The sequence below is a fragment of the Sphaeramia orbicularis genome, unplaced genomic scaffold (assembly GCF_902148855.1).
Source record: "Sphaeramia orbicularis unplaced genomic scaffold, fSphaOr1.1, whole genome shotgun sequence".
Taxonomy (NCBI): Eukaryota; Metazoa; Chordata; class Actinopteri; order Kurtiformes; family Apogonidae; genus Sphaeramia; species Sphaeramia orbicularis.
Window position 1 is genome coordinate 521930 of NW_021941454.1, and position 66270 is coordinate 588199.

General features: G+C 42.4%; 1 pseudogene; it reads right to left on the reverse strand.

Moving 5' to 3' along the window:
* Positions 1-10047: 10047 nt before the first annotated feature.
* Positions 10048-60695, reverse strand: LOC115415827 (myomegalin-like; annotated as a pseudogene).
* Between the last annotated feature and the right edge of the window lie 5575 nt (positions 60696-66270).

Genomic DNA, 66270 nt, shown 5'->3' on the forward strand with positions numbered 1-66270 from the left:
GGTCCCGTATCAGCTCAGGGAGGAATATCAGACCGCATCAGACCACATCTAACCAGACCAGACCACATCAGACCGCATCAGACTCCATCCAACCAGACCAGACTGCATCAGACCACATCAGACCCCATCAGACCAGACCGCATCAGACCCCATCAGACCAGACCAGACCCCATCAGACCAGATCCCTTTCTCACACTGATCCTTTCATTTCATACCTTTGAATAAACCAGTCTGACCTTTGACCTTTGACCTGTCTGTCAGTTTCATGCAGACTCAGACACTAACCTTCATCTTACTCTGGTTCCAGTTCTTCTTCGTTTGCTTCTAAAATGTGCAGATTTTTTCATCTCCACAGATTCAGTGAAACATCTTCCCCAAATCTGACTTTTTGTTTCATATGCGGGTTTTTTTTTTTGACTGATCGGACCCGGGTCACATCATATCTGAGGTTTTTATGTGAGTTCATTTGACTTTTACGTCATTGAAATAAGTCAGTCATCATAGTTCTGTTCTGGAGGGGGCGGGGCCAGGTCTATGTTTACTTCATAAACAGTGCGATGCATGCGACGTCACTCCAGGACGTAGACTGCTCCCACATGAGTCTGCTGACGTCACATTTACATTAGAACGGGAACAAACACCAAAAAAAATAAATACAAAAATCTAATTTCAGTAAAACAATCCGAACTGAGCCTCATGTGAACGGAACCGTGGAGTCACATGACCCCAGAATGTCCTCCTTTAACGTCCTGACCCAGTTCTGTTCCAGTTTCAGATGCCGACAACTGAAGAACTCAGAGGTCAAAGGGCTGATGGGAAATGTAGTCCACTGCATCGTGACTCATGTTGGACCGTGGATACGCCCAGTCACATGCATATGACATCACTTCCTGTCTGTGGTTTGACCTCAGACCCAAACCTCTGAGCTGAAGGAGCCCCGGTTTCACTTCCTGACCCGCAGAACCAGATCAAGTTTCTCCAACAGGAACAGAAAAAAGAAATAAATAAAAATGGATTTGAGTTTCTGTTGGATCCGTTTTCAGCCACTCAGCATCAGCCCGACCTCTGGACCCGCTAGAACTGAACCCAACAGAACCCAGATCTAGAACTGAACCCAACAGAACCAAGCAGAACCCAGACCTAGAACTGAACCAAACTGAACCCAACAGAACCCAGACATTAAACTGAGCCCAAACTGGACCAGGACCATGACGGTTTTATTATTCACCTTGAACTGGTTTGAAAACAGACCCAGTTGGAACTTTCACATGTACTTCCAGACATTTTCATATTAAATATTCAGACATGTTGTTCAAACCTCAGACCTGAGTCCTGATCCAGTTTACTGATGGTCCCACTTTACTGGTGGTCTTTACCCCCCCACCCCCCCATGAACGTGTCCTGGGCTGGACTCTGATAATCTGCTGTATATTCAGTCGGTCTTAATTAGCCTGATCCTGAAACATCTGAGTGGAACAGATTATCCTGACAACAACAACACAACTACACACACACACACACACACACACACACACCAGTACAGAGTCACGTTACACTCAGATTAAACACAATGAAAGGGTTAACGACAGCTGTTCTCATTAACCTGTTTAATTCAGTGTGTGAACGGTGGAGTGGTGTGTTAGTGTGGTGAAGCGGTTCAGGGTTGGTCTGTGGTGTTCTGGTTCTGGTTCTGGTTTCCACTGATGCTTCAGTTAAAGACAGTTGGATTCCTGGTAAACCTCTGTTGGACAAATGAATGAATGAACCGGGTCAGAACCACAGATGGACGGACAGATGGGACGAGTGTGGACTTCACACACACACACACACACACACACACACACACACACACCACCAAAAAATACAGGGAAACTGGAACCGGACTAGATGGAACTGGACCGGATTTAATAAAACTGGAACCGCTCTGGACCGGTTTGGACCAGGTTAGTGTAAGAATCCAATCCCTCCCCAGTCTGGACCCGGTTCTGTTTTCTGAGCCTTTCTGCGTCTAACAGCGTCAGTGCGGTGTTTTCACACAGAACCAGGGTCCACATCCTGTCAGACTCTGGGTTCTAATGAGGACCAGATGGAACCCGTTTCCCATGATGACACTTATTTGAAGGATCTGAACTGGGCCGGACCCGCCCCCCCATCGGCTCAGAGCTGCAGAACCAACTCCCGTTTTCCATCGGATTCATTTCTAACCCTATAAACCAGGAGCAGGTCTGAACCTGCAGGGTTTGGATCCAGCTGGATCCGGTTCAGACCACGTCCACGTTCCTACAAAGAACCGGCTCCACGCAGTAAAAGTCAAGAAACAAAGAAAACATTATGAGATGAATTACATCAGCAGCACCGAGCGAGTAAGACGAGCAGAAGGAACATGATGTCAACGAGGAAAAATGGAGGGAGGGAGAAGAGGAGCCAAGGAGAGAACAGGAGGAACATGGAGGAACGTAAGAGAGAACAGGAAGAACACCAGTAGAACATGAAGGAACGTCTGAACACCGGCAGAACATGGAGGAACGTAAGAACAGGAACGTAAGAACATAACGAAATGTAAGAACACGTGAGAACATGAAGGAACATAAGAACACCTTCAGAACATGAGGGAACGTAAGAACACCAGCAGAACATAGAGGAACGTAAGAACATGAAGGAGCGTCAGAACACCATCAGAACATGAAGGAATGTAAGAACATGAAGGAATGTAAGAACACCGTCAGAACATGAGGGAAAATCAGACCACTGTGAGAACATGAAGGAACGTCAGAACACTGTCAGAACATGAAGGAACATAAGAACAGGAATGTAAGAACACCATCAGAACATGAAGGAACGTAAGAACACCGTCAGAACGTCAGAACAGTCAGAACACTGTCAGAACATGAAGGAACAGCAGCAGATGAGAGGAAACGGGTTCTGCTGCAACTTCAGCTGGAAAAGCGAAAAACGACACGAGAAAATGTGCAACTGTTCCACGACTGAGACCTGAACACAGCTTCAGAAACCCAGAGGAACCCAGAACAGCGGAGGTCAAAGGTCACTGAGATCTGAGGCGTACGTTCACAGCCAACGCCGCCTTCGTTACAGATGGAACCCACGGCGCCGCGTCTGCTCCGACCAATCAGCACAAAGGGACGGAAGGGGGGAGGAGTCACGTACGACAGATGAATACGACTGTGATTCTAAACAGAGACCAAGAAGATGAAGCAGAAACTGAGCAGACGATCGACTGTGTTTAAGGAGCGACAGGTGGAACCGACTTAGGAGGATCTGAAGGATCTGGACTGAGGTCAGAACATGTGACCGACTTTAACACAGTTTACTGAAAACAGTCACCAATGGCATGTTGGGAAATTAAACAGAACTAAAATAAAACAGAACAAACAACTGCATCCACACGTCATATGATCAAGTAGTAGAAAGACAGACAGACAGAGAGAGAGAGAGAGACAGACAGGTGGACAGACAGGTGGACAGACAGGTGGACAGACAGGTGGACACTACTCTGGGTCCAAAGCTGTTCCTGTCTGCACAGATCAGATCTATAACTATTGAAAACTGAATGAATTTAACACCTGAAGGTTTAAACTTGTATAAAATATATAAATGAAATAAAAGGATCAGATGAACTGTGTTATTTTTACTCTGCATTCTTCAGCCAGTGTTAAAGAACCAGTGTAAACTATCAGAAACTTCTCACACTTGACATCAGATGAGCCACAGTTGAAATGTGGAGAATTCCGTCTGTTCAGAACCAGTGGATTTGGACCAAATCCTGATGGAACAGAACCAGCAGACCATTTCAAACTGGTGTTCAACTGGTCTGGGTTAGCTGTAGTTCAACACAGATCCACTGCAGCAGAACCGAGCCTGTCTGGACCGGTTCTGACCAGAACAAACCCTTAACCCTCAGAAAAGACCCGAACCCTTTAGAACCAGAGGGAGACACTGGGACAGAACCAGGACCAGGACCAGGACCAGGACCAGGACCAGGACCAGACCCGCATGGACGCCAGGTCAGATCCCCGTCCCCTGCACCTGCTGCCGTGGGTGGGGACCGGATCCCCCGGGCTCTGATCCGGGTGTCCGTCCCGTACCCGTCCACGGGCATCCACTCACCGCATCCCCGGTCCTCCGCGCCCGCCTCCCGCTGCTCTCCGCTGCACAGCTTCCTCTTGTTCGCGTTCTCCGTCCGCTTCATCCTCGGCTCTGCGGTAAATGGCGCCTGTTTGCCGGTGTTTCCTGGGGAGTCTCTCCGCCGGTGCTCGCTGCTCGGGTTACCGTGTCACCGACGCCTCTGAAGCCGCCGCAGGGAGGATCGTGGTTCGGTGTGGGTCGGGTCCATTCCCGGCTAACTCCGAGCTACCGCCGCCTCTCAACCCGCCCGCACATCTGGAACACACGGAGCGGACGGGCTGTCAGTCAGCCACCCGCCGGCGGACACCCACACCACGGAGAACACACCGACCGACACCGGTCAATCACACGGAGGTCGGACCCGGCCCGTCAGACCCATGTCCGGCCGTTATCCCCGGGTTCAGGTCGTTTCCGCTCGGTTAGCTACCGGAGCTAGCTTCTGTAGCCGAGCCTGCTAACGGGTACCTGCCCAAACACCGGGACGCCCGGCAGGTTCTGCCCGCTCTGCCTCCTCCTTTCCCGGCTGAAACTCCACACGCTCCCGCCGACCGTTCCCGGCTCCGGCGGCTCTCAGGCGGAGGCGTCCCCACCGTCGTCCGTCCATCGTCGGGTAAATCTGAGCTCCGTCTGCACCCACCGGGTCACGAACTGCAGCCCCGGCACGGCACACACGGCACCGGATCAGCACGGATGAGTCTGGTTCCTGAGTCTGAGAGCGAGACAGCGAGCGGACCGAGACTCCGGCGGACTACACCAATAAGAGCACAACAAAGAAATAAAATAAAATAAAAATAAAATAAAATAAAATAAAATAAAATAAAATAAAATAAAATAAAATAAAAACAAATTAAATTAAATTAAATCAAATTAAATTAAGTTAAATTAATAAGGATAAATTAAATCAAATTAAACAAAACAAAATTAAATGAAATCAAACTAATCAAATCAAATAAAATGAAATTAAACAAATAACATAAAATAAATGAAATGAAATAAAATAAAATAAAATAAATACAATGTAAAGTGAAGGATATAGGCGATTGAATTTAGAAATGAATCAAACAAACATAAAATTATACATATAATGAAAAAGTAACAAATAAATATCTTTGAAATCTGAATGAAAATTGATTGAAAATTTCAACAGTGAAATAATTAATCATTAAAGATTTAGAAATTAAATAAGTAGTTTGGGATATTAAGTAAATTCCTGATCAATACACTATTTATTATAAAACTAATTAAAATTAATGTGTTTCTGCCCCTTGAAATAATTTAAGACATGCGTGAGATAAAGTTGAAAGATATAATGTCTTAATTAAAGCCCTTTAATTAACTTTATCAAATTAATTCAATTAATAATCATCAGATCAGTTTTGTGCTGGTTTTCAGATTGGGCATATTTGTAAGTGAACTCTTTTATTCTGAAAGTCTCGTTTTTCCGGATGTTGTTTTTATTCATCTTCACGTGCTCGCGAGCGTTTTTGGTGAAAATGAGACAAACTGAGTGAAAAACGACCACAGAGTAAAACTTTGACTCTTTAGGTCAACGGGAGTTTGTTAATGTGACTGAAATTCCAGTTTTTATTCAGAGTAAAAGAGTTAAAGGTCAGATTTACTGGAGTCTGCTGCACCTGCTGGTCAGAGCAGGTAGTGACGTCACAGGTTCCGTTTATGATCGATTCTTCATAAAGTTACGACAGATTTAATATTTCTAATTGAAATATGGACTTTTAAAGGGTCAAATTAGTCACATTCAACCTTTATTTTCCACTTCAATTTTTATGCATCTGGAATTCTTTTAATTCTTTCATCAAATTTCCTTCAATGTTTGAGAAATGACATGTTTTTATCTCAATAATACTTTTCCTGCTGGTGGATCTTTGAAAAACATTGTATGTTATTTTGTAATAAAACTTTCCACCATGGACTCATGTCTCGCTGCTGTAAAAACAGTTTAGCAAAAATGAATACTGCAAATACTTAAATAAATCAATCAATACTCAGTAATAAAAGTTACCAGTTCTATGTCTTGATTCTAATTCTGTCAGTTCATTGTTTCAGAAAATAAAAATCAGTGAAGTTCACACAGAAACAGAGACACTGACATGGTTTTGAGCCTTTATTGAAAGGTTTTGTTTATTTATTTTTACCCCAAAACATGTTTAATAAAGTAACATGCATAAAAATACCGTTTTTTCTGTCACTGCAACAAAAACCTGCACTATGTACACACCTCCCTTTAAACTGTACAGACATGAGACCATAAAAAGCCAACACTAATCTGACCCTTTGACCCCCAGGAAATTACACACTACATATCTAAACTTAATATTTTCACTTTGGTTGAATTTATTGCTTTTTCAACATAAAACCTCTGATTATTTTCAGCTGTTTCAAATTGATTGTCTTTAACAAGAGTAAAACATGAGATTTAATGTTTTTTAAAATAATTTCATCTTTAGCTCAAACAGAATCGGTGGCACTTTAAAACGGAAAACAACAAAACAGCAACAAAGGTGAGTATTGCACCGAAACCCAAAAATTGCATATTTCAGTAGAAACCTTTAGAGGCGGGTGAAGTCACAGTTCATGCACAAAAAATAAACCAACAGATCACAAAAAAAACTGGAGAAACCAGTGAAAAAGACCCGATAGAAAACCCCACAGTGAGCGTCCTTAAATCCTCTCAGGTTTGTTCTAACAGCGATTGTCTCATTAAAACAGAAATAAAAACATCTAAAGGAAGAAAAAACTCCTACAAACATGGTCCGTTTTCCTGGTTACCAAGTGAAATGTCGTCTGTTGGGCCGTTCTGGTTCTACAGATTGTCCAACAGGTCAGTGAAGGCATCACGCCGTGCGTTCTGGTTGTTTTAACACTGTTTTTGCAGAAAGGCCCTTGACTCTGGACCAGAACTAGAACCAGAACTAGAACAGAACTAGAACCGGCTCTGAGACAGAACTCGGTCTAAGTCTGACTCTGAGTTCGGCGTCTCCACGGCCAATCAGAGCAGAGACCGGTACCATGGCAACAGGATGGGAAAAGACAGCAGCCTTCTCTTTTGGACTCAGATCCTAAACAGACTTTTCAGAATCATTTTCATTAAACAAACTTTAACAGATGATGAGGAAAAGGTAAACAGAGCAGGAACATGTTCTGAATCCATGGATCCAGTTGTTTTTGTTTTTTTATAAAATCCACAGAAAACAATGAAAAGGCAGCGTTTCTTTACTCTAACGATGACATAAACACTATCAAACTGAACTCAGCATCTGCAGGAATCAGGAAATGATGTGGACCAATCAGAGGGCTCCTTCAGAGGAGACAGAGTATGTTACCATGGTAACCGACCTCTGGAGCAGGAGCTGATGTTTCAGCAGGAAGTCTTGGAACACAGTGATGCTCTACAGCTGCAGGACCACGACCAAACGCTCCTGAACGCAGTCGACGGTGAACAATCCACCGTCTCCGTCTCTCGTCTTCCATCAGTAGTTTTTTTTTTTTTTCCGTCTCCGCAGACGTCAGACGTTATGGCTTTAATTCCTCGAACACGTGCACGGACTGGACTCAGACCAACACCAACACCAGCTGGAGCCACAGGAAGCACTTCACACTTTGGTTTGGGCGTTCTGAACTCATCCTCCTTCAGGTGGAGTCAGCGTTTGTTTCTATTGGATGAGGCTGGAGGTGGGGGCGGGGTCAGAGGCGGAGTCAGAGACATTTAATCTGGGATTCAGGAGAAACTACCTGGGATTTAGGGTCTGAGGACCCACAGGTGGTCCTGGTTCAGGTCTGAGGACCATCAGGTCTGAGGACCAACAGGTGGTCCTGGTTCAGGTTTGAGGACCATCAGGCGGTCCTGGTTCAGGTCTGAGGACCATCAGGTCTGAGGACCATGAGGTGGTCCCTGGTTCGGGTCTGAAGACCATCAGGTGGTCCTGGTTTGGGTCTGAGGACCATGTGGTGGTCCTGGTTCGGGTCTGAGGACCATCAGGTGGTTCTGGTTCGGGGTCTGAGGACGATGTGGTGGTCCTGGTTCAGGTCTGAGGACCATCAGGTGTCCTGGTTCAGGTCTGAGGACCACAAGGTGGTCCTGGTTCAGGTCAGGGACCATCAGGTGGCCCTGGTTTGGGTCCTGAGGACCATCAGGTGGTCCTGGTTCAGGTCTGAGGACCATGAGTGGTCCTTGGTCAGGTCTGAGGACCATCAGATGATCCTGGTTCAGGTCTGAGGACCATCAGGTGGTCCTGGTTCGGGTCTGAGGACCAACAAGTGGTCCTGGTTCGGGTCTGAAGACCATCAGGTGGTCCTGGTTCGGGTCTGAGGACCATCAGGTGGTCCTGGTTTGGGAACCATCAGAAGCTCCTGGTCTGGGTCTGAGGACCATAAGGTGGTCCTGGTTCAGGTCTGAGGTGGTCCTGGTTCAGGTCTGAGGACCATGGGGTGGTCTTGGTTCTGGTCTGGGGACCATGAGGTGGTCTTGGTTCAGGTCTGAGGACCATGAGGTGGTCCTGGTTCAGGTCTGAGGACCTGGTTTAGGTCTGAGGACCATCAGGTGATCCTGGTTCAGCTCTGAGGATCATGTGGTGGTACTGGTTTAGGTCTGAAGACCATCAGGTGGTCCTAGTTTGGGTCTGAGGACCATGAGGTGGTCCTAGTTCAGGTCTAAGGTGGTCCTGCTTCAGGTCTGAGGTGGTCCTCCTTCTCCAGCCTCGTCTGCAGAAACATCTGAACTGAGTTTGTTTAAATCCTCAAACACAAACGTCTACAGGACGACGGCCTGAAGGAGGCGCTGGTGAGCAGACTGAGCCAGCACTGAGGAGGAGGAGGAGGAAGATGGAGGAGCAGGAGGAGGTGTCAGGACACTCCAACCAGGAGAGAGGAGGAGCTCACAGAAGAGTTTGGGGTCTTCACCTGAAACACAAAAGGAGGACAGGGTTAAACTAATGCCCTGTTTCCACTGCGTGGCATCGAGTCGACTCGACTCGACTCGACTCGACTCGACTCGACTCGGCCTTTTTGCATTTCCTTTATGAAAAAGGACCTGGAATCTGGAACCTGGTACTATTTTTTTGGTCTCACCTCCGCCGAGGTTCCAGGACTGGACCAGATACTAAACCGTGACGTGTACACACCGCAGAACACTGATTGGTCAGAGTTTTCTCTGTGCCCCGCCCTTTTACAAAAACAGATGTGTTAGTGGACAGTAAATCTGTGGTGTGCATTAATCCACATGAGAACAGCCCAAAACTACACCATGGTCGGTCCAGGAGGTTCAGTCTTTGGTGTCCGATGTAAAAATTCAGACGAGACAACACGCAACGAGCGAGTTTATCAGCAACTCTGAGCAGACGACACGGAAATAACGCACCGCATCGCTATGACGACAGGTACTGAAAAGTCAGTAGTATCCTGTAATGGAAACACTCTCCAGGAATACTGAGTCGAGTCGAGCTGGTTCCACGTAGTGGAAACACGGCAAAAGAAGAAGGAGGAGGAGAGGAGGAGGAGGAGGAGGAGGAGGAGGAGGAGGAGGAGGAGGAGGAGGAGGTGGTTTGATCATATCTCAGTCTTGTTTAAATCATTCAACAGGTTGAACTTTAACTTTATTTTGACTTCGTTTCATCAGATTAATATATTTCACTGAAGAATAACAGGATTATCTTCTATATTATATATATTATATTATATTATATTATATTATATTATATTATATATACTTTATATAATTCATATGATTTACTTATTCATTCATTGTTTTTTTTCTTTTTTATAGTTTTTTTCCTTAGTATGTCTTTATTCTAGTTCACTGTTTTGTCTCGTTGCTCCTGGTTTTCATTATGGCTTAGGCTTTTGTTTTCATTATTCTTTGGTTGTTGATCAGCTGTTGGCTGTGTTTCCTGGTTCTTCCTACTTGATGCAGAACATTGTGTTTGTATCTGAACTCCAATGTCCTGTTTGTTAAATGTGTGTATTTGAATATTTGTGCATAAACAGGTGTTACTGTGTTCAATAATGACACACTGATCTGCTTTGAATCTGATTTTAACACTAATGTTCGATGTTAGAACGACAGATTCATGTGTCGCTGACGTGTTAGTGAAACAAAACACTGAAACCACGGGGGGGGGGGGGGGGGGGGTGTCGTACCTTTACCAGAGCAGAGGGGGGAGGGAGAGGAGGAAGCAGGAGGAAGAGGAGAGGAGGAGGAGGAACGTCGGAGGGAGGAGATCCTGAGCTGGTTCTCCTGAAGACACTCAGAACAGAAACACATTCAGATGAAGGAGAAACGAAAGAACCCAAAAGATGGAGAACGGACAGAACCCACAGAACTACGGTCCAGATCTGAGGATCCATGGACCAGAACCAGAACAAACACAGAAAAGAACTGTTAAAGCAGGGGGATCAAACATACGGTCCGTGGACCTAAACTGGTCCAGTCCAACCCTCCCATGGCTCCGCCCACAGCAGGTCTAAGGCTCCGCCCACAGCAGGGTCTAAGGCTCCGCCCACAGCAGGTCTAATGAACAGTTTGGATTTTTAGGTCAAATCTGATTTTTTTATGTTTGGTTCATATTCCACAGTAAATGCGACTTCTGTCAGTTTGAATCTGAACTGAATGTGACCCTGAAGTGACCCACATGCACTAAAGAGGTCCTGAAGTGACCCACATGCACTAAAGAGGTCCTGAAGTGACCCACATGCACTAAAGAGGTCCTGAAGTGACCCACATGCACTAAAGAGGTCCGGATGGAATACGGGACCACACAAGGAAATATGTTTTTCCAGCTGCTCCTCCTCCTGGGACGCAGAATTATGACATTTGTCGCATTTCAGTGACGTAAGGTCGTATAATGCGATCTGGACGTTCAGACTGAAGTCACATTAGAAAATATCAGATCTGGATCAGATTTAGGACCACATATGAAAGTGGTCTGGGTCAGATAAGTGCTGTTCAGGTTGTCTGTAACAGATCAGATCCAGGTCACATTTACCTTCAGTGTGAACGAAGCCAAAGACACTGAAGAAATGAACAATGGAACCAGTAAAATACTATCATAATAACCTATAAATAATGACAAATATGAACTTTTCTTTTTGTTTTAGTGTAAAAAAAGTAAATTACATGAAGGTTTTACATTTATAAACTATCCTTTAACAACAAATGTGAATAATCTGAACAAATATGAACAACCTGAAATGTCTTAACAAAAATAAGTGTGATTTTTAACATCTTTTTTTACGTTTCTCAAATTTTGTTCATTTTTATGCATGTTTGTATTTTTCTTATCAATATTTTGTTCATATTGGTTCTTTTTTTTTATATCATTTCTACTTATTTCTAGTCATTTTGTTAATGTTTTTCAAATGTTTGTACATGTTTTATTCTTGTTAATGTATATTTTGTTCATATTGGTTCCTTTTTTCTTTGATTTCTGTTCATGACTCCCATTTTTGTCCATATTTAACATTACTAATAGGTTCTTCTGTTATGATTTTACTACAGATCATATGGGGCTGTGAATAAAAATGTGAATAACCTGGAATGTATAAATAATATAAATCAGTGTATTTGTACCAATATTCTGCTGTTATTAAATGTTGTGTATATTTGTAGATCCACTGTATCTGTACATGAGAATGAACATGTATAAATAATAAACTGAGGCTGAATATTAGTAAAATTACACTTAATTTAAGAAATTTCAGGCTGTTCACGTTTAAATCATAGTTTGTAAATGTAAACGTTCCATTTATTTCTTTTTCTTTTTCTAAAACATGTAGAACAGTTTCATTTGTCATTCTTCATAAATTACTCCCTTCTTCTTTTATTGGTTGGAACGTGGAACCTGAACTTAAATGAGTTTGACGTCCCTGCGTTAAAGTTCTGCTGAAGATGGAAATGACCACAGTCGAACAGAAAGTGAGTTTAAAGGTTCATGAAGGAGAACAAACCAACAACGTTTCATGAACCACACGGATCATATTTAACGTCATGGATCCAGTTTCAGGTTCTGAGGGTCTGGGTCTGCACCCACGTGACTGAGGGTCTGGGTTCTGGGCCCATGTGGACTGACCTGCAGGTTGGTCTTAGCTGTCCTCAGGACGTCCCGGGTTCTGGACACTGAAACAGACAGTGGGTACATGAGGTATTAATGAGGTAGATCAGTGAGCAGAAGGGTTTGTGCTGCAGTGCTCAGGTTGCCTTGTTCTCACAGCCCTTCCTTACCATTTTAGCTTTGCATTAGTTTTTATTTGCCAGATTTATTCCTGCAGTAAGTCACATGACCATGATCTGAGCCTCAGTTTGTTGATCATATTGACCCCAGCGGACTAAAGGAACTGATTAGGGAGAACTGTATTGACCCAAATCACTCCTAAAATACTACAAATCACCTCTAAAAGCCTGGCTACGTCTGAGCAGAGGAATGAAGCCGTTATGCTAAGCTAGGCTAAGCTAAGCTAACGTAGGGCTGGCAGTTCAACTGTTTGTCCCACTTGTGGAACTCATAGTTCAGGACAAATGAATGAATCCAAAGCCAGTGTTGAACTGTTCCTTCAGGGTTTTCCAGGCTGGTAGATCCCATCAGAATATTCCACTGGAACGCTTTGGGAAGACTAGACTGCAGTGCAGATTCTTCCACCAGCGCAGAATGTGTGTGTCATCGCCACAGGACAAGACACTGACATGTGCAGAATGGAAGGAATAAAGTCCAAACGGAAAATAAAGGCTTTACAGTCCAGGAAGAATTTAGAGCGCAGTTAAAAGAGGATTAAACCACTGACTTTAATCAGGTTTAAATTTAATCCGAACTATCTTTTTCAACTGGAATAAGGTGTTACATGGACATCTGAAATAGGATCTAACGTTTATTCAGATTAAACCAGGAATAAAAGTTGTCATGGAAACGCACGGATAGACCCAGTAAGTCCTCTGGAACAGGAACAGTACAGGAACGTTACAGGAACATCAGAGGAATGTCAGCGGAACATCAGAGGAACATTAGAGGAACATCAGAAGAACATAAGTGGAATGTTAGAGAAATGTTAGAGGAACGTCAGAGGAACATTAATGGAATGTTAGAGGAACGTTAGAAGAATGTTAGAGGAACATTAGAGGAATGTCAAAGGAACATTAGAGGAACATTACAAGAAGGTTAGAGGAATGTTAGAGGAACATCAGAGGAATGTTAGAGGAGCGTCAGGGAAACGTTAGAGGAACGTAGAGGAACATCAGAGGAGCGTTAGAGAAACGTTAGAGGAACATCAGAGAAACATCAGAGGAACGTCAGAAGAATGTCAGAGGAACGTCAGAGGACTGTCAGAGGAACATCAGTGGAACATCAGAGGAATGTTACAGGAACGTCAGAGGAACGTCAGTGGAATGTATGGAGTGTTTTCCAGAGTGGGACTCACGCTGGCTGACAATAAAGGCCTCCATGCTGTCTTTGGTTCTGTTGGAGTTCTTCACCGTCTCCATGGCATCTTTCAGAGCCTGTTCTGAGTCCAAAAGCCTCCGACGCAGAGAGACCACTGGTCCTCCAGGGTCCGGTTCTGAAACAGGGAACACAGAACACTTAGACTGAGGACAACCTGGGTCAGCCACAGGTGGACTATGGAGTCCGTCTGCAGTCGTTAAGGTCCAGCTGTCTGTCTCTCATGGTCTGGGTCTAGTTCTAGTTCTGGTTCTGGTTCTGGTTCTAGTTCTGATTTTGGTTCTAGTTCTAGTTCTGGTTCTGGTTCTGGTTCTAGTTCTGGTTCTAGTTCTGGTTTCGGGTTCTGGTTCTGGTCCTGGTTGTGGTTGTGGTTCTAGTTCTGGTTCTGGTTCTAGTTCTAGTTCTAGTTCTGGTTCTAGTTCTGGTTCTGGTTCTAGTTCTGGTTCTAGTTCTCGTTCTGGTTCTGGTTCTAGTTCTAGATCTGGTTCTAGTTCTGGTTCTAGTCTAGATCTGGTTCTAGTTCTGGTTCTGGTTCTAGTTCTGGTTCTGGTTCTGGTTCTAGTTCTAGTTCTAGTTCTGGTTCTGGTTCTGGTTCTAGTTCTAGTTCTGGTTCTAGTTCTGGTTCTGGTTCTAGTTCTAGATCTGGTTCTAGTTCTGGTTCTAGTTCTGGTTCTAGTTCTAGATCTGGTTCTAGTTCTGGTTCTGGTTCTGGTTCTAGTTCTAGTTCTGGTTTCTGTTCTAGTTCTGGTTCTGGTTCTGGTTCTAGTTCTAGTTCTAGTTCTAGTTCTAGTTCTAGTTCTAGTTCTAGTTCTAGTTCTGGTTCTGACCTGTGTGGCGTCCTGGGCGCTGGGCAGAGCTGCTCTCCAGAACCCGCAGCAGAGGACTCCGCCTCCGGAGGATCTGACGCAGAGTCTGAGAATCGGATCGAAGCTTCATGATGAGTCTGAAGACTGAAAAAACCACACAATACACACAATAAACACACAAAAACCACACAATACACACAATAAACACACAAAAACCACACAATACACACAATAAACACACAATAAACACACAAAAACCACACAATACACACAATAAACACACAATATACACAATAAACACACAATACACACAATAAACACAATACACACAAAAACACACAAAAACCACAAAAACACACAATAAACACCACAAAAACACAATAAACACACAATAAACACACAAAAACCACACAATACACACAATAAACACACAATAAACACACAATACACACAATAAACACACAAAAACCACACAATACACACAATAAACACACAAAAACCACACAATACACACAATAAACACACAATAAACACACAAAAACCACACAATACACACAATAAACACACAATATACACAATAAACACACAATACACACAATAAACACACAATACACACAATAAACACACAAAAACCACACAATACACACAATAAACACACAATACACAATAAACACACAATAAACACACAAAAACCACACAATACACACAATAAACACAATAAACACACAATACACACAATAAACACACAATAAACACATAAACACACAAAAACCACACAATACACACAATAAACACACAAAAAACACAAAAACCACACAATACACACAATAAACACAAAAAACACACAATACACAATAAACACACAATAAACACACAATACACACAATAAACACACATAAACACATGTAAACGCACAAAAACCACACAATACACACAAAATAAACAAAAAAACAACCAAAAACACACAAAAATCATACAAAAACACACAAAAACACAAGATAACAGATCAATAATCGATCATTGGATGAATTTGGGATGTCAGAGGAAACAGCGGAACAGGAACAGCAGGTTTTATTGATGTGGTTTGTCTTCATTTCCTTTTTTTATTTTCATCATTTGTTCTGATTTCAGTTAAAATAATGTGTTTTTTCCAGTCATAAGTGTTTATTATTTTAATTATAAATTAATACTTGTGTTCATCTAATGATCTCGTGAAATAAAACAAATAAAACCTTCTCTGTCTAGTTTTATTCCGTCATTACGTGCTGACTGACCTGATGTGGGGTGGGCGGGGCCAGTGTGGGGGGGCCAGTGTCGGACTGTGGCCTCCATGTTCCTCAGCACAGCTCCGCCCCAGAATCTGCTGCTGCAGAGCCTTGAAGTGGTCCACGTGTCCGACCGCGTGGCGTCCGCGGCGGTTCGAGAAGCAGCCGTCAGGGGCGTCGCCCTCCAGCATCGCCTCGACTGAAACAGAGAAAAAAGGTTCAAATAAAAACAGATGAGCACGAGTCCAACGCCAGCAGATGGAGGCGGGGTTTAAGAGTTTATATTCAAATATTAAATATTAATAAAAAAATCAAACTTTATTAAATTAACAGTTATTGAATGTCAAAGATGAAATAACTCATCTGTGTTCATACATATATTTATCATATAGAATGTTTGTGTATGTTTGTATATATGGTTTTGTATGCGTGTTATTTGTATATGTTTCTTTATATGTTTCTATATGTTTGTATGCAAATAATTGTTTGTATATTTGTTTGTGAGTTTGTTTGTGCATGTTTGAATATATGTTTATGTTTGTATGTATGTTTGTTTGTATATGACAGTTGTGTATTTGTTTGTATATGTTCGCATATATTTGTATATATTTGTTTGTATGCGCTTGTTTGTTTCTTTGTTTGTTTGTTTGTAAGTGTTTGCTTGTATTTGTTTTGTATATGTTTGTTTGTATGTTTGTTGTTTGTTTGTTTGTTTGTTTGTCTGACCTTCTTGCGTCCTCTCCTCTGGTCCTGACAGGCCGGTGTCTCTGACCGGAGGAGAACGAACTGTGGACGACACAAACCCTTCTAATAAGAATGAACCTGGATTTGTCAGTGGGCGGGGCACATCTAAGCCCCTCCCCACCATCATCTGATTGGTTAATGTAGTGTGATGTCACTAAAGGTGCTAGTTGGTACTGACCGTTGAACAGCTGTCTTCTGGCTCGGGGCTCGCTGCCGCCACCGCGCCCGTCTGCCGCTTCAGCTGCCGCTCCAGCTGAAGCTGCAGCTCTGTGGGGTCAAAGGTCACGGCGTCATCACTGATCTGAGCTGGAGGAAGAAATTAAGCAGGTCAGGATGTGAAGGACCAGAGTAAGAACTGATATGAGACATGACGTAAAAATACAGAGGAAGTAAGAGGAAACAAGCAGGTTAAAAAAAAAAAAGAGGAAATTTTCACACACTGATAAATATAAATACAAATACAAATAAATAAAGAACTTTAATAAAGGGTGGATTTAAGGTTTTCACTAGATGAACATGTGTCAACTGAATGAATGTGATTTATTTAGTAAATAAAGTCCATGAAACATGTCAAAGGTTTATTATCATACTTCAGTGAAAATCAAAGTCAAAGAACTAAATTAAAGCTTGAATAAATGAATAAAAATAAATAAATAACTGTGCCACTGATAAAACATTTACTTTTCTGTCAAATGAAGGTTTGGGTTTAATTTACCTCAAATTTATACAAACTACGACACCTGTTTATGCATGAAATGTGCGCTGCTTTAAGGTTCTCTGAGTTTTATGGGGGTTATGTATATGTTTTTGTGTGTTTTGGGTATTGTTTGTTTTGTGTAGTTTTTTGTGTTTTGTGTATGTTTTATGTTTTGTGCATTTTTGTATGTTTTATGTGTTTTGTGTGTTTTGTGTGTATTTTGTGTGTATTTGTGTGTTTTGTGTGTTTTATGTGTTTTGTGTGTTTATGTGTTTTTTGTGTGTGTTTGTGTTTTTGTGTGTTTTTTATTTTGTGTGTTTTTGTATTTTTATGTGTTTTGTGTGTTTTGTGTGTTTTTTGTGTTTTTTGTGTGTTTTGTGTGTTTTTATGTTTATTGTGTATTTTTGTATGTTTTATGTGTTATTTGTGTTTGTATGTTTTTTTTTTTGTGTTATTTGTGTGTTTTTGTATGTTTTTATGTGTTTTTGTGTGTTTTGTATGTTTTTTTGTGTTATTTGTGTGTTTTGTATGTTTTTATGGTTTTTGTGTGTTTTTTGTGTGTTATTTGTGTGTGTCTGTGTGTGTCCACATTTCCTCTTCTTACCAGAGTCCTGGATTCCGTGATGTCCCTGAACGCGTCGCTGCAGATTCGGACCAGGCTTCGGCTCTGCTTCAGCTGCTGCTGGAGGACGTTCACCTCATGTTGGAGTCTGGAACCAATCACACGCATGGAAACGGTCACATGACCTCAGGTTCTCCACAGTCTGTGCTTTTTTGTAATCTCAGACTAAAAAACAACTTTTAAACAGAAACTGAACAATAACAGACAAAACCAAAACACTTGCACTTAGCTTTAGTTTGTACACTTCACATTAAATCCTTTATTCCAACAGTAAACGTCTGAAAGTATGAACTCATCTATGAACCAGTCAACAGTTGAGCTCTTCTCTGAGTGTTTTTCTTTGTTTCTACGTCTTAAACGAACACAGAAAACATTAAAACTATGACAGAACCTGAGTCTGTGTGTGACTCCGCCCTCCACGGTCATGTGACTTTACATGTAGTTTTAGTGACATGTGAAGGTTTTATTTGTGTTTACACATCTTTGTTTAATTCTGAACATGTTTTTTTTTTTTTTTAAATCAATTAAAGGTTAAACTGATCGGTTTCTGAGCTGCAGTTCCGTGTCTGACCTGTTGATGGCGTCCACGTTTCGCTGTCGCTCCTGTTTCAGGCGAATCACCTCCTGACTCAGAGAGTCCGCCTCCGCTGCCGCCTTCCTGCTCTGCTCCGCCCACTTCTCTGCCTCTAGCTCCGCCTCCTTCAGTCTGGCTTGATCGAGGAGCGCCGCTCCCGAAGACGCTCCGCCTCCTTACTGCCCTCTGCAGGCGGAAACAGGAAACGCAAAAGGTTTAAGGGTATTTTAAAAACAGTGAACAATAAAAAGATTCTGAACAGAGAGAACATTTCTGCTGAACTGAAATGAAAACGCTTTTGTTCTGTTATTTGGTTTGTCTGTTGTTTCTTTGTTTGTTTGTTTGTTTATTTATCCATCCATCTGTCTGTCCCTCTGTTGTTTATTTGTTTGTTTATCTGTTTATCTGTCCATCCATCTGTTGTTGTTTGTTTGTTTGTTCCCTCCGTACCTCTGGTCGCCTGCTGGATCCGGTTTTGCAGACTGATGTTCTCCTCCTTCAGGATCCGGATCTCATTGGAGAGTTGACCCATTGAGTCCAGATGGATGTAGATGTTGGTGGGAGCCCTGAGGGGGAGGTGGAAGAGAGAGGAGGAGGAGGAGAAGAAGAGAGAAGAAGAAGAAGAAGAAGAAGAAGAAGAAGAAAGAAGAAGAAGAAGAAGAAGAAGAAGAAGAAGAAGAAGAAGGAAGAAAATATGTCCTTCTGTTTTATGTAGTTTATTGGTATACTGGTTCTGGTCTTTAACTGAACCCTTTGGTCCAGACCTGGTCCAGTCCAGACCCAGTCCGGTCCAGTACCTTTGTTGGCGGCGGTCCGGCCAGTTGGTCCTCCAGCTGCAGTCGGAGGCGGTCGTTGGTCTGGATGGAGTCCTCCAACCTTTGCCTCAGAGTCCGGATCTCCCTCAGATGCTCCTTCATCAGGTCCGAACCTGCACAGACCACATCGGACCTCAGAACCAGAACCAAGAGGAGAGAGCTGGACCGGCACCTGGACCGGGTTCAGGCTTTGAATGCATTAAAAGCACTGATGGGAACTATGACAGAGAAGTGTCTTTATCCTGTCAGGGATCATTTATTCCAGATCTGATCCAGATCCGGTCATTTTAGACCTGGACCTGGTCTGGACCTGGTCTGATGTGGTCTAGATGAGAAATCTCACTTATTTAGCATTTATACAAACAGAACAACGTCTGAATACAACGGTTCTAATGATTCATTATCCTCTGTGTGATGTTCTGGTCCAGAGAGACCAGTCTTAGTATGGAGGTCTTAGACCTGGTCTTAGACCTGGTCTTAGACCTGGACCTGGTCTTAGAACTGGACCTAGTTTAAAGCTGGAGCTGGTCTTCACCTGTGTGACTCGGACCCGACTGGTATCCTGACGATCCTGATGACAGATCAGCTCCGACTCGTACGGGTCTGTTTGTGTAGGCCGTATCCCACAGTGCACTGCTCTCCAGGAGGCTGGTCCCGGTCTTCAGGGTCAGAACCGGGTCCAGACCATCAGCACTGAAGGGGGACGACGGAGACCAGGATAGGACAGAGGGAGGAAAGAGGAGTCTGAGGGAGGGTGGGACAACAAGGGAAAACCAGGAAGAGGTTTGGACTGAGACACTGGAAACCCTGGAGGAGGAGGAGGAGGAGGAGGAAGAGGAAGAGGAGGAGAGAAGAGGAGGAAGAGGAGGAGGAGGAGGAGAGAAGAGAGGAGGAAGAAGAGGAGGAAGAGGAGGAGGAGGAAGAGGAAGAGGAGGAAGAGGAGGAGGAGGAGGAAGAAGAGGAGGGAAGAGGAGGAGGAGGAAGAGGAGGAGGAGAAGGAGGAAGAGGAGGAGGAGGAGGAAGAGGAGGAGGAGGAGGAGGAAGAGGAAGAGGAAGGAGGAAGAGGGGAGAGGAGGAAGAAGAGGAGGAGAAGAGGAGGAGGAAGAGGAGGAGGAGAAGGAGGAAGAGGAGGAGGAGGAAGAGGAGGAGGAGAGGAGGAGGAGGAGGAGGAGGAGGAGGAGGAAGAGGAGGAGGAGGAGAAGGAGGAAGGAGGAGGAGGAGGAGGAGGAGGAGGAGGAGGAGGAGGAGGAGGAGGAGGAGGAGGAGGAGATGAGAATCATTAAATCAGTTCAGCGCTGAACAGATGAAACATAAAATAAACAGATGTTAAACTAAACAGGATCAGTGTGTAGAAGCATCAGAAAACACATGGACTGGACCAGAACCACATGGACCTGGACCAGAACCACATGGACCTGGACCAGAACCACATGGACCTGGACCAGACCACATGGTCAGCCTTATCTGCTGTTTCTGACCCTGAACCACAAACGATGGAAAATCCTTCAGTTCATGTCTTTACTTTAAAGTAATGATGTTTAGTAAAAAAACACACACATGGATCAGAATCACAATGAGTTAGTGAAGAAAATGTGCTTTTACAGAATTAATTCAGTTAATTTCACCAACAGTAACTTTGTCTTCATTCATTCCATTAAACCATCATCAGGTTCAAACAGTGGTTTGGGTCGAATCAACAGAGAAACCACACGGTTGTCATTATTTGACCGGTGCGGTTTATTGGGTTCTGTTCGTTCTGGGCTTTGGTTTTTTAACAGTCGTGCGTTTTTCAGTGACTCCAGTTTGTTGTGTTCGGTCAGATGTGTCAGATGTGTCAGATCAGTTTAATGTGTGGCTGTGGCTGCTTTTCCTCTGAGCCTCTTTTCCTTCTAATCAGCGGTAAATCGTCTCATACTGAGATTTCATTAAGACCCAAACACAAGCAGATCTTCGACCAGAACACGACATTAGAGATACCACGAATACAGACGATGAGGTGGATTATCAGCGCCAATCCGCTGGACTTCGCACCCAGAACATCTGAACGCATATCAGTGACATCATCAGTGACATCATCAACATGGACAGTCCATCCTTCATATGTACAGCGATTTGTGTCAGTCACAGTTAGTCTGATATGTGTAGGATGTTTGCACGGAAGCGTTGCATTCACACACAAAAAAAATTCAGCACTGTTTTCCAAATTAATGAGATAATTATCTTCTAGTTATGAGAAAAAATAAGTTAAAAAAATTCAGCACTGTTTTCTGAATTAACGAGATAATTATCTCGTAAAAACAGAGCCGAATTTTTATTTTTTCAGAAAACAGTATCTCATTAATGCGGAAAATCAGAGCTGAATTTAATTTTTGGTGAATGCAATACGCTTCGTATGTTGAGTGACATATGGGATCTGACAGGAATTTCGAAGGATGGGGGTAAAGGGGCGGGGCATTATCAGTTAAACTCATCCTGCCCTTTGGAATGTTGGACTTTCTTTTATATAAATCCTTTGTTGTGTTGGTTAATACAAATTCAAAATAAATTAATAAACAAACAATCATTAGTGACATCACTGATGACATCATGCACATTAGTGACACCAGTGATATGAGTAATATCAGTGACATCATAAGAGGGCGGGGCCTGTGGGTGTGTTCCGTACTGTGGTCGACGCCCAGCTGCCTCTGTAACGTCTGCAGCTCCTGGTGGACCTCAGCCAGAGAGAAGCCCACGCCCCCGTTTCCAGGGTAACGGGGTCGTGAGGTCGAAGGGCGGGGGCAGGAGGACGAAGATGGAGGAGGAGGAGGACGGAAAGAGGCTGGAGCTGAGAGGAGATGAAGAGGAGGAGGAGGAGGAGGAGGAGGAGGAGGGAGATAAAGAGGAGGAGAAGGAGGAGGAGGAAGAGGAGAGGAAGAGGAGGAGGAGGAGGAGGAGGAGAAGGAGGAGGAAGAGGAGATGAAGAGGAGGAGGAGGGAGATAAAGAGGAGGAGGAGGAGGAGGGAGATAAAGAGGAGGAGAAGGAGGAGGAGGAGAAGGAGGAGGAGGAAGAGGAGATGAAGAGGAGGAGGAGGGAGATAAAGAGGAGGAGGAGGAGGAGGAGGAGGGAGATAAAGAGGAGGAGAAGGAGGTGGAGGAAGAGGAGATGAGAGGAGAGGGAGGAGGAGGAGGAGGAGGAGAAGGAGGAGGAGGGAGAGATGAGAGGAGGAGGGGAGATAAAGAGGAGGGGAGAGATGAAGAGGAGGAGGAGAAGGAGGAGGGAGAGGAGAGGAGAGGAGGAGGAGGAGAAGGAGGAGGAAGAGGAGAGGAAGAGGGGAGGAGGAGGAGGAGGAGAAGAGGAGGAGAGGAGATGAAGAGGAGGAGGAGGGAGATAAAGAGGAGGAGGAGGAGGAGGAGGAGGAGGAGGAGGGAGATAAAGAGAGGAGAGGAGGAGGAGGAGAAGGAGGAGGAGGAAGAGGGATGAAGAGGAGGAGGAGGGAGATATAGAGGAGGAGGAGGAGATGAAGAGGAGGGGGAGAGGAGGAGGAGGAGGAGGAAGAGGAGGATGATGATGATGAGGAGGAGGAGGAGGAGGAGGAGGAGTAATAAAAGGACAAAAAGAATCAAAGGATAAAAAAAATGAAAGCAGAATAAAGCTGAGGAACAGGAGGAACAGCTGATGAGAGGAGGAGGAGGAGGTGCAGTCCTACCTGTCAGACTGTGACTGTGGAGGTCAGGGAGGTGAGGAGGAGGTGTGGAGCAATGCATGATGGGACAGCTGAGACAGGGGCGATGGATGGAGGGACAGAGGAGGAGGAGACACTGAAGCACTGACGGAGCCCAGACCTGCAAGGACCAGACCAGGATGAACGAGGGGACTGAGACCAGACCGGGTCCACAGGACACTGAGACCAGACCGGGCTACAGAGTCCAGACTGGACCAAGACCAGGATGAACAAGGGGGACTGAGACGGACCAGGTCCACAGGACACTATAACCAGACGGGTCTACAGAGTCCAGACCAGGATGAACCAGAGGGGCACTGAGACTGGGACCGGGTCTACAGAGTCCGATGGACCAAGACCAGGATGAACGAGAGGGACTGAGACTGGACCAGGTCTACAGAGTCCAGACTGAACCAAGACCGGGTCCTGGTTACAGAGTCCAGACCGGGTCCTGGTCCCTTCAGTTAATGAGTTTATGCACAGGTTTCATGTCCTTCAGGGGACTAGACCACTAGGAGGACCCCGTCTGAAGGAACCAGGACCAGAACTGGACCGTAGTGGTTTCCAGACTCACCGGTGCCGCCCGGGTCCGGGTTTCCTCTTGACCCGGGTCGCTGTTGGCATCCACGTCGGAAACCCAGCTCCAGGTCTCATTGGTGGAGCCCTGCTCGTCGGACACGTAGGAGATGCGATCCGATGGTCGGAGAGGGCGTGGCCGCTGCAGGGCGTGTCCGAGCGCTGAGGATGATGACGGTTCTGGTTCAGTTTGGCCCGAAGGCTGTCGATGAGTTGTCCTTCTGCTGCAGCTCCTTACTGAGCCTGAAAACACAACACACACATGAAGGATCAGTACTGAGGTGATCGCTTCTGTGGGTTCTATGGGTTCTGTGGGTTCTATGGGTTCTGTGGGTTCTATGGGTTCTGTGGGTTCTATGGGTTCAGGTCCACCACACACACACACCACACACCACACATGAAAACAGTCAACAGATACATAAGAACTCATCAGAATCGGATCAAATGAGGTTGAACATTTAGAACATTTAGTCAGTTTTAGTTTCAGGTCAGTTTCAGACTGGCATCAAAAAACACAAAATACAGAAAAACGACAGAAATGGCACAGAAATAAGAATCTACAGCTTTGATTTTAGTTTCATCTGGTTCATTTTTTCATCTAAGGATCAGTCATCTCAGCCTAATTTAACTTTTATTTTTCTTCTACTTCAGGTTAAAGGTTGACTTCTGTAGGTACATTTGACCCATACATGCAAATAGCATTAGCATTAGCAGTTAGCTGGGGAACATATTCTGACTATATTACTATATAGGACAATATAAACTATCATATATATTTATACTATATAGGTGTATGTGTTTTTGTTTTTTGTTTGCTTTTTAGTTTTAATTAATATCTGAGAGCTGATACTGGTTTGATCATTTGTAAATGGGTATAATTATATTAGTGTACATAGGAATAAGTGTTATATTGTTTTATTATTATTTATTTTATTATTTTTATTATTACTGTTGTTGCTGTTGAAGTTATTATTATTATTATTATTATTATTATTATTATTATTATTATTATTATTATTATTATTATTATTATTAATGTTCATATAAAATAATAATTGTTATACAGAGATCATAAGGAATACAGATTAGGGGTAGGAGTACATAAGTTTTTACTTCTAACTACTCCATTTCAAGCATGTTAAATTTAATTTATTTTTATCTCTTTTTTTTTCTTTTGTTTACTTATCAGCCTTTTATATATCATTACTGATACTTTGTTGGTTGGTTTTTTTTTTGTTTCACTGTCTACTTGTTCGAAATAAAGATTTCAATCATTCACTCAATCAATGTCAACATGTTCAATATTCTACATATAAATTGTATTAGTTTCATCTTTATTTTTTCCTCCTGTCATCTGTCTGTGATTCACACCAACAATGCTTCAATAAAATAAGAAAACAAGTAAAATGAAGAAAATAAGTGTTCCGTAGTTACCGTGGAAACGCCTTCATCTTCTTCTTTTGTGACTGATCCGAATAATTCTGAAGACGGTAAAACCATCATGAACACATGAACCAGCTCAGATTTTCACCATAAAAACCATGAATGTGAAACTGAAGGCTGATAAACAGGACGTGTTTGTCCTGAACGTTCGTCTTTGTCTGAACAAAGTTTCTGTTGTGATGAAGCGTTTGTTATTTCATCCACATTTAAAAAAAAACAAACCTGGAAGCGTCTGTGTTTACTGTCATACACACACACACACGCACACACACACACACACACATTTTCCATTTTTCGTGGAGGTAAATGAATGTGGGAATGGGGCTGGTGCATTATGGGAAGCGGAGTATCACATGTCAGCTCTGTGATGTTCTACTTCCTGTTATCAGCGTCGACTGCACACGTCAAACACACGAAACACATGAAACACATGAAACACTGGATTCAAACCTTTAAATCAAACAGACGAACCGCCTAAGTACTTACCAGTAGTTTTCCTTGTACCTCGTACTTTTGAACATAAATATTTCCCTCTGGTTCTGCTCATAGACGTCCTTCTTATCAGCCTCAGAACATAAACTGCAAATGTTTTATAGTTGTTTTTAACTTTTTTTTTAATGAACTTGGGCTGTAAACAAACACACTAAATACTCAATAATCGTCATTTTTAACCCTTTAAATGACATATGTAATGTAAACAAACCACATTTTGATGCAAAAAAAAAAAAAAAAAAAAACCACAAAAAAAGTCATTTTTTTCAAATACCACATAAAAAATTGTATTAGTTTTTGTTTTCATCCACCAACACTGGTTCATATTCTTATTATTTTGGTTCTAGGTCAAATGTTAAATGTGTCAGAGTGTATTTTGTACTCACTGGTAGAAGGGTGTTAGTGTAGGAATTTAACACTTTATTATGGGATGGATTTAGTGGATGGGTCTGAATTAAAAAACTGTTGAACTCTGACCTAAAACAAACTGTAAAAAATAGTCTGACCTTTAATAACAGGAAGTGTAAAGTGTGTTTAATATTCTCACCCTGAGACGAGGAGTAAAGAAAAGACAAGAGCTTTAAACCAAATCAGAAACGACTGAAAACGGACACATGACCACAAAAAACAAACACACAAACAAAAAAAAACCCAGACAAAAACCCATCATCAGACATGTGCTGGATCTTTCTGGTTCCAGACTGAAAACACACATGAACCTGCTCTAATCTGATGGAATCATTTCTGTCCAATCCTCGTCACATGAAGGCGACTCATGGAAACACATGACGCATCCATAAACCGCACGCGTTAACGCTCACATGTGGATCTGAGTCTGACGCTCGACTTCAACCGGAGCTGGAGGAGGTCGGACTGAAAAACACGTCACTATCAGTTTAGAGAGGATTTTCACTGGTCGCAAGGTTATTACTGTTAACGAAAACTAACGAAAACCGGAATTAAAAAAACATTTTCATTAACTGAAATAAATAAAAAACTATAATTAAAAGAAAAAAAACAATAACTAACTGAAACTGTATTGTGTGTATATAAAACTAACTAAAACGGATAAAAATTATGGATAAAATTCCCTTCGTTTTCATCTTTTGTCAGTGTCGGATTGATACGAAAGTGTTTTATTTCACTCTAGCAATTTTAGCTAGCAGCACCATACGACACCTGACGGTCCGTCACTTGTGTTCACTCATGGTTTCCAGTTGTCTTCTGGTCCCCAGTTCTGTGTCCCAGTTCCATGGGTTGCGGTTCTATGTGTCCCGGTTCTGTGTCACCGGTTGTATGGATCATGGTTCTACATGTCTCAGTTCTATGTGTCCCAGTTCCATGGGTCACGGTTCTATGTGTCCCAGTTCTGTGTCACCCGGTTCTATGGATGATTTTATGTGTCCTGGTTCTACATGTCTCAGTTCTTTGTATCCAAGTTCCATGGGCTGCGGTTCTGTGTCACCCAGGTCTACATGTCCCAGTTCTACATGTTTTGGTTCTACATGTCCCGGTTCTACGTGTTGATTATTTCGCTCTAGCAATTTTATCTATCGGCACCATCTGACACTTTTTGCTCCGTCACGTGTGCTCACTTGTGGTTTCCAGTCGTCTTTCTGGTCTGTATATCACATATCCTGTTTCTATATCCCAGTTCTACATGTCCCGGATCTACATGTCCCAGTTCATCTCGGTTCTACATATCCTGGTTCTACATGTCCCAGATCTAGGTATCCCAGTTCTAGGTGTCCCGGTTCTACAGATCGGTTATACATGTCCTGGTTCTACACATCGGTTCTACATGTTCAAGTTCTACATGTCCCGGTTCTACATGTCCCAGTTCTACATGCCCCAGTTCTACATGTCCCAGTCCTACATGTCCAGGTTCTACGTGTCTCGGTTGTACATGTCCCAGTTCTACATGTTCCGGTTCTACATGTCCCAGTTCTACATATCCTGGTTCTACGTGTCCCGGTTCTAGGTGTCCCGTTCTACATGTCCCAGTTCTACATGTCTCAGTTCTACATGTCCCTGTTCTACATGTCCCAGTTTTCTGTATCCCAGTTCTTCATGTCTTGGTTCTACATGTCTTGGTTCTACATGTCCCAGTTCTACACATCCCAGTTCTACATATCCTGGTTCTACATGTCCGGTTCTACATGTCCCTGTTCTACATGTCCCAGTTTTACATGTCCCAGTTCTACACATCCCGGTTCTAAATGTCATGGTTCTACATGTCCCAGTTCTACATGTCCCGGTTCTACGTATCCTGGTTCTACATATCCAGGTTCTACATGTCCCAGTTCTATGTGTCCTGGTTCTACATTTCCCAGTTCTATGTGTCCCGGTTCTACATATCCGGTTCTACATGTCCCAGTTCTACATATCCCGGTTCTACATGTCCTGGTTCTACATGTCCCGGTTCTAAATGTCCTGGTTCTACATGTCTCGGTTCTAAATGTCCCGGTTCTAAATGTCCCGGTTCTACATGTCCTGGTTCTACATATCTCGGTTCTACATGTCCCAGTTCTAAATGTCCCGGTTCTACATGTTCCACTTCTACATGTCCCGGTTCTAAATGTCCCGGTTCTATGTATCCTGGTTCTACATGTCCCGGTTCTATGTGTCCCGGTTCTACATGTCCCAGTTCTACATGTCCTGGTTCTACATGTCCCAGTTCTACGGATCCCAGTTCTACGTATCCTGGTTCTATGTGTCCCGGTTCTACATGCCTCAGTTCTACATGTCCAGTTCTACGTATCCCAGTTCTACATGCCTCAGTTCTACATGTCCCGGTTCTACATGTCCCAATTCTATGTGCCCCAGTTCTACATGCCTCAGTTCTACATGTCCCAGTTCTACATGTCCTGGTTCTAAATGTCCAGGTTCTAAATATCCCGGTTCTGTGTGTCACGGTTCTACATGTCCTGGTTCTACATGTTTCAGTTCTACATATCCTGGTTCTACATGTCCCGGTTTTAAATGTCCTGGTTCTACGTCTCAGTTCTAAATGTCCGGTTCTACGTATCCTGGTTCTACATGCCCCAGGTCCCTGCTGGTCCCTGCTGGCCTGCTGGTCCCTGCTGGTCTTACTTGTCCACTTGCGTCCTCAGCGTCCTCCTCTCTCTGTCGCCGTGTTTCTTCAGCAGGATCAGTTCTCGTTCCTGGACCTTCCACTCCCACAGTGTGAAGGAGAACAGGGAGTCTCTGTACAGGGGGCTGCTCTTCGACAGCATGGCCTTCCACAGCGGAGCCATGGACCCGCCCCCCTGGTGGTGGTCCCTCCCCGGTGCTGGCCCCTCCCCCTCCCTCTGTGGTGGTCCTCAGTCCGTCTGCGGCCTCACCATGCCTCCTTGTCCTCCGTCTCAGTACGAACCTCCTGTTTTGTGTGGATTATCCTCGTCTTCTTTACATTTAAGGGTCATGAGGTCAAAGGTCAGAGGTCAAAGGTCATGACCCCGAACGGACGGATCCAAGGGGACGGACAAAGGGGACGAATGGGAAAGGAACACGGCAAATCCTCCAAAGAGAACGAGGGTTCCACTCAACAGAAAAGTCCCAGACCAGGTCCCAGACCAGGTTCCAGACCAGGTCCCAGGTCCCAGACCCCAGACTGCAGTGCTTGTAACCAGATGTTCGACACCAACCAGGGTTAAAACAGTCAAACTAAAACTACTACCACAACCAGCCGAGAAAAAAACACAAATAAAACTATAAACTCAAATCTACAACAAACAAATCAAACCAAACAGAATCACAAATAAAGCTTCAGTTTCACCCGAAAACCTACAGTTCACACAGCGCATGCATTAAACGACTGGAAAATAAACACGAGCGACAGAGGACGAAGACTTAAACACAGATTCACATTCATTCAAACAGAAACAGGATTAAACGCCAAAAAAAAACAAAAAAAAAAAATGGATCAAACGTCAGATTTGACCTCAAATGATGAGAAAATTATTTGTGTTCACTGTTAATAAACGTGGATTTCCTCCTAAAGTCTGAAAAAAACATCAGTCAAACACCAGAAGACTCAAATTAAACTCATGCATCCATTAAAACACACTCTTCTGGTTTAATATCAAACTTTTTTCACTTCAGAACCCAAAACCTGTCAAACCTGGAGGCGCCAACATGTGCAGAACCTGAACCATGAAGAGCTCAGGGTTCTGTGCACTTAATGTTTCAGTGTAGACGGAACCGCTCAGATAGAAACAGCTGAAGCAGGTCCGAACTGACCCGGTTCTGTTTCAGACCCGCTTCAGTGGTTCAGGTCTGGGTCAGGTCTATATCCTGGTTTTAAACGCAGAATAAAAAAAGGAGATCACCCCCCAACCCCCCCTCAGGCTGAGATGAAGTTATGAAGACCAGGATGAGCAGATGACTCAGAGGTCTGGGTCCAGGTCGGGTCCAGGTCCGGGTCCAGGTCTGGGGGATTCACATTAAACAGCCGCTGAATGAAGGACCGCCCCTGGAGCAGCCACGTCCACTTCAACCCAGGGCTTTAATGGAGACCAGGGTTCACATCCAAGTCCAGATCCAGGGTCCAGGTCCAAGTCCAGGGTTCAGGTCCACATTGAAACGGTCCACGGTCCTTGAACACACCACGGAGCTCCAGGTTTGTAAATCTTACATAACCGGCGAGCCGGCTGTGCTGCTGCTGCTGTCGGTGCTGATGCTGTGGTCGTTCTGCTGCTTCATCACGTTCCCTCTGCTCTAACTCGTGTCCCCCCACCCCCCACCCCACCCCACACACACACATAACCCCGCCCCCCCATGGTGCTCTGCGTTTAGCTGCTCATGACCTAGTTCCCTCCCACTCCAGGACTTAATAACTTAACCTGATTAGAGGCCGAGGCAGTGAAAGCAGCAGCAGCAGCGGATCAGCTGTTCATCCACTGGTTCTGGTTCTGGTTCTGCACAGATTCACAACAAAGCCTGAAAGTCCAGCATAAACTGCACAGAACCAGAGGAACCAAGAGGAACTGAGAGGAACCCAGAGGAACCAAGAGGAACCACAGGAAACGGGAGGAAACTAGAGGAACCAAGAGGAATCATGGGAACCAAGATGAAACCAGACGTACAGAAGGTCACGTCCAGAACACACTTGGACATTTGGTCCCACATCCTGTACTCCAGTAGAAGTACTCAGACCTGTACTTTACAGGAGCAGAAGTACATACAGTACACACACTGTGAAGTTCTACAGTTCCACAGAACCTTCTCAAACTCCCACTGGTCTGATTTTCATCGTTTTCTGTGTTTTGTTTTTATCCATTTGTGTTGTCAGTCTAAATGTTGTGAAACTGATCAATAATCAACAGGAAGAAAAAAACAATGGAGACAATAAAATATAGATCAGATCAGACTAGATTAACCAGGTTCCAGTGCCAGAATATTGTATGTACAGACATAAGACGAATTAGAAGTAAAATATAAAATAATAATAATAATAATAATAATAATAATAATAATAATATAATAATAAATACTACACTTATTAAACACCACCAACATCTGGATCCAGCAGGAACACCATCGGACCTCCAGAACCAGAACCGGACCTGTCTGAGACGTTTATCTGATGATCTTCAGTCCATTTGATCTGAGCTTCATTAACGTTTCATGTATTTGAAAAATTGGAATAATTGGATCCATGAGGTTGAAGCACAGTCGAAGGGTTAGATCCACTTGGATTATTTAATGGGTTTCTTCAGAACTCAGACCTTGTTTGAGAGAATTTATCCTACGGTATGGTCAACGTTACATCACATATTTATAGATTATAGATTATAGATGTGTTCTGTTACTTTTCAGGACATTTTTCATTTTATGGATATAATATTTGGTCAATTTTCAATTTGTTTGGTTCTATCTTCACTTTATTTGTTTGTTTTTTTTAATTTCTTTTTTTTATATACATTAGTCATTTTATTGTATTTTTCCATTTTTTTAAATTTCTAACAGTTTTTTTAATGTCTTTGTTCTTGTTTATTCCGTTTGCTGTTTTTACTTGTTTTAATCTCATTAATCCGACCACATACTGTACATTCATGCGCACAGGGGATTTCTGTAGAATAAACACGGTGACGCTGCGTCGAAGAGGTGAATTCTGGGTCGACTGTGAGTAATTTGAGGCAGTCCTCAGAGGGGGCGAGAGACATAGAGCCACAGTGAGAGAGAGAGAGAGAGAGAGAGAGAGAGACAGAGAGAGAAAGAGAGAGAGGCCCATCAGGTCACAGATGGATGAACAGATGTGGAAGAAACAGTGATTCTACGACGGCCTTTAAACTGGTCTGTAATCTGGATTCACACGAAAACCAGGACAAAACCAGGAACAAAAAGTACGTCATATGTCCGAAATAAAAAAACAAACGCACAAATTAAATGTCACTTGTTGTTTTTACTGTTCAACTGGACAGGATGGTTTTTATGGTGAATGTTTCTGTTTATACTTGACTTTAGATCCTTTTATGACGATTCAAACTGTGATCAGAACTGAAAAGTTTCATATTAAAATTTACAACTAATTAATGAAGTAAAACCAAAGTGCAGAGATGAGAAAATGACAGTTTTCATAAGTCGTACAAGATATATGATTTAAAAAGCATCAAACTGAAGTGTTCCTTCCATCTAATCAGTGTTAACGTTCTCCTATCGACCACGTTCTAAAGCTTAGAACTGAAGAACCACAAGGACTAAACCAATCACATGCTTTAAAGGGAAAAAACCTCCAGTTTCAGAACATTTACTGTTTAGTTTGTGGAGAAAATCCACCTGAACTCCATCCATTAGTCCTGTGTTCATCCATCACTGTCCAGGGGGATGCCCGTGGGGAACCTCGGGTTCTAGATGTGGTACTTTTAAAGCTGGGCAGAGGGGACTTTTGGGAAAAGATCTTCCACCTCCTGGACTTCATTGCTGTCAGTACTGATGGTGGGATGTAAAAGGGGGCTGTTTTTAAAATCCACATCCTGACCCTGGGGGGCTACATCCCAGTCCCCCAGCACCGATATTTGTTGTATTCACACATGCTGTACCACATTTGTCCAGCAGTCACCGCCAAAGCGTAACATTGCCGACTGTTCTTACGTCACGTTTCCACTTCGTGGTATCGGCTCGACTCGACTCTGCCTTTTGCGTTCCATTACGAAAAAGGACCTGGAATCTGGTACCTGGTACTAGTTTTTTGGTCTCGCCTCCGCTGAGGTTCCAGGACTGGGGACCAGATACTAAAAGGTGACACTGTGTAAACACTGCAGACCACTGATTGGTCAGCGGTCTCTGTGACCCGCCCTTTTACTAAAAAACAGATGCAGAAGTTTCCAGTAAATCTGTCAGTAGGTGAACCCACATGATGACAGTAAACTGTAAAACTACACCAAGGTTTGTCCAGGAGGTTCAGACGCAAACATTCAGCAGGAGTTTGACGAGAGAGAACACGCAACGAGCAAATTTATCAGCAACTCTGAGCAGATGACAAGGAAGTAACGCACCGCATCGCTATGATGACCAGGTACTGTAAAGTGGGTAGTATCCTGGAATGGAAACGGTCTGGAATAGGACCTGGTACCAGAGTGGAGTCGAGCCGCTTCCACGTAGTAAGTGTAGACAATGTGATTCTGACCATAGCAACATGATTATAAGGCTGTGTATTTAAAATGACTAATATCTCCCAAAATATTGGTCCGATCAACGTGTTGTTCTCACTAGTCTGTTCATTGAGCAAAAATACAGAAATATGACAAACTGCAACAATCAGCTGTGTACGGAGGTAGTGTGATTACAGACACACACCACACACACACACACAGAGTCCACTTCCTTTTAAAATATAACACGTAAAATGTGTAAAAACAGCATAAGACATGAAAAAAACAATAAGACATTAAATTATTGTGTCTCATAGATAATGTTAACTGAAGTATGTTCCTATGTATATTCGTAAGGAAACTGTTAATTTATCATTATATCATCTTTGATTTTACAGTAAAAGGAAACTTTTCCTGCACCAACGGGAGATTTAATGGGCAATAAATGATAAAGTCTATCTATCTATGGGGGATTCCTTTTCCTTTTCTGTGATTCTTGTTTTCTTTTTCCTCTTCTTTTTCACTCTCTCGTATATCTCTTTCACTTTCTGTATTTCTTCTTTCCCTCTCTCTTTCTCTCTGTGTTTCGGTCTTTGTCTGCAGGACATTTGTCGTCTCTGCCTAATTAAGCGTCCGTTCATCCGGATGTTTCTCGTTCTGACATCAGCTCCGTCCTGCAGGTCACGACTGCACTAAACACTGAAACTGGGAGAGTGATGAGGATGATGATGAGGATGATGAAGGTGATGAAGGTGATGAGGATGATGAAGGTGATGAAGGTGATGAGGATGATGAGGATGATGAAGGTGATGAGGATGATGATGAGGATGATGAAGGTGATGAGGATGATGAGGATGATGAAGGTGATGAAGGTGATGAGGATGATGAAGGTGATGAGGAGATGAGGATGATGAAGGTGATGAAGGTGATGAGGATGATGAAGGTGATGAAGTTTGTGCGGTTGATGAGGTCTCGGAGGACCCGGGTCACGTCCTGGACTCGGCTCTCCCCTGCAGGCCTCTGACGCCACAGGAGGATTGTGGGATTTCATAATGAGATGACGTCACAGAGGCTGCGGGGGCCAATCAGACGGCGGCAAAACAGACTGAATGTGGAAACTAAAAACAGCAGCGGAGTGAGATGAGGACGAAGCACCACCTCTGATCACAGTTCATCTAGAAGATTATGGCTCCAAAAGCACCAGAAAATCCCAGGTTTAAGGCTTTGACCGTCAGGAGGAGTTTGGGTCCAGTTTGAAGAAGACGACGATTGAGTCGAATATGAATAAACCGATTAATAAGGAGATTCAAATGACAAAGACGTCCTGTGGTCGGAACAAGTGCATTCAATTAAAAGTATAAAACTGATGGAACCCAGTGGAACCCTCATTCATTCATTCATTCATTTTGTGCCTTAGTTCATTCATTCATTCATTCGTTGAAACAACTGACACCATCCTCCCCCACATTCCCCAGTGACGTAACTACATTCATCACCAACCACTGATACTCAGTCATTCATTTGTCATTCATTCACTTGTTCATTCATTCACTTGTTCATTCATTCGTTGTTCATTCGTTCATTTGTTCCTTTATTCGATCATTCATATTCATTTGTTCGTTCATTTGTTAATCATTCATTTGTTAATTCATTCATTTGTTAATTCATTCATTAATTTGTTCATTCATTCATTTGTTCATTCATTCATCCATTCATCATCTGTTCATTCATCCGTTCATCAGATGTGCTGTGTGCTGTCATGTGTGGACTCATTCCTGTACATCACTGATCATCAGTGGAATTAATTACAGCACAATCTGATTATTCTGCCCCGAGCGACAAACAGACAAACACAGCCATAGTTTCCACTGAGAGACTGCACACACACACACACACACACACACACACACACACACACACCTGATGGCCAACAGCTCGTCTTGTCATCTGGATCTTCTGGATGATCTCCTGTTGGAAAACAAATGTTTTCAGATTTTTACATCTTCATAAGAGTTTTTAATCTTTTAAAACCTGGTAGTGACTATAACCTGGTGGTGACTATAACCTGGTGGTGACTATGACCTGGTGGTGACTATAACCTGGTGGTGACTATGACCTGGTGGTGACTATAACCTGGTGTTGACTATGAGCTGATGACTACGACCTGGTGTTGACTATGACCTGATGGTGACTATGACCTGGTGGCAACCACCTGGTGGTGACTACCACCTGGTGACTACCACCTGAAGGTGACTACTCACTGGCGCTGATCTTGGCGTAGACCCTGTGGGCCAGGGCGCTGCTCTGGGCCAGCTGGTCCCTGAAGCTCTGGCCCATGTAGTAGTCGATGTCGTTGGCCCTCAGCAGCTCCTCGAAGGCCTTGGTGGTGTCTCCCAGATGTTGGGTGAGGATGTGACACACCCCCGGCCCTCCCTCAGCCGCTGGCGGAGGTGGGACAGCTCCCGGGCCTGGGACTGGATCAGACCGCCGAATTTACTGAGGACGGACACACAACAGGACGTTAGATACTGGACCAGGATCTGGACCAGACAGGGGGGTCTGGATCTACATCTGGTCGGGTATTATCAACTCATGTCCAAAAGTTTGGGGAACGACACAAATGGATTTTTTGTTTAAATATAATTATTTGTCATTAAAAGTCTTTGAAACCTATGATATGTCTAACTGTTCTTTAATCTGCCTCAGAAACAAGTGAAAGATCATTGTTGTTTTTTTTTTAAATTAATGTTTTAATATGTCATTCCAAAAACTTTTGCCTACATATACATATATTATATAACATTTACAGCTAAATTACAACTATCAGTCAACTATACAAAGCAGAACAAGACAGATAAAATCAGTGAATGAATGAATGAATGAAATCTCTATTTTGAACATGTAGACAGTGACATCAAAACAAAATCAACCAAAAAAATATAAGTAATGGTACATAAATGATGAGAAGCAAACAAACAAACAAAAAAAATAAATAAACAAATAATAATAGTAATAATAAATAAATAAATTTCCGGGGAGGTATTCATATAAGCTTTTCTCTGCTTCTAACCTCTCCTGCACAATGATGGTACTTGTTTGAATGTTGTTGGGTTTTTTTAAATTTCTCTTGCTGTTTTATGATGTGCTAAATAAATAAATATAATAACATTAATAAGATAAATAACACAAATGAAATTAAATTATACATGCTCAAAAAGCAGTAGTAAGAAATAAAAACTTATGTACTCCTACCCCCAATTTCTATTTATGATCGCTATATAGCAATTATTGTTTTGTATGAATATCAATACAATAATAATAATAATAATAATAATAATAATAAAAGTGGAAAAAAAGGTGAACAAACCCAGCTAAACTCCACAGAACACTGTAAAACACACTAGTAGAACACTCCAAAACAGAACTATCACTCACTGCTAAAACACCACTAAAATTTCAAACTCCAAATTTTTTGTCTTTGTTTTAGTGCAAAAGAACTCCCATTAAATTATGAAAATACTTACTTACTTATAAACTATTTGAACAAAAAAGATGTGAATAACCTGAAAAAACTGAAATTTCTTCAGAAAAATCATTTTCTCAGTCTTCCTCCACTTCTCATTAGTCCATGTGCATTCTGGATCAGATCAACAAAGACACTAAACACTGAGGAACAGGAAGAAAAGAGTTCAAACTGGACTGAATTTAATACAGACATTTCAGGTTGGACACATTTGTTCAGGTTAGTCACATTTTATTGGTACAGGAGAGTTTGGAAATGGAAATATTTTCAGAATTTAATGTTATTTTTTGCACTAAAACAAACATTTGAAGTTGTCATTATTTATAGACACAATGTAGTATTTTTTTCCTCATCAAACCCAGTAGTAAATCTGCAGTGGTTTTCTGTGTGGGTTTTCTGCTGTTCTTATTGGACTGTAGATCAGATTGGTCTGGATGTGGAACCCACTAACATGAGTTCCACAGCCTGGACTGTGGAATTTATACACTTTGTAAATTCATCCCAGGGGTCGGACTGGAACCTTTGGGGGGGGACGCATGTTTGACCCCTCTTGATCTAATCGATATAATGAGGTAAAACAAATAATCGACTAAAGTTTAATTGTAGAAACTTTACTATATTTACTGTAAAATGCAGACTGGGTTGATGGTGGGAATGAAAGGGTTAAATCCCTGACCAGTGTTTTCATTTGAGCGTCTGGATCAGGGGGGTCAGTGCTGGTCCAGGTAACGCTGTAAACTCACCCGGGCCACGTGGCCGCCCTGGCGTCCTGGCCCACCTCCTTCCCACCTCCGTTCCTCAGCTGGTCCTCCAGAGCGTCCACCCTGGACACCAGCTCCTGCAGGTTTTGTCCGGACGCGGGTGACGAGGCGACGCCGTCCGGCCCCCGTCCGACGACTGCCAGCCCTCGTCGTCTCCGACCAGTTGACCTTGCGGGGGGCGGAGCCTCCGAGGTCAGTGGAGGTGGAGATGGAGCGCAGGCGGGTGCGGAGGCCCGGATCACGGCCTGGGACCGGGTCAGCTGGGAGCGCAGGTCCTCCACCAGGCGCTGCAGGGACGAGCCCTCCTCCCCCCCGTAGGCGGAGCCGTGGGCGGATGTTTTGGAGAAGGAGGAGGAGCTTCCGTTGGCGGGCCACCAATTAGAACCACAGTCCAGAGACGTACACATCTCCAGGTCATCGAACTCTGGAGGAAAAGCAAGAAAAGAGCAGGTTTAGCACATTTATATTTAATAAAAGAAGGACGAAAACAAAGACCAGGTGAACAGAATTATATAGAATTTATATATACAATATATATACAAAAACAACCTTTAAAAACAATGATTAATTTTATTTATAATGCACTTTACATTTTTATCTAAAAAAACTCAAAGTGCTTCAGGCAGGGTACAATAAACACGATTAAACAGGAAGTCAGAGAATAAAAATAGAAAGTAAGTAAGACCGATAAAAACAGTTAAAAAAAAGAATAAAGTAATTAAATTTATGCACATCTACAGGTTGAACTGTGGAAGAACAGGACACACATTTATATCTGCAAAAAGGTCAGTTATATATAAACAGAGTTGCAGATATGTAAATGTGTTTCCAGTTTTATAATATTTAAATATTCTTTCAGTGTTTTTCTCTGAACCTGTTTTTATCATGTGGGTCATTTTAAGATTTCTTCATTTACTAAATATATTAAGTCTTTAAATTTATTTTCTGTATTTAACCTCCAGCTAAAAGTGAGTTTTCTAAAACTAGTGTTTTATTTTAACAATGACTGACAGAAAAGGAATTCTGGGTAAATATTTCAGCTCATTTCCTGCGTAGATGACGGCTCTGTTCTGTGCTGCCCTCTATGTCTTGAGGCAGAACTACACCCTGAACCAGGACTGTGGTGCGTTCATGGGCATGTTCATGTCAGTCGTACCTGAAGCTGTGTTGCATTCATGGTCCTATCATGTGGGTCAACCTGACCCTTGTGTTGCGTTCATGGTCATGTTCGTGGGTCTGTACCTGACACTTGTGTTGCGTTTATGGTCCGTTCCTGTTGGTCATACTGATACTGTGTTGCGTTCATTGTCATTTCATGTCAGTCATACCTGACCCTTTGTTGCGTTCATGGTCCTGTTCATGTGGTTCGTACCTGAGGCTGTGTTGCATTCATGGTCCTGTTTGTGTGGTTCGTACTGACCCTGTGTTGCATTTGTGGTCCTGTTTGTGTTCTTTGTACCTGAAACTTGTGTTCGTTCATGGTCCTGTTCGTGTCGGTCATATGTGAACCTGTGTTGCATTCATGGTCGTGTTCCTGTCAGTCGTACCTGACCCTGTGCTGTGTTCATGGTCTTGTTTGTGTGGTTCGTACCTGACCCTTGTGTTGCGTTCATGGTCCTGTTGGTGTGGGTCGTACCTGACCCTTGTGTTGCATTCATGGTCCTGTTGGTGTGCTTTGTACCTGACTCTTGTGTTGCGTTCATGGTCCTGTTCATTCGGTCATATGAACCTGTGTTGCGTTCATGGTCGTGTTCCTGTCAGTCGTACCTGACCCTGTGCTGTTCATGGTCTTGTGTGGTTCGTACCTGACCCTTGTGTTGCGTTCATGGTCCTGTTGGTGTGGGTCGTACCTGACCCTTGTGTTGCATTCATGGTCCTGTTGGTGTGCTTTGTACCTGACTCTTGTGTTGCGTTCACAGTCGTGTTTGTGTCAGTCATACCTGACCTTGTGTTGCATTCATGGTCCTGTTCGTGTGCTTCGTACCTGACCCTGGTGTTGCGTTCATGGTCCGTTCATGTCAGTCGTACCTGACCCTTGTGTTGCATTCATGGTCCTGTTCGTGTGCTTCGTCCTGACCTGGGTTGCGTTCATTGTCATGTTCATGTCGGTCATACCTCACCTGTGTGCGTTCATGTTCGTGTTTGTGTCAGTTGTACCTGACCCTGTTTGCATTCATGGTCTTATTTGTGTCAGTCGTACATGAATCTGTGTTGCGTTCATGGTCCTGTTCGTGGGGTTGTACCTGACCCTTGTGTTGCGTTCATGGTCCTGTTGGTGTGCTTCGTACCTGGGCTGCTGGTGTCTTCTCGCTCCGCTTCGTTCTCGCTCCGCCCTGGTCTCATATCCCAGGTCCTGCAGGTCCACCTGGATCTGTTTACTGTCCTGTTGAACGGCCGACTCCACTGCACAAGAAGAAGAAAAAACAGCTGAGACACGTGAACCGTCTGCTGGACATGGAGGGACTGAAGCGTCCCCTTCAAGGACCCAGGCATAAGGAGGACGTTCCTGTCCCAGTCCCAGTCCCTGTCCATGTCCCAGTCCCAGTACTCATCTCATCTGTAGTCCTTCAGCTGTTCAGCCTGGACTTGCACCGTCGCCTCAGACACCATCAGCCTCTCCTCAAGCTCCGCCCTCTGTTTCTGCAGGTGACGGTCTTACTCTGCGGCCGATTGGTCGGTGGATCCAAGTGGGCGTCGACCTGGAGAACAGATAAGATGAAGCAAGACCAGCTGATGTTCCAGAATGTTCTGGATCCTGAAACCATCACATCTGACGACAGCTCCTTTACTTCGCAAAGTGACACACTGTCAACAACTATATACAACTATATACAACTGTATACAACAATATACAACTGTATACAACTATATACAACTGTCAACAACTATATACAACTATATACAACTGTATACAACAATATACAACTGTATACAACTGTATACAACTGTCACAACTATATACAACTATTACAACTGTATACAACAATATACAACTGTATACAACTGTATACACTATATACAACTGTATACAACTGTCAACAACTATATACAACTGAATACACATATACAACTGTATACAACTATATACAACTGTATACAACTATATACAACTATACAACTGTATACAACTGTATACAACTATATACAACTGTAACAACTGTCAACAACTATATACAACTGAATACAACTATATACAACTGATACACAACTATATACAACTGTATACAACTATATACAACTGTATACAACTGTATACAACTAGATACAACTATATACAACTGTCACAACTATATACAACTGTATACAACTGTATACAATTATATACAACTGTATACAACTATACACTGTATACAACTGTATCAATTATATCACTGTATACAACTATACAACTATATACAACTGTCAACAACTATAACATGAATACAACTATATACAACTGTATACAACTGTATACAATTATATACAACTGTATACAACTATATACAACTGTATACAACTATATACAACTATATACAACTGTCAACAACTATATACAACTGTATACAACTGTATACAACTATATACAACTGTATACAACTGTATACACTATACACTATATACAACTGTATACAACTATATACAACTGTATACAACTGTATACAACTATATACAACTGATACAACTGCAACAACTATTACAACTGTATAACACTGTCAACAACTTATACAACTGTATACAACTGTATACAACTATATACAACTGAATACAACTATATACAACTGTATACAACTGTATACAACTGTATACAACTATATACAACTATATACAACTGTCAACAACTATATACAACTGTATACAACTGTATACAACTATATACACTGTTTCAACTATATACAACTGTATACAACTGTCAACACTATATACAACTGTATACAACTGTCAACAACTATATACAACTGTATACAACTGTATACAACTATATACAACTATATACAACTATATACAACTGTACCTGTATACAACTATATACAACTGTTTCAACTAATACAACTGTATCAACTGTCAACAACTATATACAACTGTATACAACTGTCAACAACTTATACAACGTATACAACTGTATACAACTATATACAACTGAATACAACTATATACCAACTGTATACAACTGTATACAACTGTCAACACATATACAACTGTATACAACTATATACAACTGTCAACAACTGTACACTGTATATAACTATTATATACAATTACAACTACACACAATTATTTACAACTATATATAACTAGACAACCCTATACAACTAGTTGTGCTTGTTTGTGTAGGATTTAATGAAATGAGGGAATTACAGCATGAAAAATGCAGGCACCATATTGATCAATGCCTAGTTCGTTTTTGGACATATGCCAGATGTATCTACTTAGTGCATTTTTTGAACAAATGAAGGATACACTGAGGACCTGAGGTTTTCATGTGTCCAAAGGTTTTATAAAACTATACATGATTCAGACAGAGTTTTATAGAAATGTTGCATCTGTAAATAGTAAACATGAGTGAGTTTTGTCAATTTATGAACTTAGAACAGTTGAAGAGGGAGACTGTTGTCATGGCAACCAATGAGGAGGTAGATGACGATGTCCAATAACACACTAAGGTTGAAATGTTGAATTTCAGAGTATTTCAGTGAGTGTCCCTATGAAGGTTAACCCTTAAATGGGAGCTCCTGGACTTGTCTGGTCCAGGTGGACTTCAGTGGACATTAATGACGGTTTATGTCTCAAACACAAGTCTCCAGGTGACACTGAACGCCACATCTCTACCAACAGGTAGTCACTGCTGCTCAGATCATTTCAGATGATAGAACCTTAACGTCTCTCAGGTTTCTGTCCAAACTGATGGACCACATGACCAGAGGAATGAGTCCATGCAGGACTTGTACTGATGGTACTTGGACAGTGCAGTGTTAGGACTTTGAACTGGACACAGATGGACACTGGCACTTTGAACTGGACACAGATGGACACTGGACACTTTGAACTGGACACAGATGGACACTGACACTGGACACTAGGGCTGCACAACTGATCAATTTTAAATCGAAATCAGATTTTTTACTTAGGACGATTTTTAAAAAAGAGAAATCGTCAAATCATTTCATCGTCTCACGCTCCGGGCCGTGTGCCTGCGGGCTACCATGGGCTCCGCCTCCTATCTGTGAGGCGGTCTTTCATGGAAGTCCGTGTAATGACCACGGACGTTAAGTCCATGAACCTGCAGCATGCTTGCCTTACACTGGTGTCACTTCTGTGGGCCAGATACCCCAGAAAGGAAAAAAAAACATTTTTTTTAATATTAATCCTCTTGCTAAATTTTCATTCACAAATCTAAGTTCTGTAACACAAAACCAAATTTTATTTTTGAAAGATGTTGAACTTTATTTAAAGCTGTTTGATAATCTGAACCAACACAAAAGGCTCAAAACCACCAGTATTTGCTCTGATCTGGACAGTGGATTGTAGTGATTCCCCCTGAAAAACTGGGTCTGTTATTTTCTTGTATACATTGTTTGTATTCTCTGTTTCATTCAGTAAAGAATTAATGTAAAAAAATTAAACTTCTGTGGGTTCATCACGTGATCCCATCACAGATTTGAGGTCGGAGTGGTGCCTTGCACTGTGGGCTGCTCATGAAAACCACATGAAGACTTCTGTTGTCTTTTGTAGTTTTACCCAAAAATCAAATCGAAATTGAAAATCGAGTTTTAGAAGAAAAAATCGGGATTTATTTTTTACCAAAATTGTGCAGCCCTACTGGACACCCTAAACTGGACACAGATGGACACTGGACACTCCAAACTGGACACAGATGGACACTGGACACTCTAAACTGGACACTGATGGACACTGGACACTCTAAACTGGACACTGATGGACACTGGACACTCCAACCTGGACACAGATGGACACTGGACACTCTAAACTGGACACTGATGGACACTGGACACTCTAAACTGGACACAGATGGACACTGTGTCCACATCCATGTGGACCTGTATCGTCTCTACCTGGATCTGCCTGGTCTTCTTCATCTGGGTTCTCTCAGACATGTCCAGGTCTTCGTGGTCCCAGGTGTCCCACAGCTCTGAGCCTTCCTCCTCCTCCTCTTCAGCTCCTTCTATGGTCACATCCAGCTCCTCCTCCTCCTCCTCCTCCTCCTCCTCTCTGTGTTTATCTCCACTCAGCTGCTCCTTCAGACGTTCGTTCTCGTCTCGGAGGCTGAACAGAGCGTTCCTTTAAGACCAGCACAGCATCAGCAGCATTAGATTATTTATATATACAATATATACAAGTATTACACCTATATACAACTATACAACTATTGCAACTATATAAATTATATACAACTATTACAACTATATAAAACTATATACGCTATTACAACTATACAACTATTGCAACTATATACAACTATTTACAACTATTACAACTATATAAATTATACAACTATTACAACTATTACAACTATATACTGCTATTACAACTATATAAATTATATACAACTATATACAACTATTCGGTTTTGATTCTTCTTCACGTGGTCTGGATGAAACCATCAGGGACTACTTTGCGAGGCGGATGAGTCCCTACCTGATCTGAGACAGTGAGTGGAAGCCGGTCTTCTCTAGCTGGACCTTCAGCTCCATCAGCTCCCTCTCCACCGCCCTCTTCTGCTCCACCAGCTGTTTGACCTCCAGCAGACCCGGGTCCTCCAAGAACCCGTCTGGACCAGAACCCTGAGCAGGAACACCAGTCAAAAGAACAGGACGAAGAACGGAGACGTCCACCGACAGAACCGTTTACCTATCAAACATCCATCTGAACATGACGTGAACTCCACTCACTGACTCCATCTTTAACTGCTTTTACATTTATGTCCAAGTCACTTTTCTTCAGAAACAACGAGAAAATACAGGAACTATGTGAACAAACTGAACTAAAACTGCAGAAAAACCTTTTACTTCCATTAAATACACTCCTATTACGTATTATTACATAATCAGCGACAATTAGTACATTTTCAAATGATTTTTTTCATCGCAGGACTAATTATAATAACTTTAACATTAACTAAATGTTATTATGTTATTGGCTAAAACCTTCATTCAGTTATTTCAAAGTTACTCCATTATTATTTGCTAAAAACATTGTATTAAGGTAAAAGAAGCACAAGTTTTTCCTGTTGTTTTGAAGTTTTCCCTGAACATTATGTTTAAAGTCAGAGCTGAAACTCGTCTGTTTCACTGATTATTTAAACTGAATTTAAGTAATTAATTAAAGGTGAAATGAACTGAATCCTTCATAAACATCAGAGGAACCTGAGTGGGTTAAATGTCACTGGTGGTTCTGTCGGTTCTCCTCTGGGTTCTATGCATTATTCTGGTTCTGTCGGTTCGTACCTTGGTGTCGACGGACGATCGTCTCCCGAGGCCTCGTCTTCATCGGTGAACTCACTGTTCAGATCTTCATCGGCCTCGTCTTCATCGTCTGAGCTCCGTCCTGCAGAAGACCAACAGGGACAGGTAGAAGTGTGCACGTTAAAGGAGGGATTTATGAACGGAGTCACTTTAACACTGGAAACATGGACAGAGACACGACTGATCCAAAAACAAAAGTTAAAAACAAACTGTATGAAAACCATTCTGACATGAGTACGACTGTGTGCAGATTATGGGCTTTTTAGAACGTCTGACACCGAAGGGTTAAAGTCACAGAGTCAAACCTTCAGCTAATGAAGTTAACGCTCAGACCTGCCTGATATTTGTTATTTATTTAACCCTTTCATGCATGAATTATGAGAACATTTATCAAGATTTTTTTTCTTATTCCTCTTTGGGCATTTAAAAAACGAGATTATTATTATTTTTTTAATGAAGTTATTTTTCATAGAGTTGCAAAAATGTCCGCTTAGCTGGACACCATGTGTTTAATTTTGAAGCGAAGAAACATGTATTTACTGATAAACTGTGGGAAAACTATGAAATAAAAACATGAAATGCTGCTAATTTGATGTTTTCTCACATTTTAACATATACTACAAACAAAAAGTTATGGATATGTTTAATTTTTGGGCTATTTTTTTCAGTTGGGATTCTTGCACAACGCTTTTTACTTTTTTGTGTGTGAACTGAATTGAAACACATTTTTTTTAATGACGACAGTTTTATTACAAATGGTAAAAATGACACAAAAAAAAAGAAATATCCTTAACTTTTTTTTGTAGTGTATCTAAACTAGTCATTACTCACTTCATGGACATAATATGCCAAAAAAAAAAAAAAAAAGCTTTTGTTGTTAATTACAGTCTAATAACAATAACAAGGAATTGATTTACACGCAAACATGTTAGATCAGGTTTATCAAGAACAGCAAAGTTACAGTAATGTTTTCAATGTCAGTGTATTATGGGATGGTGCATCAGTGTCCACTGCGTTGGCTGATATGGAACTAAAACAGCAAAACCCATGAATAAACAAGAGAACAGCTGGAGAAGAACTGTCCACTGGAGTGACCAGGATGCATGAAAGGGTTAATATTAACTGGTTTAATTTAATATTAACTTGTTTAATTTCATATGGTTTAATTTAATATCCACTTTTTTTTTTAAATACTTTATTTTTAACAGATTTTGCATTTTTAACAAACAGACAGTAAAACAAAAAAGTAAAGACTTGAAATAAGAGATGTCAACATGCACAGACAGGGCCGTATCAAAACTTAAAATACAACAATAAATATGTGGGTCAGTGAGTCCCAGTGTTCTCCCATCCTGATCAGAGGGTTGGGTTAGTTTGGGTATTTGTCCTGTTTCAGTCCATGTCAGATCAGTCACATATATTCTCATGCTGTATCAGATCATGTCCTGTAAACCTGCTGACACAATTACATCCATCCTTTTCATAAACATTTGTGCACATTTCCTGGAGTGCATGTTTACACATGTTGATAATAAAACACACACATTGACATATATGTGTATTTCTCAGGAAAACAAGCTGTTGTCCTATTGGAGCATCACATCCTCTGGGATAGATGTGCATTTTAGCCAAGAATTAGTACATTTGTCCAAATTATGGTCAAGCAGAAAGTTAGTTTTTCCATATTGTATATTTCTTTAATAATTCCAGTCCATTCCTTTGTTGGGGGGTTCTTTGCTCACCCATTTTCTTGTTCTGTCTTTTTTCCAGGCTGCCATCATTCTATTAATCAGGTATTTGACTCTAGAGTGGACTGTGGGTGGTAGATTTAACAAGTAAACTGTGCAGAAATCATGTTTAATCTCAAACCTATTTATTGTTTTAATCATTTTCATCATTTCAGTCCAGTTACCTAATTCATGGACAATCCCAGAAAATGTGAAGATGGTCTGCAAGGGCGTTCCCACATTTTCTCCAACAGTTCCCATAACTCGGCAGGCCCTTTGCATTTGTTTTAATTTGGGGGTAATGAAAAATCTGACAATATTTTTCCAGGTGAATTCCTTCCAATGACCTGAATTTGACGTGTCTGATTGGGTTTAACAGAAGTTCCACCAGTCCTCTTCTGAGATGATTATTTTGGCCTCTTTCTCCCATTTATATTTAATATAAAGTGTAGAAACTCCTTTGTTTGACTGTAAACATGAGTAGATCTTTGCGATTAGTTTGCAGGTGACTTTGGATTTATATGCAGCGATCATGATGTCGATTAAGTCCGTGTTTCTGAGTTCCACTTTTTTTATAATGCTGTTAAAATAGGTTCTAATCTGAACATATCTAAAAGAATCTTCCCTTCCCAAGTAAAATTTATCTTTGAGTTTTTGAAAACTGTTTAGTCCTCCATCATCTGAAATTCCAGTGTGCTGCGATGACTCTGAAGGACCAAAGTTTAAATGGCCGATCCATCTGGGCCGGTTTGAAATCCTCGTCATATGCCACCCAGCGTAACAGCTTAAGCCTGTCCTCCAGTTTTAATTTATGGCATTTATCAAACCAAATATTTAAGGGGGTTCAGTTCAGCAATCTAGCTTCTCTCCATACTCTGTATATAGAGCTTTATCTCCAAGCAGAGTCTGAAGGAGTCTGTCCATGTGACTGAGATCTAAATATTTGTAGCAGTAGAAAGTGGATCACAGCAGTAAACCAGGTATGTTAGTGGTGCTGATTTGTAGTAATTTTCTGTATCTGGGAGGGTTAGTACTGGTTTAATTTAATATCCACTGGTTTCATTTAATATTCACTGTTTTTTTACTTTAATCTCCACCTTTAAGTAAACATAAGCCCTTCATCTCGTTTCTGTTGAATATTTTAAGGCTTTAACTTCTACTTTTATGAGTATTTTATGTTTAAACATCTTAAATTCAAACCACAGGTCTGTTTATTGTCTTTAATTCCACATAAATTCCATCACACCTGCTTCATGAAGCTGATTTTCACTTTATTTACATCAGTTTTTCGGCAGAATGGAGCTGAAATAAATAGAAACTTTGACATAAAACGACTGGATTTGATGAGTTTCAACTGGAATGATCATTTTCCAGACATTATAAAAGACACATAAAAGGACATGAATGTGGTTTTTATTACTTATGATTTCTTTTGGTTTGTTAAGTCTTAAAAAGTCCAGGATTTAACGAACAGACACTGAATATACTAATTATTCTGATATAGTTTTTTATTCTGTTAAACTTTGGCGTCTGTTTGAGTGATTTTGTGACTGAAAATGTGATAATTTATTTATTTAAAAAGTGGAAAAAATGGCATTTTAGGTTTAAACTTATGAAGGTAGATTTGTTTCTTTATTATTCAATCAAAAGGAAAGTCGGCTTAACCAAAAAAAATATTTTCAATAAAAAAAACAAAAAAAAAAACTTCACTTCAATTAAAAAAACCTTTTCAAAGAAAAAAGTGTTCAAATGCAATTTTTTGGATCTCAATTTTTTTTTTTTGCATTTGAACACTTTTCTTTCTTTGATTGAAATGGGTTTTTTTGATCATTTTTTTATTATTAATTTTTTTTATTTTTTTAATTAAGGCAACTTTCCTTTTGATTGAATAACAAGACACAAATCTGCCTCCACAGAAACTCAAACATAAAATCCTATAAATGTTGATGTAAAGATGATTCAGTTTGTACTTACTTTACTCCAGCGAAGCTTGAGTTTATAACATTAATATTAAAACCATGGGATTGTTGTCAAGAAGCACAAAACACAAATATTCATATTGTCCACATTTTCTGCATCAAACACAGGATTAAAAATCAGTTTAGTCGAAGAAAAATGAGGAATGTGTTTGTATTTTCACTATTTTCACTCATTCATGCAAAAGCTCAGACACACAGATGTGAATATATTATCATTATTATTAATATTTTCATTATTAATACATATAAAAACAGATTTCAGAACAAAATATCAGAAAAATAACAGCAGAAAAAACAAAGTGAACAGTGAGTTTTCTGTTGTTTATGACAAGAAATGACCAAAAATAAAGTGATTTATTTACAAAATGTATAAAAATGCATCTGTATCGGTTGTTTATGGTGATTTTTACTGTCATTTTAAGTTTTATTTCTGATCATTTCACCGTTTTCTTGAGTTAAATACCATGATTTTTAATTGACAAATTCAGATTAAATTAAATTAGTAGGAAATAAAACTGCTGAGTTTCTCATTTGACTCATTTCAGACAAAAAAAAAAAGGTTCATATTGATCCTTTTTCCGTTCATTATTGATTATATCTCATATGTTAAAAGTGTTCGGTTGGATTTACTGTTCAGACGTGACTTTAAATTCATGTATTAATCGTGTTTTAATGAGTAGATGAATTTGATTCTGTTATTAATTCATAAAGTCATTTATGTAATAAGTCAGAATAAAACATATAATTTATCAGATTTAAAGTGGATCCTTTCAATCCACAGTTGAATATTCAACTGTTTTATGGATCCAGTCATTTCTGTTTCACATAAATGTTTTTCTGTATTTACATGGATTTCATTTCCATTCTGTTTTTTAATGTGATCATATGTTTGATCTTTGTGTAAAATAATAAAATGAGTCAAACTAAATAATGGATGTTCCTTAAACCTCCTCCTCCTCTATGGAAGTAAATCTGTGTCATCAGATTTTGAATTATAAAAGACACTGAATTTCAAGCACTGACGTTTTTTTTCCACTGAAATTAAGTATTTGAATTTTTTGCATCTGAATTTTTTTAATTGTAAATTTATGAACATAGTTGAATTCAGAGACAAACAATTCCAGATACTTAATTTCAGTGCAAAAAAAAATATCCAGTGTTACAAATTCATTGTCTTTTATAATTCAGAATCTGATGACAGATTGATTTCCACACTCCTCCTTTGTGTTTGAACTCATCTGTGTTGTCGCTGTGACGTCAATGTGTAATGGAAGTAAATGTGTGTCATCCGATTTTCAATTATAAAAGACATTGAATTTGTAGCACTGAATTTTTTTTACACTGAAATTAAGAATCTGAATTGTTTGTCTCTGAATTCAACTATGTTCATAAATTTAGAATTTAAAAATTCAGATACTTAATTTCAGTGCAAAAAAAAAAAAAATCAGTGCTAGAAATTCAATGGCTTTTATAAGTCAAAATCTGATGAGACAAATTTACTTCCATATGTGTCTGTTTTGCGTTTCCATGGTAACTGTCATGTGACTGGAGTCGGCTCATGTGGATCTGAACTGGTTTGGGGCCAAATCCTCCTCAAACCCAGTGAAGACAAACACACCGTGCAGGAGTTAAAGACAAGCTGCCTCGTTCATGTTAGCCCCGCCCCCCGGTCACGCCCACAGGCTGAACTTTATTAACCCACCACCACTGAAATCCACTGAGGCCCCACCCCCCCACTGTGGCCCCACCCCCTGCCAACATTCCGCAGCATTACAGATACTGTCCCATGCTCCTCTGATGCCCACCTCCACCTCCTCCTCCTCCTCCTCCGCCGCTGGGCCGGTCCAGGTCCAGGCCCAGGACCGGACCTCGGGTCAGGGGCCGGTCCTGGTCCTGGTACCGCTGGGCCAGGCTCTCCTTCAGCTCCAGGAGCTCCCGGGTCAGACGCTGGACCAGGGGGAGGTCAGGGGGTTGACGGTCTGGATCTGGAGGTCCTGCGAAGACACGAAGACATGGACCACCAAAGAAAACCACAACACGTCAAACAGGTCTGAGACGGGTCCACAAGACACGGAGGTCTACTAGAACAGGCCCGGTTCTGATCGGGTTTAGGTGACTGTTGATGTAGACTGGACTCTCATGTTCTACTTGGTTCTGTTTGTATTTTTCAGGTTTTAAAAGATGAACTGATTCTGTTTTGTCCAGTTTCATCAGTGGGTCTATGGAGAACCCAGAACCAGAACCAGAGCCATCCAGTACAGTCTGTGGTTTATTTTATCTACCACTTGTGTTTTAGATGTTTGTCAGTTTCAGTCTATTTTCACTCTTATTCGTGGGCAGTGACACTAAACGGTGTCTTTCAGACTCAAAACGTCCAAAAACACTTTGTGATTTTCTACTTAACTTGAAGTTTAACGTGTTCAGTCGACTGAAGGCTGTTGGAAATGTATGTTGGTCGCAAAAAGTAATAAAAATATGTGGAGTTGACGACATGTTAAAAACCTTCAGGTGGTGTGCATATGACATGGATTTCCTACCAAATAGAAGCGATAAAAGATTCCACTCCTGGGAAAAGAAGGGACTTACAACAGACTTATCTTTGACACATAAGGGGACATTCCAAAGTTTTCAGGCCCTACAAACCAAATATGGGTTAGAACAGACGGACTTTTTCAGGTTCCTCCAAATGCATGATTATTTTAACCCTTTCATGCAAGAATTATGAGAACATTAATCAGGATTATTTTCTTTATTCCTCTTTGGGCATTAAAAAAACAATGCGATTAATTTTTTTTTTTTTTTTTTTACGAAGCTATTTTTCATAGAGTTGCAAAAATGTCCACCAAGCTGGACACTAAGTGTTTAATGTCTGAAGCAAAGAAACATGTATTTACTGATGAACTGTGGGAAAAATATGAAATAAAAACATTAAATGCTGCTAATTTGATGTTTTCTCACATTTTAACATACACTACAAACAAAAAGTTAAGGATATTTTTAATTTTTGGGCTATTTTTTTCAGTTGGGATTCTTACACAATGCTTTTTAGTTTTTTGTGTGTGAACTGAATTGAAACATATTTTTTTAAATTACAAGACATAGTTTTATTTAAAAATGGCAAAAATGACACAAAAAAAGACAAAGACAGAAATATCTTTAACTTTTTGTTTGTAGTGTACTCTAATACTAGTCATTACTCACTTCATGTACATAATATGCCAAAAAAAAAAACAACTTTTGTTGTTAATTACAGTCTAATAATAACAAGGAACTGATCTACACTCGAACATGTTAGATCAGGTTTATCAAGAACAGCAAAGTTACAGTAATGTTTTCAATGTCAGTGTATGGGATGGTGCATGAGCGTCCACTGTGTTGGCTGATATGGAACTAAAACAACAAAACCCACAAATATACAGTGAACAGCTGGAGAAGAACTGTCCACTGGAGTGACCAGGATGCATGAAAGGGTTAATAAAGAACGTAAAATCACAAACTTTACACCAACTGAATCTAACTGGTACCAAATCTTAAAACAAGCTTATAGCTCCACACTAAAGAGGGCCGTCTCTCAGCTGTAATGTGTTCATGATGGCAAGAAAGGATAATACTCTTAATATCAAAAATAAGTGGGAAAAGGAAGCGGGAATAAGAATTTCGGATGAGAAATGGGAAGAAATCTGTCAGTTTCAGTGGTCTTCTACGAATTCGTTGGAATGGAAAGAGCATTGTTAGAAAAATGTGGTTAGATTTTTGAAGACAGCCCATCAGGGTAAAAACAGAGATGGTTCTTCTGAATGTTGGACACACTGGGTACGGTTACATGATGTTTTTTAAATCCGATTTATTTTTCCAGAAGGAATTAATTTGGAACTAAAGTATTTCTCTTCTGTTTCCATGGAAATGTTAAACCTGAATAAAGGTTCACATGAGGTATTAATGAGGTAGATCAGTGAGCAGAAGGGTTTTGCTGCAGTGCTCAGGTTGTCTTGTTCTCACAGCCCTTCTGTTAGCTTAGCTTAGCCCTTCTGTTAGCTTAGCTTAGCCCTTCTGTTAGCTTAGCTTAGCATAGTCACTGCATTTCCATGGTCACATGTAGCCAGTTTTTAAAGGTGATTTGTTGTCTTTTGTCAGTGATTTTGTGAAATCCGATTCTCTCTAATTATTTCTTTAGATCTGCGACTTACTGCACTCATACAATCTGTGGACTGTTGTGTTGATGGAAGTTGGAAAATCTTTTTGTTGGAAGGGATGCATGCGCTAAATTAGCTTTGTTTTCTGTTTGACACTGTATGTATAAAATAAGAAATACAAAAACTATATATATATATATGTGTGTGTGTGTGTGTATGTATATATATGTATATATATGAATGGTAAAGCTGAGATATCTTACTCCTTTTCCAATAAAAACAAATATAAAAAAAAAACTAAATGTATGTTGGTCAAGCTCCCACATAGTTTTTTTACAACAAACAAAGTACAAACAGACCAGAAAATATGAAACCAATAAGTCCACCCTGTTACAGACAAATACATGTAAACATCATGGACAGGGAGGACAGTTTAGGCTAAAGTTAGAGTCTTATATCCACATGTTGGACACTGAGTTGAAGTCGCTCATCTTTGAGGAGGACTGTGGAATGATCAACAGATATTTTTAGAATTTCTGAAAAGTTTGATATTAAACCATATTTTGTGGTAACAGGGTGGACCTGCTGAGAGCAGATCTGAGTACAAACACAAACTGATGAACATGTTGATTATTTAAAACCAAAATGAGTCAGCAATGAACAGAAGAATATAATAAATCTGTTTTGGACTCAAACAGGTTAAATAAAGGTTAATAACAGTAACTAAATAAATGAAGTAACTGACCCTGATGATGTCATCCTTGGCCCTCAGGCTCCGCCCCATTGACTCCAGTCTGGTGGTCTGAGTTCTGATCAGGTCCTGGTTCTCCTGGTTCCTCCTCAGAGCCAGACGCAGCTCCTCCTGAACCGCCTGCAGGTCCAGGTCCAGGTCCACGGTCCAGCCCGGTCCGGATCCAGGTCCGGGTCCGGGTCCGGGTCCTGGAGCCGAGCTGAGCTGTCGGCGGAGCTCCTGCAGCCTGGACGTCTGCTCCTCCATCACCTCACCCAGACGACCGCTGGACTCCTGGACACGGACGGAACATTAGCTCAGAACCAAACCCAGAACCAGACCCAGAACCGGACCCAGAACCTTCTGTACCTGGATGTACTGGTCTCTGCTACTGATGGTTCTCAGCAGATCCTGGACCTGGTCCTGGTGCTCCTGGGCCTGACGAGTCCGGTCCGCCAGAACCTCCTGGAAGAGGCGGTCCTTGAGTTGGAGGCGGACCTTCAGCTCCTCCAGGACGTCTCTGGGAGATGATTGGACCTGAGTGAGCAGGGAACAGCGGAGGTCCTGAAGGAGGAGGAGGAGGAAGAAGAGGAGGAGGGGGAGGAGGAGGAAGAGGAGGAGGAGGAGAAGAAACATAATGTTAACATGACCAGTGACATGCTTAACTATTTGGACCCCCTCTAGCCCCTCCCCGTCATATCTGCTCCTCATGTAGCCCCTCCCCCTGGTACCTGCGCCACATGTAGCCCCTCCCTCTGGTACCTGGACCCTTCTAGCGCCTCCCCCTCATAACTGTACCTCCTGTAGCCCCTCCCCCCAGTACCTGGACCCCCTCTAGCCCTCCCCCTCATGCATGTGCCTCCTGTAGCCCCTCCCCCGGTACATGTACCCCCTCTAGCCCTTCCCCCCTGTACTTTGGCCTCATGGAGCCCCTCCCCCCAGTACCTGGACCCCCTCTAGCTCCTCCCCCTCATACCTGTACCTCTTGTAGCCCCTCCCCTGGTACCTGTACCTCCTATAGCCCCTCCCCCCAGTACCTGGAACCCCTCTAGCCCCTCCTTCCGGTACCTGTACCTCCTGCAGCTGCTCCTCCCCTGGTAACTTGGCATCCTGTAGCTACTCCCCCCAGTACCTGGACCCTCTCTAGCCCCTCCCCCGGTACCTGTGCCTCCTGTGGCGTCCATGCAGCGCTGTCTGCAGTTGGCTGATGATGGGCGTCCCTCTCCCTCAGGTCTCGGCGGTGGTGCTCCTCTGACTCCGCTCCCTGCTGTTGGACGTTCCTCCAGGCCTCACACACCTGGTCCAGCTCTAAGACTTGCCCCGGACCAGGACCTCCAGACTCTGGGTAGGGGGGGCAGACAGACAGGGTTCAGAGGTCAGGGTCAGAGGTCAGGGGTTGGGGGTCAGAGGTCGGGGGTGGGGTTCTTACGCTGATGGTCTCCTGGTTGTTGGTCAGGACACAGCGTTGCCTCTCCACGTCTCGGTCCTTCTCTCTGAGCAGAAGCTGAAGCTGACGGATCTGCTCGTCCTTTTCCTCCACACAAACGGATTCTCATCCACGGCTCTCTGAAGGAACCAGGAACAGAACAGAACCGGCGTTCAGAGGAGGATCTGCTGCTGGTCTGGGTCTGTAGGCTGTTGTCTCTTTGAGTCACTGTCCAGTTGTCGTGTTTTAATTCTTACCTCTGCCAGGAGGTATTGTGATCACTTTGCTTGTGTGTTTGTTTGTTCTCAACTTTAGGTGAAAACTCTTCCACCCATCTTTCCCACAGATAGGCCTAGGCCCTGGGACCAACACATTCCATTTTGGTCCCAGTAGGACAAAGTTCAAGGTCACAGCAAGGTCACAACATCTGCAATTTTCCATCTGTCATCATTGAGACATTTCCAAAATTCATAAAAAAATTAAAACGACTCGATAACCTCCAATTGGATCCACCTGTAGCTTAGAACAATCTCTTGTATGTGGAACTAAATTGTCCACATCCACTGTGGAATGTGGACTCTGTGGACATTTACACTGAACATTGAAAATCCCATTTCCCACACATTTAAAATTAGAACTCAACTAATATTGATGTGAATTGAATCTAATTGGACAGACACATGACTGGGACCAGATTCAACTGTTTCTGTGTATGGAACAACCTGGAAACTGTTGAATTTAAACAGAAAGAGTCGATCCACATGCACAGCGTTCAGGGTGAGGAGGAGCTCTGAGTTCTGAACACCTGTTGTTTTTTGTGGTTTGTTTTTGTCATTGTGTTGTTGTTGTCGTTGTTGTTGTTACTGTCCGCTTGTGTTGCTGTTTACCTCCAGGGCCCGGTCCCGGTCCTTGATCCTCTGTCTTAGTTTGACCAGTAGTCCGTCCCTCTTGTCCTTGGGTTCGTCCATCAGCTCAGTGTACTCCTGAAGGACACACACACACACATCAGATGTTAACCTGTCAAACATCTCCATGTTTGTGTACATTCAGGAAGTGGACATGATGTGTGTTTATGAGTGAGGCGTTCACAGACAGGAGGACATGACAGCACTCCTGTATCACTCAGAGGGTTTACAGTCTTGAGGACATCAGTTACTACTGCTCCTGGGTCAGCCGGTCTTTGTATATTTGTGTATATTTTGTGTGTATTTTGTGTGTATGTTGTGTTTATTTTGTGTATTTCGGACCTGGATCAGCTGGTCTTTTTGGTCCAAACTGGTCTTCATTTCTCTGATCTTCGTCTCTCTCTCCTCTTCCTCTCTCTTCCTCTCGCGCTCAGCCTCGTTCAGCTGCTCCTCTCTCTCTTGCAGATCTGAACGTGCCTTTTCCAATGCCATCTGCAGCTCCTGAAGGCATCACAGACATGTATTTACACAGGCAGTCAGTAAGGCCACCCGACCCAGGACCAGACCAGGACCAGGACTCCTGGGTCCACGTGGATCCTCACCTGTTGTGTCTCTGGGTCTCCCTGCGGTGCTGCAGCGCCCCTGCAGGTCTTTCTCCAGTCTCTGCAGGGCTCGGTTCAGGTCCTCCTGGGTCCTGGAGGCCTGTCTCTGGGCCCGCGACCCTGCAGATCCAGCTGGGCCTGGAACAGAGAGGCCTGCAGGGCCAGGACCTCACCCTGACCCCGAAGACTCTCTGACCCGAGACCTGAAAGAGACACAGACCAGTCAGACCAGGACTACCGGGACCAGGACCAGGACCAGGATCATACTTGCCGAATTCACAAGTCTGAACTCATGAGTACTTCAGCCATCTGACTGATTTTTATTTAATTTCCCATAATGCATCAGTGCTGCTGAATGGTGTCAGTGTTCAAACCTGGAGCTGCTGCATTTGGCTGCGATTGGTCAGTTCTCTGAGAGAACACAACATCCTGTTCTGTTCTTCAATGACCCTGTAGAGTTCTGCAGCCTGAGAACACACAAGGAACATTTAGAACACACAGAGAACACACAAGGAACATTTAGAACACACAGAACACACAAGGAACATTTAGAACACACAGAGAACACAAGGAACATTGAGAACACACAGAGAACACACAAGGAACATTTAAAACACACAGAGAACACAAGGAACATTTAAAACACCAGAGAACACACAAGGAACTTTAGAACACACAGAGAACACACAAGGAACATTTAAAACACACAGAGAACACACAAGGAACATTTAGAAGAACATTACGCCCACCCCCCGTCTCTGTGTCTACCTGTCCTCTTTGGACCTCATGGTTCGCTGATGTTCTGGAGGTTTCTTTCTTGTTGTTGAGCTTCTTCTCGAGCTGATCTGAGTTCCAGCTCCATCTCACCCAGACGTTCCTGAAGCTTCTACAGAAAACAACAAAAAAACAACCAGTCTGCAGTTAGTCTGGGTTTAAACTGTTAGTCTGGGTTTAAACTGTTAGTCTGGGTTTAAGCTGTTAGTCTGGGTTAACAGAGTCAGTCTGGGTTAAGAGAGTCAGTCTGGGTTCAGGTCCTTGGTGACCCGGTCTCACCTGGTTCCGGGTCTCGCTCAGTCGGATCTTGTTCTGGAGCGAGCGGACCTGGTTCTGGGCCTGGTTCAGTTCGTTCACACACTGAGCGGCGGCGTCTTCGTAGCGACTGAGTCGACTCTGCTGTTCATCTACAACCCGCTGGAACACACAACGCAACACACGTCAACAACAACAACAGCAATGACAACAACAACGACAACACATGTCAACAACAACAACAACACAGCAATGACAACAACAACAACACAAATCAGCAACAGCAATGACAACAACAACAACAACCACGTCAACAACAACAACAACTGTGGAACATCCCAGACGGTTCAGTTGTGGTTCTGGTTCTGGTTCCACTGTGGCCCACATGTGTTTATTATTAAAGGTTAAACCCAGTTCAACTGAACCGTCGTCGTGTGTCAGCGTTGTCCTGTCGCTGCTGGATGACTTCCTGAGGAAGCGGCTGTTACCGTGGCGACGGGCTGGGACTTCCTTATTTGTGTTGTTGTGATCAGTGTCAGTGGACGAGTTTCAGACGAGTCCGTCTGAACCAACGGTGAAATGAAAACCATGAAAACAGACGCAGAAATAAAAACTAAAAGGCTGAATATTTGACTTATATATGATGTTTCATACGTGTTTGAATCCATACATATTGATTATTTTGTAGATTTTTGTCTATTTTGTGCATTTTAATGTATATTTTATGATTATTTGATTGATTTGACCTATTTTGTGCATTTTGTTTAATATGCTATTTATTTTTCGTTGATTTTGATCAATTTTGTGCGTTTTGATGCATATTTTATTCATATTTTGTTGACTATGGTCTATTTTGTGCATTTTATTCTATATTCTATTGATTTTGCATTTTGTTCCATACTTTGATTTTGCTGATTTTTGTCTATTCTGTGCATTTTGTTCCATATGCTATTCATTATTTTGTGTATTTTATGCATTTTTTTTCTCCATATTTATTGATTATTTTGTAGATTTTGGTCTGTTTTGTGCATTTTCTTCCATATTTCACTGATTATTTTGACCCAGTTTAAATCAGGTCACATGTTGGGTCTGTCCGTGAACCCGTCTGTCCAATGCGTCCATGTGCCTGTCCGTCCAGACGCCGTCTCTTCTTCTGTGTTTTTTTTCGTAGCTGTTCTCAGACTAATCATTAACATAACAATAGAAGTTATGAAGCCGGATGAGACGAGCTCAGCCTCACACAGACTCACCGCCGCTGCGGTGCTTGGAGACTGTTTCCATGGTAATGGGACTGTTGCTAAGATACGGAGGAGGACGGGTATTTATTCTCCCTGAGAGGGTACTCAAGGAGAGGAGCGTTCAGCTTCGTCAGCGGAGATGACGACGACAGATCCCCAACACTGATGATGTGTTATTTCATCTGATTATTATGTGTTCGATGAAACGACGAAGTGACGCCGTATTTAATTCAAATCACAGACGAGGAAAGAAAACAGGAAACACTCACATTTAAGACGCTCTGGTTGGACAATTTGGATGTTTTTGTCTTGTTTAAATATTTTTTCCATCTGTAATGCTGGAGTTCTGACCGTTGTATGTTTTCATCTGGTTTATTCATGTGTTCATTTAATGGTTGAAATCTTCATTCTTCTAGAACGTTCTGAACATCTCCACCACGTCTCATTAAACGTCTTTAACGCTGATCTGTACTTTTATTTTGATCTCTGTTCTGTGTTTAATCAACTCCTGTTTTATTTTGTTTTTCTATAATTCACTGTCTCATCTGGTGTTTTATTCTGTTTTATCATGTGACTCTAACGTGAAATTACATTTAATATTTTCATCATTAATTAAGTTTTAAACGAATAAACTGATCTGAACTGTCAGACGTCCTGATACTTTATGAACTGTTTCAACCTCATGACTGTAGTTCAGATAAAACTGACAGTGAGTGAATGTCCAGAGGTCAGAGGTCAGAGGTCAGGGGTCAGAGGTCAGAGGTCAGGGGTCAGAGGTCAGGGGTCAGGGCTCAGGGCTCAGGGCTCAGGGTCTCCAGGTCCAGTGGTTCTCTCTATGCTGGAACCGAAACGGTCCACACTGGACGTACTCGTCCGTCCACTGCTCCTCCATGTCCACCAGCTCCTGCAGAGGACACGGGGTCACGACCTCTGGCGTGGCCCGGAGGGGGTCCGGGTCCGGTCTGCGCCCCCCCATACGGACTCCTCAGCGGCAGAGTGAGACCCGGGTCCAGTCTGGCTTTGATCAGGACCGGGAGCCTGCTGCCCCGGTGCGGTTTGACAGGCTGGTAGTCCCAGCCCGCAGCAGGCCCAGCAGCAGGCCCAGCCCAGACACGGAGCCCTCCGCTGGGGCGTCGCTCCAGGCCACACCCCTGGCCCAGAGCCTCCTCTGGGCCTCGGTCCGGTCCTGGGTCGTCCGGTCCTTGAGGCAGCCCACGTCCACGGCCGTGTCCAGAGACTCCACGGACGACGACGGACTGGGGTTCAAGTCGCACAGGGTCTTATCGGTCTCACAGGTGACGGGGGCCGCCTCGGCCCTGAAGGACCCGCCGAGTACGGGTGGACGGGCCGCAGGACGTGCTCCGCCTCCCGACGCTACGGGGAACTTACACACGGCCTCGTAGTCTGAGTCCGCCACCCGGAGCGCCGCGCAGCCCTGCAGCGCCGCGGTTTGTCCAGACAGGGGTCCGGTCCAGGGCAGGTCTGCAGGTGGAGGTTCTGGTCCAGAGCCGGGTCCTCTCTTATCTGCCCACGACTACACAGAGTACGCCAGATCCCTGGACCATGTCCGAGTAGCGGACGTCCTGCAGCGCAGACAGATCCAACACATGAGAGTCTTCTGACTCTGCCTCCGTCACCACCACGCCACCAGGGGGCGGCGCCGTCCTCTGCGTTGTTCTCTTCCGGTACAGCCCACCGATGCACTGGCGGAGGCGGTCCTTCTCCAGCAGCAGCTTGTGGAGCCGCTCCAGACTCAGCGCCTCCACCCGGGCAATCACCGTGTCGAAGCGGTACATCCGGTCCAGCATGAAGGCGCATTTGGAGCAGGCGAACTCGCCGCGGCCGTCCGGGTCAGCTCCGGCCCAGGGCATGGGACAGCAGAACCTGCAGGTTCAGCTTGGACGTCGGGTGGAAGATCCATCTGCGCTGGTTCCCACAGAGTTCACGAGCACAGATCCGACACGAGTCCTTCATGGTCCCAGAGTCCAGCATCAGGACTGACGACCCTGGTACCAGAAACCGGAGAACCGATGGAGAAGAACCCTGATACCAGAACCGAAGAACGGGGGTCAGAGGAGAACCGGTGGAGAAGAACCCTGGTACCAGAACCAAAGAACCGATGGAGAAGAACCCTGGTACCAGAACCGAAGAACTGGGGTCAGAGGAGAACCGGTGGAGAAGAACAGTTACCAGGTCCAAACAGGAAAACTGGAGGAAACGTTCTTCACTAGAACTGGACTTTGAGTTGTTCTTGGTCTGGTTCCGTTCTTGGTCTGGTTCCGTTCGGGGCTGGATGTTGTCCCAGATGTTGGTTCCGTCTCTCTCTGTGGTTTCAGATCAGATGAGGAGGAGGAGGATGCTGGGTGATGCGTTCACGGACTTCAGCCTCTCCTCCTCGTTGATCCTGTTCCGGATCAGCTGATGCAGATGCGCTAATCCCTCCTCCTCATCATCTTCATCTTCATCCTCTCCAGATCCAGATCCAGATCCTTCTTCAACATGTCAGATCCTGTTGAACCCAGATGGTTCTTCCGCAGTTCGGGGTGAAATCGCCGCAGATCGAACCGGAAGTCGCGGTTCATCTCCGTGTCACGTTTACGTCTGCACTTCCTGGTTCCAAACGGATCGATCCTGGTCCTGGTCTGGTCCTGGTCCTGGTCCGGTTCCGCGGGTTTCCTCGTCTGTTCACATGACAGCATCTCCAACAGACACGAACACGGAAAAACCCGGACTCTGCGGGTCCGCGGTCCGGACGGGAGACCCGAACCCGGACTAGGAAGGAGGGGTGGGGGTCCTCGGGCGGGTCTGGAGGTCCGGGACCCGGTCCTCAGGCGGATGGAAGGAGAGGCGGAACCGACGACCGACCGATGCACGAGAGGAAGAACAGCCCGGCGCAGAGATGGTTTATGATAGGAAAGAGAGGAGGAGGTCTCACTCCGACTGGAGGTCTGAGGACTGAGGACCCACTGGACCAGGAGGACTGAGGTCTGAGGACTGAGGAGGACCCACTGGACCAGGAGGACTGAGGAGGACCCACTGGACAGGAGGACTGAGGACCCACTGGACCAGGAGGACTGAGGACTGAGGACCCACTGGACCAGGAAGTCTGAGGTTCTACTACCAGAAGGACTTGTGTTTATTAGGATCCATCTGAATAGGATCTAATATGATGTAAATGGGTTTATTCTCAGACTGGTTAATACGTGGTTTTACTGGGACGTGGCCTGGTTCAGACCGGTTCTGTTTTGTGTTTTAGGTCTGTGTTTTCCAGTCAGAGTGAGACCTCGTCTTGCAGCTGTTTGGACTGAACCATTTTCCAGTAACAGGAGGGTCACACATCTGAGTCTGTTCATTCATCTGCTCTGATTTTCACCTTCTGTAAATGATGATAAAGTAGCAGTTTCCTTTAGATTATCAGCAGATTTTTTATTTCACTGAAGTTTTAGATGAAAAAAGTGACTGATTTTCCTTTAATCCTGATTAAAATCCCATCATGTCATCAATTTATGTTAGAGTTTATCATCATTTATTCACTTGAATTCATGCATGCAGGTCAAACATGTGGTCTGGGGGCCAAAACCCGCCCCTAAGGCTCCGATCCGACCTGTGGGATGAATTTGTGGAATGCAAAAATTACACTGAAGATATTAATAATCAAGGATGTTCAAATCAGTTTAGGTCAATTCAATTTAAAGTGGGTCAGACCAGTGAAATACTATCATAACAACCTATAAATAATGAAAACAGCAAAAAAAAAAAAAAAAAAAAAAAAAAAAACTAAAACAAAAAAAAAATTACACAAAAATGTTTAGATTTACAGACTCGCCTTTATATAAAAATGTAAATAACCTGAAATGTCTTAAGAGAATTATGTTAAATTTATCAATATTCTGCCTGTTATTAAATGTTTTGTGTTTGTAGATCCTCTGTGATCTGTGAGTCGCGATGCACATGTATAAACAATAACTAAAGCATAATATTGTTAAAATTTTACTTATTTTTCTTAAGAATTTTCAGGTTGTTCATATTTGTGCGTGTTATGTTCAAGTACAGTTCGTAGATGTGAACATTTTCATCACAGACTGACTTTTTTCACTCAAAACAGAGGAAACTTGGAGTTGATGTTATTAGTCAGTTCTTATCCTATTATTGTTTATAATATTTGACTGGTCCGGCCCTCTTTAGATCATATTAGGCTGAATGTGGAACTGAACTAAAGCAGTTTGACGGCCCTGCTCTCATTCCTGGTTCATCCTTTACAGACGACGATCGAAACCATGTGTCCAGTTTAAACATGGACATTAAAGTTAAAGTCTTGTGTTTTTTTACTTTTCCCATCTGTAAATGTCTGATCGGAGGCTTTGGACGGTGTCCCTCAGGGTTTTTCCATCAACCTTCACCTTCACGTCGATAAGACGAGGAGGACGACGCTCTAATGTCGGTGGAATTAGAGTCACATGACTCTGTTCAGAGGAGTCACGTTCCACGATACATGAGACGTAAATCAATAAATATGACGGTTCAGCGAATCTGTGATCTGATAAAAACAGAGGAACCAGGTTTTAGAAGGTTCACATCAAACCACCGAGACCAGGATGGGACTGAATCCTTTATGACCCCGCCCCCCAAAGGAGAGAAAGGGGTATTGTTTTTGGTTTGTTTGTTTCTTTGTTTGTTTACACTCTAGCAGCAAAACTATTATTGAATCAGACCTAACTGGGTTTATAGATTAGCAGTGACCCAGAATAGATGTGATTACATTTGGGAATGGTAGGTCAAAGTTTCCATTTTTTGAATTTTTAAATGTTTATTTTTCCATTTACTTATAATAGGTGAAATTTCAAATGTCTGTATCAACAAAACTATTGGTTGAATTCAGACCAAAATGACTTTATAGATTACCAGTGACCCAGAATGGATCTCATTACATTTTAGGAAAAATGGGTCAAAGTTTCCATTTTTTATGAATTTTTAAAAATATATTTTTTTTCCATTTACTTATAATGAGTGAAATATGTGTGAGGGCGGGGCTTGTTGTCCCTGGCACCACTTGTTTGTTTGTTTTTTACACTTTAGCAGCTAAACTATTGGTTGAATTCAGACCAAAACTGGTTTAAGATTAGCAGTGACCCAGAATAGATGTGATTACATTTTGGGAAAAGTAGGTCCAAGTTTCCATTTTTTAGAATTTTTAAAATGTTTATTTTTCCATTTACTTATAATGGACAAATTTTCACATGTGTGTATCAACAAAACTATTGGTTGAATTCAGACCAAATTGACTTCATAAATTACAGTGACCCAGAATGGATCTCATTACATTTTGGAACAGCAGGTCAAAGTTAAAATTTTTATGAATTTTTAAAATCTTCCCATTTACTTATAATGGGTGAAACATGTGTGAGGGGCGGGGCTTGTTGTCCCTGGCACCACTTGTTTGTTGTTTGTTTACACTCTAGCAGCAAAACCGTTGGTTGAATTCACACCAAATGGGTTTACAGATTGCCAGTGACCCAGAATAGATGTGATTACATTCTGGGAAAAATAAATCCAAGTTTCAATTTTTATGAATTTTTAAAATTCTTTTTTTTCCCTCCATTTACTTATAAAGGGTGAAATTTCACGTGTGTATCAACAAAACTACTGGTTGAATTCAGACCAAATTGACTTACTAGATTACCAGTGACCCAGAATGGATCTCATTACATTTTGGAACAGTAGGTCAAAGTTCAAATTTTTTTAATGAATTTTTTAAAGTTTTCTTCCGTTTACTTTTAATGGGTGAAATTTCAAATGTCTATAAAAACATCAATTTTGTTTCAATTACTTCAAACTTGTCACATATATAGAGGATATTGATATGACATCAGCACACGCACAGACATGATGACATCAGCTGGATCCATGACAAAATAAGATACAACACTGTGAGGGGGCGGGGCTTGTTGTGCCTGGAACCACTTGTTTAGTTTGTAGAATTTGAACTTTTTTGAACTTTTCTGATTTCATGAATATTTTCGGACGTGAAATTCTGAAATGTTTATGTTTATGGAAACGCTGGGATTCACACTGTGACGTTCCAGCAGAGGGCGCTGTTCAACGGCGACGCAGGAGGTTTAATGTTACATTTTCATCCTGAAGACGCACATTATGTTCTGTGCACAGATGTGAGACCGCTGAGAATCCACGGTTCTTCATCTTCATCTTATTCATCTTCCTCTCTTTGTCTTTCTCTTCATTTTCTCTTCATCATCTTAATTTTCACCCTCTTCGTCTTCATCTTCATCTCCTTCTTATCTTCATTTTCTTTGTCTTTGTGTTTTTCTCCTCTTCATCTTCATCTTCTTCATCTTCATCTTCTTCTTCTCTTCTTCTTCACCTTCTTCATCTTCTTCTTCATCGTCATCCTTGTCATCATCTTATCTTCCTCTTCTTCTTCGTCTTCCTCTTCCTCAGAGTCCACAGGTGGTTTTTCCAGACCAGTACAGACCCCGTCCCACATGACGATGATGATGACGATGACGATGATGATGATGATGATGGTGTCCGTCCAACGTCAGCGATGAAGAAAACTGTGATGTGAATGAAGTCAGAGTTTGAGCGGAGGACAGTGGACACATTATGTCCACAGGCGTCCTGGTGTTTGGACCAGGAGTCCACATCCGTCACCCTGAAACCCCCTGAAACCCCCCTGAGACCCAAACAGGGGCGGTCTGGACCAGGACCTCATCAGAGGTGAATTAATCCTCATCAGAGCGGACGGCGGCGCCGCTGACAGACGCCGACGCTGTTTATTTAACTGAGACGGAGACGATGGATGAGGACAGAGACGGACCACGTGTCTGCGCCCAGTCGGGTAAACAAACCCATCATTCTGCAAGTTCAGGAAAGCACGCATAGATCAGGAGCAGGACGACGACGCAAGGCATTCTGGGTAATATGAGGCAGGACGAAAAAGGAACGTCCATACTGTCCAATGTCCAACACTGAGACACTGAGGACCACAGTTGAATATGTGGAAGTTAAACATGTGGATGTTGAATATGAGGATGTTGAATATGAGGATGTTGAATATGAGGATGTTGAATATGATGATGTTAAATATGTGGAAGTTGAATATGAGGATGTTTGAATGGATGTTAAATATGTGGATGTTGAATATGAGGATGTTGAATATGAGGATGTTGATATGATGATGTTAAATATGTGGATGTTGAATATGAGGATGTTAAATATGTGGAAGTTGAATATGAGGATGTTGAATATGAGGATGTGAATATGAGGATGTTGAATATGATGATGTTAAATATGTGGAAGTTGAATATGTGGATGTTAAATATGGGATGTTAAATATGTGGATGTTGATATGAGGATGTGAATATGAGGATGTTGAATATGATGTGTTAATATGGGAAGTTGAATATGTGGATGTTAAATATGTGGATGTTAAATATGTGGATGTTGAATATGAGGATGTTGAATATGAGGATGTTGAATATGATGTTAATATGTGGAAGTTGAATGAGGATGTTAAATATGAGGATGTTGAATATGAGGATGTTAAATATGTGGATGTTGAATATGAGGATGTTGAATATGTGGATGTTAAATATGTGGATGTTGAATATGAGGATGTTGAATATGAGGATGTTGAATATGATGATGTTAATATGTGGATGTTGAATATGTGGATGTTGAATATGAGGTGTTAAATATGTGGATGTTGAATATGAGGATGTTAAATATGGGAAGTGAATATGAGGATGTTAAATATGTGGATGTTGAATATGAGGATGTTAAATATATGGAAGTTGAATATGTGGATGTTGAATATGATGATG